This window comes from Sus scrofa, chromosome 4 (genome assembly GCF_054392235.1).
Source record: "Sus scrofa isolate SSC_HxYL_T2T_F1_AM1 chromosome 4, Sscrofa_HxYL_maternal_Yorkshire_Landrace_v2.0, whole genome shotgun sequence".
Classification (NCBI taxonomy): Eukaryota; Metazoa; Chordata; class Mammalia; order Artiodactyla; family Suidae; genus Sus; species Sus scrofa.
The window spans coordinates 9,654,487-9,726,575 of record NC_139386.1 but is presented as its reverse complement, the minus strand read 5'-3'; the positions used below and the strand labels follow the sequence as shown (position 1 = coordinate 9,726,575).

General features: G+C 42.5%; 1 protein-coding gene across 2 annotated transcripts; it reads left to right on the top strand.

Moving 5' to 3' along the window:
• The first annotated feature begins 16,363 nt into the window (after positions 1-16,363).
• LOC146403664 (uncharacterized) lies at positions 16,364-65,765 on the top strand. 2 transcript variants are annotated; one of them, XM_085021669.1, is made up of 8 exons: positions 16,472-16,643; positions 18,713-18,840; positions 19,220-19,327; positions 22,231-22,365; positions 24,547-24,667; positions 42,866-42,897; positions 55,415-55,540; positions 56,888-57,820. In XM_085021669.1, the coding sequence occupies exons 5-8, from the start codon at positions 24,653-24,655 to the stop codon at positions 57,123-57,125; spliced, it is 411 nt and encodes a 136-aa protein (XP_084877795.1). In that variant the 5' UTR covers positions 16,472-16,643; positions 18,713-18,840; positions 19,220-19,327; positions 22,231-22,365; positions 24,547-24,652; the 3' UTR covers positions 57,126-57,820. The 2 variants fall into 2 exon arrangements, 1 of the variants encoding a protein (XP_084877795.1); XR_014843343.1 differs by lacking the exon at positions 22,231-22,365 and adding an exon at positions 65,107-65,765 and having other exon boundaries at positions 16,364-18,840; positions 56,888-57,456.
• Positions 65,766-72,089: the final 6,324 nt, after the last annotated feature.

Sequence of the window (72,089 nt, the reverse complement as noted above, 5' to 3'; positions counted from 1 at the left end):
CGAATCTGGCATTGCTGTGGCTGTGGTTTAGGCTGGGAGCTGAAGATCCAATTTGACCCCTAATCTGAGAACTTCCATATGCTGCAGATGCAGCCCTAAAAAAAAAAATAAATAAATAAAAGAAAGAAACTACCTAGGAGTTCTCTTATGTCTCAGCAGGGTTAATGATCTGGTGTTGTCACCTCCATGGCTTCCGTTGCTGCTATGGTGCGGGTTCGATTCCTGGCCTGAGGACTTCTGCACAGCCCCCATCCTCACCCCCCCAAAAAAAATATATCCAAAGGAAGTAGTAATAAAAGAAAAAAAATAAGAGGGTTTCCAGCTAGTTCACCCATGTCACCAAACTTTCTTTTGACCATGGTTTAATACCGGTTTTTTTTTTTTTTTTTTGTCTTTTGTTGTTGTTGTTGTTGTTGTTGCTATTTCTTGGGCTGCTCCCGTGGCATATGGAGGTTCCCAGGCTAGGGGTTGAATCAGAGCTGTAGCCACCGGCCCACGCCAGAGCCACAGCAACACGGGATCCGAGCCGCGTCTGCAACCTACACCACAGCTCACGGCAACGCCGGATCCTTAACCCACTGAGCGAGGCCAGGGATCGAACCTGCAACCTCATGGTTCCTACTCGGATTCGTTAACCACTGCGCCACGACGGGAACTCCTAATACCCGTTTTTTAATTTGACACACGTAAGCGGTCTTAGACAAAATGATCAGACTCAGTGGGAACCAAAGCCAATCATTTAAAAAAAACCTGCCTGATTCTTATTTTAATACTGAAAACTTCTTATATTTTATGATATTTCATCCTATTACTGTTTCCCTCCTGAAGAGCTTTGGGATCTATGTAGAATATTTAGGCTAAAAAGTTTGTAGATAACATCGTAAGTAATTTTATATGTATTTATGTAGTTGTATACACACACACACACACACACACACACACACATACACAGATCTCTCTCCATTGGTTATCTCTTCACCTTTCAAAAATTAAGATATTTCTGTTTTCACCCAGTTTGCAAGACATTTCAATGGCATTCTTCTTGAGGCTTTTATCTGTACCCTCCTAATCCCAGGAACATGCCATTGTCCCAGGCTCTAGGTAATGCCCAGGTGGGTGGAGGGGGGTGGAGGGCCGAGGAAAGTATGCATCTAGGAACGTTCATGCCCTCTGGTCTTTGGCTTTCTATTCATAAAAGTCACCCCTGAGGGAGTTAGTTTTGGGTCCTAATCACACGGTCCCTATGGAACCAGCAGCATCTGCGTGGCTTCCTTTGAACCCAGACAGAAAAGATTTCACAGGTTTGCTTATTGGTCCCATGTGCTTGACATAACGTATTGCTCCTCCTTTTCAGGGTGCTGGATCCTTTGCATGGCACTGCTGGGAAGCCATGATTTAGGGTGTAAAGTCTTTCTCTCTCTCTCTCTCTTTTCTATCTGTCTCTCCCTTTCTCTCCTTCTGCCCTAGTGTGGGAAGATCTCCTTTGGTCTGGTGGGAATCTTTATTTATGTTTCTTCCAAACCCATCTGATTTTTCATGTTCTCTTTGGGAATTTTTTTTTTTTAATAAAAGCAAAAGGTGGAAAAAACTGGAAAGACTGCTTTTGCCTCCTGTTCATACTTTTTTGATTTGTAGTGAGGTTTGAATGAAGTGCTATGTAGAAGGCTTGAATGAAGGAAAGGGAAAAGAGGAAGGCACAAAAGAAAATATCATAAATTCCTATCTCAAAATGTGATCCACATACACAGAAATCAGGGGAAGTCCCACCTCTCCTCCTGATCAGTGTTTTTTTTGCACCGTGGGTTCCAACCAAATCATGAGTTGTGGAATCAGCTTGGTGGGTCATAATTTGCATTTAAAAATACGCTAATATGGAATAGGTTCATAAGGATAATTATATCTTGCTACTCTATACAAAGGCATTCTTTTACATCCAAATTCTCCCTCTCTGAAGTTAAGAATGGAAAATTGATAAAATTTAAAAAAATATCTTATCAAACTCTTGACATTACATTATCTGAGATTCACAAAACAAAATTCCGTTTAATATGACAGTTCTTGCTTCCCAACATGATATTTAAACTTTCACTGTACAATTTGGAATCAAGAAGATTTGAAAAGCATGAGCGACACACACAGACACACACGCTGCATGTCCTGGGCACACACACTGTATGTACTGGGCACAATTCAAAGTGGATTTTGTAACGGGGTTTGATGTAAAAAAAAAAAATTGGAAGTGATGGGCCTGGTCCTCAGATTCTTGCTGGAATCATTAAATATTGTCTTTACTGGAAGCCATGGTTTAGTGAAGTGAGTTGATTTTTGTATCAGGAAGCCTCCTTGAGTTGTGACTTTACAAGGTCCTAGCTCTGTGACTTTGCTCAAGTTACTGAACTCTTTTGAACTTTCATCATATGGGGGGAAATAACACCTTGGCCAGGTTTTGTGAAGGCTAAATGTAATTCATATAAAGAATCTGGTACGGAGCGCTGTACACCGCACAGGCTCCATACGCAGCACAAGCTCAGGGAGCCAGACCTGTTCACCACTGACCACTGTAAGTCACAACGTTCCTCTCTTTCCTCCACCTCCACTGTTGTTTCCTTATTTCTGGCTTCATCCTCTCTCACCTAGATGATTTCAATAGAATGAGCAAGTCTCTCTCCAACTGCTGTGATCATCCTAAATTTAAAACTCTGATCGAGGCACTCTTCTTTTTGTTTTTTTAAATTGTAGAAAAAAAATAACAAAAATTTCACCTTTCCAGGGAGTTCCCATTGTGGCTCAGTGGGTTAAGAACCTGACATTGTCTCTGTGATGATGCGGGTTTGATCCCTGGCCTCGCTCAGTGGGTTAGGATCTGGTGTTGTTGCAAGCTGCGTAGGTTGCAGATGTGGCTTGGATCTGGTATTACCATGACTGCGGTGTAGGCTACAGCTGCAGCTTCATGAGACCCCTAGCCTGGGAACTTCCACATGCCAGAGGTGTGGCCCTAAAAAAAAAAAAAAAAAATTTCCCTTCCCAGCATTGTCCTGGTTTAGAGTGCAATATTGTCAACCATATGCACATCCTGATAAAACTGTCTTGGAGCCTCCTCCCCTGCCAACCTGACTGAAACTTAGTATCTACCAAAGGTCAACATTTGCCCACCTCCCCTTCCCCCAGGCCAATCGAGTCACTCTCTTGCTTAAAACATCGTGATGATTGCTTTGCCCTCACATGTCTTAAGCTGGGAGACAAATATTTCTCCATCTGTGTGTGTGTGTGTGTGTGTGTGTGTGTGCTTTTTAGGGCCGAACCTGCGGCATACGGAAGTTCCCAGGCCAGGGGTCAAAGCACAACCGCAGCTGCTGGCCTACACCACAGCTATGGCAAGGAGGGATCTGAGCTGAGTCTGCCACCTACACCACAGCTCATGGCAACACAGGATCCTTAACTCAGTGAGCGAAGCCAGGGATCGAACCCACATCCCCTTGGATACTAGTCAGGTTTGTTACCCCTGAGCCACGGCAGGCACTCCTCTCCATCCCCTCTTAACTGCTACTCATCTTACGCTCAAATCATTCATCTCCCCCGATGTATCTTTCTCTCCCTTCTCTCTGAATCGATGGATTATCTATTCCCTTTGCCTAGAGCCCCTTTTCTACTCATCCTTCTGCTCTTGACATGGATGATACTTTTTCCAAGAAGCTCTCTTTGCCCTCCTATGCCTAGCTTAGAAGCCTCTGTAAATTAGAAATGCTTTTGACTACAAATAATGGCAAAACCCAAATAAGGATGGCTCAAACAAATAGGAGTTTGTTTTTCTTACAACAAGAATTGTAGATGTAGAGATTTGTAGAAGCTAATTATATCAGGGGCTTTGTGCTGGTATTCTAGAATTCCTCTGGCCTTTTCTTCACAGTCACAAGATAGTTATAGCATCTCGAGGCATTCATTCTCTTATATCACATGGAAAAGTAGACGCAGGAGTAGGAGCATTGCTCAGAGTTTCTCCTCAGCACCTTCTTCTTGTCAGAGATGAAAAAGTCTTTCCAGAATTCCATGGAAAACTTCTAGAACTATATGCCTTGCTTAACCATAAACCAAGATCTGGGCCCCCCAGCGACCAAGGGGTCTGATCAAAGAAGCATGTGGAGTATGGATCTTGGATAGGCCACAGAGATAGTCTTATAGTGCCTTTTAGATCTTTCTTTAGCAAACTCTACACTTCCTTCTCACCCCTATTCAGCTACCTCCTTGTTGCAGTGGTCCCCTGATCAAGATGATCCCCAATAATCCCCACCTCTTGGAGTTCATGCCCTTGCATAATCCCCTCCAACACTGTATTAGAGTTAGTCTGCATGACCAACAGAGTGCAGCAGTGGCATGTCACTTCTAAGGCTCGATCATTCTGCCTTGTCCTCTCTTGCATTGTCTGCTCTTGGGGAAGCCAGTCACTCTGTGGTGAGGATACTCAGGCAGCCTGATAGAGAAGCCCAGAAGGTAAGGCCTCCTACCAACAGTGATCGGTGATTGAGGAATGGATGCCTCCTCTAGCCATTCAAGGGAACCACCTTGGGACTAAAATTTCCTGCCCCAGTCAAGACTTCAGAAACTGCAGCTCCACCTGAGAGCTTGACTGCAACTTCCTGAGAGACCCTGAGCCAGAATCACTCGGTTAAGTTGCTCCTGAATTTGTGATCCACATAAACTGTGAGATAATAAATGTATATTGACTTTTGGGGCTATTTGTTATGTAGCAATAGATAACTGATACACTATCTGATGGCTTCAGTAAACCAGAAGTTTCTCAAAACTAAAACCAAAACAAAGCCATAATAATGAAAAAACAACCTCCAGATGCACAGTAATCAGACTGACAGACAAGTATTTCTTTATATTTAATTCATAATATAATAGGAAGGAGAACTCTTATGTGGTTCCAGTGATAATTTTTATTTTAATAAAGTCATAATTGACTTGGGGGTAGGAGCATCATATAAATGAGATATAATACTTAGTTTAGACTTGTTCACTAGATTCCTGTTGTTTTTAGGAATATTTTTACTTATTGCAAATCATTCATTCATTCCTTGATGAATAAATAGATATAAACTGTGAAGATATGTGGAGATGCAGGCACCAGACTTTGAAAGACAGATAGGCCCTGAAGTTCAATTATTAGCCAAGAAAGAAAGTTAAACTGTTCACCAGCACTTGATGTTCCCTGTCAAGAGTGTTTTTCAGATCACTGTTTGCCTGCCTCATTCTGGCCTCACTCAGAAGTCACCTGCTGGAGTTCCCATTGTGGCTCAGTGGGTTAAGAACCTGACACAGTATCCCTGAGGATGCAGGTTCAATCCCTGGCCTCTCTCAGTGGGTTCAGGATCTGGCATTGCCACAAGCTGTGGCAATGTGGCTTGGATCTGGTGCTGCTGTGGCTGTGGTGTAGGCTGCCAACTGCAACTCTGATTCGACCCCTAGCCTGGGAACTTCCATATGCCACAGGTGTGGCCCTTAAAAAAAAAGTCACCTCCTTAGAGGAGTAATCCTTGACCATGTCACTTAAGCTACTTGCTCCCAGAATTTTGCAAACTCAAATATCTCTTTACTTCCCATATAGACTCTATTTAGATGTCATTGGCAAGAACTAGAACTTGACCATGTAAGCTGCAAGGGAGGCTGGGAAGTGAACACCAGGCTCACCTCTCCAGACTCTACTGTTGTGATAAGAGAAAACTACGGGATTATCACTCAGGCAGAAAGAAGAGACTGATTCGCAGGTAGCTGTAGCAGGTCTCAAAAATAAATAAATAAATAACACAAAAAAACCAAACCCTTTACTTGTAGTTCAGTCAAGGTCATATATGTCACTGAGAACTAATTCAACATGCTCAGATATTTGAAACTTTCCAAGTATCACAGTTGGTCATATCCTCTTTTCTATAGTGACAATTACTTCAAGATGCAAAACAGGAGAGATCAAATAGGAGAGGTCTTTTCTCTTGAACGCCTTAATTTCTTGGGTCAGCGTGTATTCCTCACCCAGCCAAGAGAGTGAGAGAATGATAGTCTCATGGTAACAACAAACACCTTCATCCTTTGCCACTTCCAGGGCTATTCTTGCATTTTACAAATTTGCCAGCCTTGCCAGACATCCAGAGACGTCTCCGATCTCCCGTGCCTGTGATGGCTTCGGGTGGCAAAAGGAGAGGGCGAGCCAAAGAGGAAGCTTGGGAAAGAAGAGGAAAGAATGGGGGAAAGGAAGCAGGAAGGGAAAGAGAGAGGAAAGTTGGAAAATGTTTTCAAAAGAACAAGGTGTAAAAGGGGAAGAGGAAGGATGTACAGAAGGAAGATGGAGAAGGCAAGAGGAAGAGAAGGAAGGGCGGAAACTACACCTACTCAGTGTGAACCCAGAACGTCCACTTACTTCAACGTGTTGAATCCACACAAGAACCCTGTGCGGTGGACGCTATTTCCCCATAGTACAGATGAGGAAACGGAGGACTTATCGAGCCTCCAGTGAAGCATCTAGACGATTCAGGAATGGGGCTCAGTATTGGCAGAGGCCTTGAAGTTCACGTGCTGGCTTCTAAATCAATCACAGGAGAAAGGGCATGGGGGGTGTGCTAGACAATGAGTGGGGACCCCAAGAGACTGGGTGAGGGAAAGAAAGCACAGGGAGGGGCGAGTCGAAGTAGCCCCAGTTACAATCAAAAGGGACATCTGGTGCCTTTTGTCTTCATCAAAGCTGTGGTTACTCTTTAACAACTGTGCACACTATTAGATTGATTAATTAGACTTAAGTGTATTCCTTACAGACCCCAGGGGGGTTGCCAATAACTAATGTCTAGACATTGTGGCTGTGGAACCCGGAAGGAGGTCATCACAAAGAAAGCTTCAGTTTTTTGGCTTCAGTTCCTGGTGAGGCTGATGGCTGGAAGGCAGGATATGGTTTTGAGTTCTCCATGTGCCCAGCACCAAAGACCCCACTCCATCCCACCCAGATTTATCTGAAAGTCCCCGTGGTGAGATGACTTGGAATGGAGAGGTAGCCTTGAACGGGGGTTCCTACATAGGAGGCCCATTGGTCCCTGACCCTCAAATTAACAAAGGACAACAAATCTACCCTTTGATATTGTATCTCCATGATGTTGTCTACAATCTCTGTGGACTTCATCTGGTAAAATCCAGAAAGTGCCAGAATGAAAGCCTGAAGAATGAGGGTAAGCAGCTTGGAAGAATACCCAGAAGACAAGAACAGACACCCTTTTAGGGAATGAAATGATGCAACACCAATACTTATGATGGCAGAGGAGATATTTCTGGAAAATATGGACACTGATGACTCTGAGTGGAAAAGCTGTACAAAATGGTACCACTTTGAAAGTTTTAGGGAATGTATATTTCCCAACTTATATCACTGAAATTATCTCATATATATTCAAATGTGCCATCTATTAAAATCCATATTTAGCTATGTTTAAAAATGCTCTTTCAATAAATACACACTTAAAATTGTGACAGTCTACTCAAGTGCTTCTTCCTCAACAGAACCAACTTTGGTCAGGCAGGCAAGCTTCCGTAGCACCCCATGTGGCCACTGGGATACGGCAGGTGAATCACCTGAATTGGCATTTATTGCATACATCAAGCATTTATTGAGTATCTACTGTATGCCAAGAAACACTCAGAGGAATGCAACACGATTCCTGTCTTCAGCTGTTCATAGTAATCTCGGGCCATTCCTCTTTATGTTTTACTAACTTTCCGTCAACTTATTTCCATTTAATGCACTCACCCATTCTGGTTCTTGGCACTATTGTCCTCTTTCACTGATGTGTGAAATTAGAATTAAGAGCCTCAGTTCTGGAGTTTGACCTGAGTTCAATTTGGCTTAATTGTGGCCCTGGGCCCCATTACTTAATTTCTCTTCTCTATGCTTTAGCTATCTTTTCTGCAAAATAGGATAATAACACTAGTTAATGTGTGTGTGTGTGAGAGTGGGAACTGCGGGAGGTAAAACATACGCATAGATGCTCAATGGACATTAACTGTTGCTCCTATTATTATTATTATGGCCTTGATGCTATTGATTGAGTTTCAAAATTGAGTTTCAGAAAAGCTAAGTGATTTGCCCAGCATCACCCCCTACTGATGGAATTAGATTTATTTTAGGTGGATAGTGAAGAAACTGCTATGTGGATATAGCCCCGAGTCCTAACTCTAAAGTAAAAGTTGCCCAGATGGCTGAACACCAGCAAATCACTTCTGTCCCAAAACCTGGTGGATGGCATGAAGGACTGCAAGAATTTTAAGCTCTTGTAACATTTCAGAAACAGTTGTTAATTATTGTGTGTGTGTCCTCCTTGGTGCACATGTGTGTTGCGTGTGTGTGAATGTGTGCATAGGCCTTTTTTTCCCACCCCACTTAGCTCTTGAAATAAATTCAAAGGAGCTGTTCTCAAAGAAATTCTAGACAAACTGGAAACTGAGCACTTTATGGGAAATCAGAAAACCAGTCTTCGAGAATCCTCCAGCCAAATCCCTTCGGACAAGCAAGAGTTCACTTCTCTCTTTGGCGATAACCAGCGAATCAGATGTTTAGAAGAAGCCTCTGTCCTTTTGAGTCCCAGGATCTGTAATTACCAGACTCCCTTGCTGATCTGGGATGAACTGTCACATGAGTAAGAGATAATTCTTATTTGTGTTAAGCTGTTGAGATTTAGGAATGTTTGTGATTATGGAATAACCCAGCCTACCTTGACCAACACTGGGAACTTGAACTTCTCCTTGGGAGCTGGGTGTGTCTATATTTTCTGCATCAAGTGGACCCCGGCCGACAGGGGGATTACCCACTAAACAATCGCTGAGCACGGATTTGTTCCAGGTGATGCAGGAATATGGTGTGCAAACATGTTTGTCTTCTTAAGGAAGGTTCAGGAGAGAGGGACAGACAAACCCATAAATTAGTGACCTTAGGTCAGCCGTGCTCAGCGTGTTATTGGAGGGAATTGCTTGAGCCAGGTTTTGACAAGCAAGTAAAAGTCAGTGAGGAGAAGGAGGAGGCGGAGGGTATTTCAGATAAGGGAGCAGCCCTGGAGGCATGAGCGAGTGAAAAATGCCGACCCATTCAGAGAAATGCAAGAACACATTGTGTTTGGGTCAAAGGTGAACGAGGGGAAACAGACTAAAGTGAAGCTATTGAGGCAGCTAGACCCAAGGTCAAGACCACTTTTGGTGCTTGGTTGGGAGTTTGAATTTCATCTGACAACCCAGAGGATGGGGACTGCAAGACTTTCTTAGAGCAAGTCTGTGAGGAGAGTGTTATGACGCCCAATACCAGGGATAAACTCAGGTTCAAAGAGGTCAGATTAGATTTCTTGTTTTGTTTTGTTTTGGTTTTTTTTGTTTTTTTTTTAATAAACTTTTTTTTTTTTTTTTTTTTTTTTTTTTTTTTTTTTTTTTTTAGCTTTTTGCTATTTCTTGGGCCGCTCCTGCGGCACATGGAGGTTCCCAGGCTAGGGGTCCAATCGGAGCTAGTCTCCGGCCTACGCCAGAGCCACAGCAACTCGGGATCCAAGCCGCGTCTGCAGCCTACACCACAGCTCACGGCAACACCAGATCGTTAACCCACTGAGCAAGGGCAGGGACCGAACCCGCAACCTCATGATTCCTAGTCGGATTCGTTAACCACTGCGCCACGACGGGAACTCCAGATTTTTTTTTTTAATCTTTCATTCTCGGAATCAATTCTTTCCTTCCTTCCTTCCCTCCTTCCTTCCTTCCTTCTTTTCTTTCTTCTTTCCTTCCTTCCTTCCTTCTTTCTCCTACACTGGACCTTTGACCCTGTGTTATGTGTAAGGTTAACCCATGTTGACAGGGTATCCTGATGTACGGCCATCTGATTTCTAGCCTGTGTGAGCTAACATCTCTACCACATCACATAATTATCATTTCTTTTTTGGTGGTGAGAGCATTTAAGACCTAGTCTCTTAGCAACTTTGAAGTACATGGTACAGCATTGTTGACTCTAATCACAATGCTGCAGACCATGAACTTGCAGTTAGAAGGTAAGTTCTGGAGAGCCGATGAGATGCTTGGATTCCACACGACTAGTTAGCAAACCCGTTGAGACTTGAATGTTCAACTTTTCATCTCTTTCCCCCTTGCCCAGGACGCCACGGCCACAATGACCTACCTTTGGCCTTCAACTTTCCAAACGACCTGCCTGTGTTAGGACTTCGGTGCTTGCCCACTTCTGTCTGGTCTCCAGGGCCCCATGTCTGCCACTGACAGCCTTTATTTTGCCACATGATCTGCCCTAAAATGTGTTTTTTTGGGAGCCATGCCATCTGAAATGCCCTGTCACCCCCACTTTCCCCATCCGTCTTATTCCTGGTTCAGTTTTTTCATCTTGACACCACTTCAGAGAATCTTCTTTGTCACCTACTTTTCTCCGTCTTTCTTCATTAGAACATAAACTCTATGCAAACTGGACTGTGGTTCATTTTCTTTACCACTGTATCCCTTGCCTTGAATGTAGGTCTCTGACTCAAGGTCGTTGCCTAACCAGTGTTTCTGACAGGAATGAATGGTCCATTAAAGAATTGTTTATGGAGTTCCCATCATGGCTCAGTGGAAACGAATCCGACTAGTATCCATGAGGATGTGGGTTCGATTCCTGGCCTCGCTCAGTGGGTTGGAGAGTCAGTGTTGCTGTGAGCTGTGGTGTAGGTCTCAGATGCGGCTCGGATCCCTTGTGGGTGTGGTGTAGGTTGGCAGCTGTAATTCCGAGTTGACCCTGGGAACTTCCATATGTCGTGGGTGCAGCCTTGTTTTAAGGGGACAAGCAGGAAAGGCAGCCCCGTGCAGTATTGCTGAAAGGTTACCGTGAAGCTGCCAAGATCTAAGTAAAGCATGTTCTAGTGATTCCTCTCTGTCACCCAGCTTTCGTGCTGAGGAGGGCAAGCACAGAAGCTCTTCTCCAAAACCAAAACCAAAATAAAAAAATAAACAGAAGGAAAGAGATTCTCCCAGGAACAATCAAGGAAGGTGATTCCTTAGTTCAAATCCTTCAGTTTCATCAAATATCTACTGAGTACTGAGTATGTGCCAACCATGCCCAGATGCAAGATAAATAACACCCAAACCTGCTTTTATTACCTAAAGCTTGCATCTTTTTATGTCATTATTTTCTTGACTTGCAGTGATAATCTGAACGACATTCTATACCTGGGAAAAAGAGTTCCTGAGTAAAAGGGTCTGCTCTGATCAAACGATGTGAGGAAATACAGGTAAAAATTCCAGAATTTGAGAGTCGTGTGGCCTCACGTAAAATTTCAGCCCATGTTTTTGGTTTATAGATGGAAAACTGAGTCACAGATTTGAAGTGACATTTCCAAAGCCACATGTAAGGTGATTGAGGAATTATTACGAATTAAATTTCTTCTGATTCCTATTTTAAAGTTTTGCCCCTGTTGCAGAAAAATCAAAGTTAAAAAAAAGAAACAGAGGAGGTTTCTTCCCTTCAAAGAAATATTTAGACATTTGGAAGGGCCATTGCTGATAGGATTTGCAATGAAAATAGTTTCCACTTGGTGACTGTTTAACCAAACAAAAGCCACTGGTTGAATTACACTGAACTCTTTACCTGGTAAGAACAGTGGAATACGAGCGAGTGAGCTTTATTTTTAATAATCTGTTTCTGAGGTGTTATTTGGAGGCAATTGCACATTTATTATGCATTATTTTCAACCTAACATATGTAATTCTCTGGTGACTCATATTCACTTGGAGATTTAAAAGCTCGGTTTTGTCCTTGCTAATTAAAATGACCATACCGCTTAGATGGGCTCAGAAGGCAGAGCTGTATTCCATTGCATGACAGATACGACCTTTTGTGGACGCTCTGGGGTGTGTTTATTTGAACTGATGACCATGCCTTCAAGATGGTAGCATACAGGATGCACCAATGCTGAGTTTACAAGTCTCTCAGGCACACGTACTCTTGTCTTCCTCATCCTGAGGGTGGAGGAGCTTCCTTTAACTAGAACTTTCTAGAACATGGTGTGACTTGAGCGGGCTCCTGGAGCGCCTTTGTGCTTCTTATTTCTCTGGGTCCCAGGTCTGATGATGATTGGCTTCATAGACTCATGGGAGCTTTTGATGAAAAGTGGGGGCTGGTTACAGAGGTCCGTGGGGCCACTGAAGACACTGATCAGAATATGCGACACTTGGTTCTTCTCGTTCTGTTAAATGTGAAACATGGCCAGGGGAGCACTCTTGTGCCTTTCGTGGACAGGACATCAGCAGAGTTGAGGGGGAAGTTCATGTTCCAGGGTCCCTAGAAGCACAGCCTGTAGACCAGTTCAGAGGGAAAGCGGAGAGGCAGCTTCTGCAAAGTACAGGTCCAGGCATGAGCCCAAAGGCTCTGTTTTCACAGTTACTGGATGCTTCTGACTTGCTGTTGATGTCTTCTTTTAGTGATAGTTCTTTCACACTACTTTAGTCTAAACTAGCTGCACAAGATAATTGCCTTACCCATTCATGTATGCCTCCAAAGCGAGCGAGCGCGTGCCATGTTTTGAGATACTCCATATGAAAATGTTTGATTGCATTTGAAATCCATTCGCATTACCGCAGGAAATTTTCCCTGTACATTTGTCAATAAAATAGGAGAAAGATGGTTTGGATTCCGAATATTTAATTTCGACTGTGGCAAATTTTCAATGGTTTTAAAATAGTTTCGCATTTTATTATCACCTGCTCACACAAAGGCCATTTTTACTTGTGGTAACTATTAAAACTTTGAAAAGAGCCTCATTAAAAAGTATCTGTCTGAAATTGTGTGTGGCCAATTCAAGCATAAAATCCACTCCGAAATAAACGTTAATCCTGAGAGAAGCAAGGTCCAGTTGTCTATTAGAATTCTGATGAGATTTTAGGTGGATATTTCACACAAGTTTAATATTTCATATCATCCACACCACTTTATATTTTATCTTTTCTTATCATCATTGTATTTTATAAGAAAGTTTAATGAATTTTTCTCTACCACGAGTGTTACTGCCCTAAAAAATAATATCATATTTCCTGTTGCAGCGGAAAAAAAAATTCTATACTACAAAACATTGCACTGCACTCAGTAGTCTTTGTACAATTTTCCACTGTGTTAATAATAATGATCCTTGTTTTAAGAGACTTACTCTCAGAAAAGGAAACGTGCACTGGCTCATAAAACAACTGGGTGAATATAGCAGATTGTCTTTATAAAGATGGGGACAAGGAAGAAGTGACATTAGGTGTCTTGCCCCTCCTCAGAAAAATAAATATAGAGTCACCATAGGACCCAGCAATCCTACTCCTGGGCCTATAGCCAGATAAAACTATAATTCTCAATAATACATGCACCCCTGTGTTTGTCACAGCGCTATTCACAACAGCCAAGACATGGACACCACCTAAATATCTATCGACAGATGAATGGATTAAGAAGATGTGGTACAAATATATATATATTCAAATACTACCCATCCATAAAAAGAACAAAATAGCGGCATTTGCAGAAACATGGATGCAACTAGAGAGTCTCATACTAAGTGAAATAAATCAGAAAGATAAAAGACAAATGCCACATGAGCTCACTTGCAGGTGGAATCTAACATATGGCAAAAATGAACCTATCTACAAAACAGAGATAGACTCATGGACATAGGGAACAGACTTCTGGCTGCCAAAGTGGAGGAAGAGGAATGGACTGGGAGTTTGGGGTTGGTAGATGCAAACCATTATATCTAGAATGAATAAACCACGAGGTCCTACTGTACAGCACAGGGAACCATATTGAATCTGTTGGGATAGAACATGATGGAAGGTAGTATGAGAAAAAGAATGTGTATGAGTGTGTACACTTTGCTATACAGCATAAATTTATACAACACAGTAAATCAACTATACTTTAATAAAAAATAAAACTAAATTTAAAAAAAGCATCTTTCTTTCATGCAACCTGTAAATGGCGTCTCTTTCGCCTCCTGTCCTGTGCTTTGCAGACCCAGGCAAAGATCCTCAAGAAGAGAGATGACTCTCTCCATCCAAACTAGAAAATTGAGATGATATTGTTCAATATTAATATTCTCACCAGGGAGTTCCTGTCGTGGCGCAGCAGAAATGCATCCGACTGGTATCCATGAGGACTCAGGTTTGATTCCTGGCCTTGCTCAGTGGGTTGGGGATCTGGCATTGCCATGAGCTGTGGTGTAGGTCACAGACGCAGCTCAGATCCTGCATTGCTGTGGCTGTGGTGTAGGCTGGCAACTGTAGCTCCAATTCGACCCCTAGCCTGGGGCCTTCCATATGCCATGGGTATGGCCCTAAAAAAGAAAAAGAAAAAAAATTCTTACCATTTTTATTTTTAAAACTGTGTAAACAGAAACGCATGCAGGCATTCACCTCAGCATATTGCTAAACATTACAGGAGAGGGATGAAAAAAGCACCTTTCCATTTACAGATATTACCTTGCTCTTGTGCCGGGGACACCTGGCCGAGAGGAGAAAGCGCTTCACTAGGTTTCAGAAGAGTATATGAAAAGGCATCGGATTGAGAAAGAGTGAAGTGATGGACTCCAAAGAAAAACAATTGAAGCCACGGATAACCCATAGGTTCAGGCACACGCGTCTCGGTGTAAACTCAGGTTATTGGAACGTTTGACTCTAATCCTTCTCCAGCTTGGTCTCATTGGCTATTATAAGATGGCTTCTGCCACATTTACCCATCTCTCCAATCCTTCTACTTCTCCTTTCAACTCCACTCTTAACTTCCTCAGTCCAAGCTACAAGAGCTTCTTTGCTTTTTTTCTTTTTTGGCCACGTCTGCGGCATACAGAAGTTCCCAGGCCAGGGATCGAACCCAAACCTCAGCAGTGACCAGAGCCACTGCAGAGACAACGCCAGATCCTTAACCCACTGCTCTACAGCTGGAACTCTCAATAGCTTTTTAATTGGCTTTTCTTAGTCCTTTTCTTCCTTCCTTCCTTCCTTTCTTTTTTTTTTTTTTTTCTTTTTGCCTTTTCTAGGGCTGCTCCTGTGGCATATGGAAGTTCCCAGGCTAGGGGTCTAATTGGAGCTGTAGCTGCTGGCCTACACCACAGCCACAGCAACACGAGACCCGAGCCGCATCTGCGACCTACACCACAGCTCAGGGCAACACCGGATGCTTAACCCACTGAGCAAGGCCAGGGATTGAACCTGAAACCTCATGGTTCCTAGTTGGATTCGTTAACCACTGTGCCACCGACGGGAACTCATCTTAGTCCTTTTCTATTTTGTTTATTTTCTTTACCACTGTCAGCAAAATCTCTTGGTGATACTAGGCTGGTATTTAATACACAACCAATCTACTAAACCCCTGTGGTATCTTCCTATGGCGCTTATGGTTAGAACAGAAAACCCAGAATGGACTCCAGGGCCCCCCTTTGCCCAGCCTCACCTGACCTGAAGCGTCCTCTTTGACAGCGTTCTCTGAACATCGGCTCCTCACTGCCAGTGGGCCTCTGCCCACCCTCGCCCCTCTGTTGGCGGTTCCTCTGTCCCTCTGGTCACCTCCATCCCTCCTTTTCATCCTCACTATCTCACTTCATCGTTTTATCCTCAGAGAGTCTCTTCCCAGGCCCCTGATGGGCTTAACATCTCTTACCCCAGCCTCTGAAAAGACGGCATAACATTTTCTTGGTTGTGCTTTTCACGTTCGCCGTTTTTCATTTACTTGGCAGTTGTTTGATTAATGTCTGTTTTCCTGCCAGACTGTTTACGAAGCTAGACTGTGTTTTTATGTTTTCTTTTTTTTCTGGCTCACCATTGTGGCCCCTGAGTGCAATATTGATTTGAGTCTGGTCCAATGTCAATGCTTAGTACATTTCAGCTGCTGTTTATTATTAATTAATTTTTAGTGGATTCCGTATATGTCCTTCTGCTGAACTGCTTGGTGCTTTCAGTTATTTGCCCTTTTCCTGACTTTGGCTCCTCCAGTTCCTGCAGTGGCAAAGACTGATTGCTGCCTAAATTGCTGGGTCCTACTGTTGCCTTCTCTGGGGACAAGGGCTAGGCTTCAGTATGGCCTGCAAAGACTCCCCAGTGGTGAGGACAGTGGGAACACCAGCGCCAAGATCTGACTTCCCTAGACCCAAGAGGCTCTGGCTTCCTAAGGGGCTTGCAGGAAAAGCCAGGTAACATAGCCAAGCACCATGGTACAATTGACAGCCTATGGGGTGAACTTGGATCAGTGAGAAACAGGGGGCAGGAAGGAGCTGGCAGAGAAAATGCTTGCCCTTCTTTGCTCTGAGGCAGTGAAGCATGCAGTCCCGTTAGGCTTTTCCTTCTTTTTTTTTTTTTTTTTTTTTTTTTTTTTGTCTTTTAAGGGCTGCGCTTGCAGCATATGTAAGTTCCCAGGCTAGGGATCGAATTGGAGCTGTAGCTGCCGGCTTGCGCCACAGCCACAGAAACACCAGATCCGAGCTACATATGCAACCTACACCACAGCTCATGGCTCAGATCTGAGCCACATCCACGATCTACGCCACAGCTTGTGGCAACACTGGATCCTTAACCCACTGAGTGAGGCCAGGGATCAAACCCACGTTCTCATGGATACTAATTGGGTTTGTAACCCACTGAACCACAGTGGGAACTTCCTTTAATGATTATTCTTAATGCTTTCTGTGAGTTAGGAGATGGGAAAGTAAAGATGAACTGGAGGCTTCTTTCTTGTAGAGACTCATAGTACACATACTGGGGTGGTGAAGATGGCATTAAACACCCATATTGCATGTGACTGGTGCTATAGTCAAAGTGAGCTCCAAGTATTGATGGAACACTCAGGGCTCAATTGATTCTGATTGGGAGAGTCAGGAAATACATTCCTAGAAAGTGACATTTGAGTGGGGTCTTGAGGATGAGGTTGGGGGGGGGCATTCCAAACTAGGCTGCATGTTTGGGGATTGGCTTGGCTGGGGTAAGTGGTACTGCGTTCCCTGTAGAAGAAGCAGAAGATGGTATGGTGAGCTCTAGACCACAAGGCCAGTCTAGAGAGCTAGTGGGGAATCCCATGTTCAAGGGGCATCATGTAAGATAAACCTTAAGGGGAATAGACCCTGGGATGTGGGGTTTGGAAATGGTAAGAGATCAGGCTGGGAGGTAAATTCATGGAGAACCTTATGTGACATGCCAATTTGTTTTTCCTCTCTCATGCAATGAGGAAAACTGGTAGCCTTTTTTTTTTTTTTAGTGGAATAGATATAGATCCATTTGATTGATTGTGGAGGATAATTTGGAGAAGAGAATTTGAGGAAAATAGTTCAGCAGCTATTTGAGTAATCTAGATGAAAGATAATGAATGTTTGAACATGGGCTGTGATGAAAGAGAGACGCCAGGGTTCCTGTTTTCTCAGGGCTTGTGCATATTTTGTGGGGGCACGAAAGAATTGGGCTCCAATCAAGAGCGGTATTTTAAATGTGCACCGTGCTTTCAAAGAACAGCTGCAACATCAAGTCCAATATCTACTAAGATACATTCTGGGGTAGGCGTTTTTGACCAAGTGTTGGGTATGATTGATCCTGTGTTGATTTTGTCTTCCCAGAAGACTTAAGAGGGAGATGGGGCTTCTATGATTGCCATTCTGCAGAGGAAGGACCAGCTTGAGAGTCGAAGGGATACTCAAGTCCATGCTGCCAGGGAGGGACAGAATCTGGACTTGAGCTTGACTTCCTCTTCTCTGGTAGCTGCTCTTTCCAGGAGACTGGGATTAACTCCACATGTGTCGGAACATCAAATGCAAGATGAACAGGGAGAGCCTACTGAATGATTTCAGAAGCAGGAGAAAGACACACTGTCAAGAGCCATCGGGGATGTGGTTTTGGAGGAAGTGGCCTTTGGCCTGAGTCTTGAAAGCTGCAGGGTGAGGTTGGACTCCAAGAAGCAGAGGAGCTAGGCTGCTGTGTGCCCAGTGGTACCAGTGGTAAGGAAGCATAGGTATTAATTACCCCCTGTCATTTCTGGGGCAACATAACTCTGATTTTAGTTAATTAGTGAAATATTTATTTTGCCCTTGCTCTATTCCAGGAACTATCTGGGGTCAAGAGACGCTGACATTCATGAGGCCAGAATCTAGCTTTGAGAAAGAGATCATCTGTTAGAGATGATAGGGCTGTGGGCCCAGAAGCCACAGGACCTGGGTCTGAATTCTGAAACCAATGTTCAGTAGGGTAGATTTTTTTTTTCTTTTTATAGCCCCACCTGCAGCATATGGAAGCTCTTGGACCAGGGAAGGGGTCAAATCGGAGCTGCAGCTGTGACCTACACCACTGCTAATGGCCATGCTGGATATTTAACCCACTAAGCAAGGCCAGGGATTGAACCCACATCCTTACAGAGACAACATCAGGTCCTTTATCCACTGAGCCACAACAGGAACTCCATAGCTGGGTAGCTTCTAAAGTGTCCCTGAATCTCTCTGATCCTCAGCTTCTCCATCTGTACAGCTCAGTTAGTGGTTTGCAAGTCACGCAGTTGTTACAAAGAGCAGAGTTAATGTGTTAATATGCTTTGTACGGTTCAAAGCACAGAACATCTACGAAAGCCTGAGCCATTATTATTATTGTTATTGTCTGGGATTTCTCAGTCTTGTAAGAGAGTGTGGAGAGGAATGACTAAGTGTGAGCCAACTTCCAGAAATCAGCTGATGGACAAACAAAAGTCTCGATGGCCCGGGGAGTTCTGCTGAGAGACCTGGAAGCACAGTGCTGATGCCGGCAGGGATCCTAGCAGTCATCGCACTCCACTCACCGTCCACTTTACAGGTGAGGAAATGAAGCACAGGAAGGGGAATGACTTGTTCACATCTGTGAACGTTCTGCTCTTTCTAGCAATTGACACGAGAGACTATTGCTGTCTGGTAAAAATAAAAGCCACACAGACCTAGGTGATAGGAAGTCAAATGCCAGGTAACTGTGGAAAGGTACTTCAGAAAGCATCGGCTGCATTCCCCAAAGATGAAAAAGTGCTGACTTAATGCAGGGTCGGACACGGTAAAGGGAGAAACACTAGCACTGTGTAACTGTGAGATGACTCCTGGGGAGGGGAGAAAATGACCAATCCAGGCAGCCTGATTGGGATTCTAGGCTCAGTCTGGGATCTGTCTTTTCTCTGCGGATGTTCTTATGATTTGACCTTTTCCAGGAGGGAAAACAGCTACTGCCTTGAATCCCGCCAGATGCTCCGAAAGCCTTGGAAGGAATGGATGGCCTGTCCCAGAAATCCACAGGACACTGTGAGCAGGAAAACAAGGTTAGAAAGCCATTTTGTTCTTGTTGCTTTTTTTTTTAAAGCCGCATCTGTGGCATATGGATGTTCCCAGGCTAAGGGTCAAATTGGAGCTGCACTTGCTGGCCTACGCCACAGTCACAGCAACATGGGATCCAAGCTGTACCTGTGACCTACACCAAAGCTTGTGGCAATGCCAGATCCTTAACCCACTGATTGAGGCCAGGGATCAAACCCACATCCTCATCGATGCTATGTGGGGTTCTTAACCTGCTGAGCCACAACAAGAATTCCCGTATTGTTCTTTTAAAAAGTCTGGTCCTTTATAATCCTTAGTGTCTCTGACTCCAATTTTAAAGAGAGAAGAAAGTTCCTGAGAAGACTGCAAATAATCATTTCATTCTGCTGCCTAAGACCTTGCATCTCCCTTGCTACGTCTCTGCTCATACCATCTGGTTTTACTCTGCGCCTGTGGAGACCCCACCCTAGGCCCACAACTGGCCAGAAGTTCAAAGTCAAAACGGTTTCATTGGCCTCCAGCCTGACAGCTACACAATGGATCGGGTTTAAATGTTGAGACATGAACCTACTGTGTGTTCTTTGCAAAGGGGCTGGAGGCAGAGCACTTGGTTCATGAGACTGGACAATGTGAAGTTAGGAAGCTCCCAATAGACTAGCTGGAGTGGACACGTCACTGTGCCGTGACCATGGATCAAACCTGGTTTCTGGATTCTGTGACCATGTAACAGCTCTCTCTCTCTCTCTGACATCTGGGATCAAACATGCTTTTCCTTTTCAAAGTGAAAATTGCTTTATTGCTAGGGTGAGAAATAAATTTTTGTTGTCGGGAGTCTTTGATAATTGAGAGTTTTGCTTATGGCAGCGCAATGCCCTTGAATACACAAGGCAGATATTTAGCTCGAAAGCAATATTCCATGACATCTGATATTATATTCCAGTGCTATTAGACACGTTTTGACCCCTTATGGTCCATTCTCAGATGGGACATTCTTTGTTTAGATGCCTTATTCCTGCATGAAGATTATTTTGAATCTGTGAAAACTCAAAGCTTACTTTAAGTGAAGTGATTGCAGTACTTTGCTTTTTTTCTGATACAAAGTTTTCTTTTTTTCCTTTTTTTTTTTTTAAAGTATATTTTAGCACAGGCTATGACCATCAGTGGCTCTCCTCCCCTCTTTCGGGATAATGTGAGAACCTCAGACTTCTTTAATTCATCCAGTAATTTATCTTTCACCTTACATGTTTCCTTTTGCAGCATGTGTGTTCCTTCTGGGTTTAGTGGCCTTCTTCATGTAGAACACCCTTTAGGGTTCTTTCAGTGGGGACGTCTCTTAGGAGTTGCCTCTCTCAAATTTTGTTTTATAACTTGATACACTCTCCTTCTTGAGTGCAAGTTTAAGTGGGTATAGAAGTCTAGGCTGACAGGTGTTTCCCCTCAAAATGTTGATGGTGTCATTTATTGTTTATTGGTTTCTAATGTTGCTCTTGGAGAAGCTATTGCTGGTCTGCTATCTCTTCTTTCCTAGATAGTCATTTTTTGTTCTCCCTGATTGCTTCCAGGACCTCTTCTTCCTCTTTGGCTTTCTGCATTTTTCACTAAAATGTCTAGACTCATACTGGCTTCTATTTATCCTATTGTCATTGTTATTCTCAGTGTGAACTTTCATGCTTTTCTAAAATTCTGGAAAATTCTCAGATATTAATATATACAGACAGTCTCTATTTACCTGTTTTTTTCCTTTGTGAAATTAATAATAGATACATGTTGCAACCATGTCATCTATCTAATTCCCATCTCTTTTGTACTCTCTGCTGAACTGTGGGTATTTTCACAGTTACAACAAATTCTTTAGAGAGACCCAGGTAATGGGAAAATAGAACCAAAGAAAATATCTATTGGTTCTATTTTCCCATTACCTGGGTCTCTCTAAAGAATAGTTGCATTCAATTTATTATTTAACTTGTCCATTGAGTTTTCAGTTTCAACAAGTGCTTTGTTCATTTATGGTAGTTCTCTGTGTCTGTTCTTTCTTTCCCAGTGTTCTTTTCTTATGTTTTCAATTTCTTCCTTTATGTCTGTAATCATTCAACCCATATTTACACTTCCAATTTTACGTTTCTATTATTTGAAATGCTTGGTGTTCTAAGCCAAGTTGCTTTGTCTTCTGACATTGTCATGGTTGGTTTGCCTGGTATATGGAGAAGAAGTTTAGCAAAGGATTAAGTATACACATTACGAGGCCAGAATGCATGGGTCTGAATCTTAACTTTACTGTTTGTTAGCTGAGTGATCTTGATGAGTTACATAAATGCTTTATGCCGGACTTTCCTCAAATGTAAAACTGCATTAATGTCATAATTAAAATAATTAGAAAGAGCCTGGCACATAGGACTTGTTCAAAACTGTTAGTTCTGTTAGAACTATCATAATTGTCATTGTCATCTGTTTGGCTTGTGAACTCATCTTCAGTGGGGCATTATCTCTCTGTATTCTGGGAGTCCTGGTGTGGTAGGACATCCCTAAATGGTGGTTCTCTATTTCCATCAGGCATCTCAGGAAGGTCTTCTGTTTGGATTTGTGTTATGTTTTAATTTATAGGGCTTTGTGTTGCTGAACCTCCAAACCTGAGGATCAGCAGGCTCATATTAGGTTTTGAGGAGGCCTGATAATTAGTAATAATAATATAATAATAATAATAATATAGTAGTAATAATAATAGGAATAATAAATATATTAGAAAAGCTTACCATCCAGTCATAAACACAGCAGGCCTTGCCTCTATAAAACTTACAATATGGACAAGCCAAAGGAAATGCATGCTTTCTGTGGCCTGACACATCCCAAAGGACAGAGAATAAAGGGAAAATGCTCAAGCAATCAATACATGCCCAGTTTATTTCCCCAGCTCCCAGTTACACAAGACGCTCTTCCCCATATGGAAGGATGAGGGATCAGGAGAGGACAGCAGAACTTCAGTAAGGAAGCCCTCCATGTGGAAACGTGAAACCAAGGGAAAGAAGAAGTTTCTCTACAACATCAGGTACCTACGCTGCCCATCAGATATTGTCTGGATTCCAGGACAATCTGTGGTGATATTGGAGTGATACTTCGACAAGTCACCCACCAGACACTTGGAAGGGTTCTTCCTGAGATCCTACAGAGGAAGTGCAGTCCTGCAGACACCTTGGTTTTGGATGTGGCCTCCAAAACTGTGAGAAATGAAATGTCTGTCACCTTAAGCTCCTCCACTTGTGGTTATGGGCATATGCCTGCCCTAGGAAACCAGTACAACCACTGTGCACCCTGCTTGGCTACTGACTGGGGGCCAGCCCTGCCCCTGAACAGAGCTTCTATTTTGGGGGAGAGGGTGCGGCCTTCTGTATGGAGTCTTTCCTGTGCCTGACTGGCAAGGTTATTTTTAACTTTCACTTGTGAAGCTTATAATGAGGGATTTTCTCACTTTTCAGAAGGAGTCAGGCTTTACACCCTAATATGCAGGTTTTTAAAAATGGGAGAACTGTAGAAACTGCTAGCGAAGATGCCTAGGGGGTAAAAGCAGCATTTGCCTCCGATAGTTGTGGACCCCAGGCAAAGTCTATCACTATCACCACCGCCACCATCATCATTAAAAAATAATTCCACACAGAGTTCTTTTGGGGTGTGGCAGGTTAAGGATCTGGCATTGTCACTGCTAAGGCTCAGGTTGTGTGTTGGATTGGTGGCCTGGGAACTTTCATATGCTGTGGGTGCAGCCAAAAATAAAGTTCCAAATATTATGCCAAGCATTACGCTAAGCACACTAAGTGCATTATCGCATTTAATCTTCATCATACACTCCAAGGTAGCTACTATTATCCCCACGTTCCAGATAAAAACACTGCAGCTGGAGTTCCCGTCGTGGCGCAGTGGTTAACGAATCCGACTAGGAACCATGAGGTTGCGGGTTCGGTCCCTGCCCTTGCTCAGTGGGTTAACGATCCGGCGTTGCCGTGAGCTGTGGTGTAGGTTGCAGACGCGGCTCGGATCCCGTGTTGCTGTGGCTCTGGCGTAGGCCGGTGGCTACAGCTCCGATTCAACCCCTAGCCTGGGAACCTCCATATGCCACGGGAGCGGCCCAAGAAATAGCAACAACAACAACAACAACAAAAGACAAAAGACAAGCAAAACAAAACAAAACAAAAAAACACTGCAGCTCAGTATAAGTTTGCAGCACATTAGGACGAAGAGCAACTAGACCGTTACTCTCATCCCAGCCCTTAAATGTCAGCCCCGATGGATGCGAGCTTGGAAGAAGGCTTTAGTGAAAGAAAAATAGCTGGCAATACAGCCAAAACCTCACCTCCCTCTCACAGTCTCTGTTAAATGAGAATGAAAATCATTTTACCTGCCTTGAGTCCTGCACACTTCGAAAGGCTGGAACCAAGTAAAATCGAATTGCTGTTTTCAGCTTGAGGAGCTACAAAAGAAAAGTAAAGAAAAAGAGAACAAAAATCAGAGGTTAGTCTGGAATTAGAGGCCAGTAGTACTATGTGTAAATTCAACAAAAAACATAATTCATTGAACTGATGTCAGAGGGTATTTCTGTGGCTCAACGGCGGCAAAATTTTTTTGTAGCTAGAGCATGAACCACAACGCGGAACTCGAAAGCTGGGGGAAAATTACAACTAAGTGAGTACCTTCTAAGTGCCCAACCATAGTTTATGCACATTTTCACATTTATTCTTACTGCAACTTGAAATGTAGGCATCAAATATTCTTATTTTATAGATGGAAAAAATTGGAGTTTGGAGATGTTATGTGATCTGTCTGAGGTCGCAAAATGCTCATCTCTCTGACTCTGATGATATTTATAATTAATCTTCCAGAATGTTCAGAAACTACCCATAATGCATATATAATTATATAATTTTATCAAAAATAATATATGACATTGAAAGGAATATGAAGGAAATTTGCATAAAATATGCATATTTAAGTACGAAAGGGAAACAGTAAAAATGGGGAAAAAAATGGAGAGAAGAAAAGGAGAACTTAATGTGCTGAGTAATTTACATACTGACAGCAAGTTTCTTTGAATGGAACATACAAATGTATGTAAATTGGCCTGCCTATTTAAGAAAAAGATATGCAAATGTATGTCCACAGAAATCTGCTACCCTTCTTGTTGAAGCAGAATAACGGGATGCTTAATTTTCATTCAAATTATTTTTCTTCTTTCCAGACCATCCCCTCAGGAAGTTGTCGGACCAAATTCTTACCTATCACTTTAGTCATCCATTCATCCATGTGTCCAACCTGTTTGTGCTCCAAGCCAGGCATTAGACGGGATGCTAGTTACACAGGTGAGTAAGGCACAGAAGGTACTAATCTTCAAGATGCAAAGGGTCTGATAGGGGACAAAGCACACACATGGACCCTTATGATGCACCACAGGGACACACGTCCACTCGCTGTGGTGCACGCGCTTAGTGCACACAGGCACTCATTGGGCTACATGTCATTGAATTCACCTGTGATAAGGTAGGAGCGATGGGTCTGATGGAGCTGAGAGCGGCTGTATTGATGTGTTGAACATCCCTCACGTTGTCATGACTGTCAATGCCCTACTTTGTCAACCCGCTCACTTTTGAGTCCCCTTCTCTTACTGCTTCTCGTCCATCTGTTCTAAGCCCCCATCTCAGGTTCAGCATCGTCGAGGGTCTCCTGATTGTCTTCAGTCCTAACCAAGTTGTTAAGAGGGAGGAGAGATCTGTACAGCCTTTGCTAGGTTTCATAATCCCTCTAGGATTCCACATTGAACTTAACACAAACCAGGTCACAGGGATAAAACTGAAAGAACAAACAGAGGAGGAAAAGGGATCAGATTTTTCTGGAAGGATTAGCTTTCAAAAGCATGGGCTTTGGGAGGCCAGACATGAATTCAAAATCCCATTTAGTCCTTTCTTTGTTATTTTATTTTTTAAAGTTTTTCTGGAGTAGAGTTGAATGACAAGGTGCTAGTTTCAAGTGTACAGCAAAGTGAATCATATATACACACACACACACACACACACACATATATATATATATATATTCTTTTTCAGATTATTCCATATAAGCTATCACATAGTACTGAATAGATTTCCCTTTGCTATACGGTAGGTCCTTGTGCCATAAAAATAGGATGAAATAATGCCATTTGCAGCAACATGAACAGACCTAAGATTATCATACTAAGTGAAGTAAGACAGAGGACAAACATAAGATTACTAATATGTGGAATCTAATAAAAAATATACAAAAGAATGCATTCTTAAAGTGGAAACAGACTCAAGATTTTGAAACCAAACTTAAGAGTTTGTCCTTTCTTAATTCTGTGATGGTGGGTGAGTCACCACCCCCTTGAAACACCAGAGGAATTATTACCTACCCTGAAGGTTTGAGGAGGAATGAATGAAACCAATAAGTAAAAATTATATTTCTATCCCAGAACCTGCCTTCCAACTCCAGGCTCATAGAAACAGCTGCTTAACATCTTCATGGAAACATCTAAGATTCATCTCAAAATATGTCTAAAGCTACACTTCGGATCATTTCCCCTCAATGATTCCACACACACACACACACGTCCTTGCCTGTATCGATGGATGACCCCTTTAGCCTTCCAGCTATTCAGGCCAAAAACCTTGGAGTCACTTTTGCTTCCTTTCTTTCTCTTACGTGTTTTGTATCTGAGAAAACGTTGCTGATTCCACCTTCAGAAAACAACCCAAATCCAGCCGTGCTCACTAAGTCCACAGCTACCATCCACGGTCCAAGCCATCAACATCTCTGACAGCTGTTACTGCAGTAGCTTCAGTACAGGTCTCCTTGGATCTGCATGTCTGCCCCCATAGAGCAGAGAAAACAAGGAGATCCTTCAAACCCTAAGTCAGGTCATGTCACTTCCCGGAACCCGACTGTAGCCCTCACTCAGTAAAAGCCCACACCTTCACCGTGACCTACGAGGTCCTGCTTGAAACGGTGCCTCGTTTCCTCTCGGACCTCATCTCTCCACCCCCCAACCCCTGCGCTCTCTGATCTAACCACACTGTCACTTGAATCCCAGACATTTTGCCACCGTGGGGCCTGTGCCCTCACTGGTCCCGCCACCTGGCTCCTCTTTTCCTTGTAGTCTCTCATGGGTCATTTTCCCTCCTTTTCAAAGGCCTCGCTTAAATGTCACTTTCTCAATGAAATGTAATGTGACTATCAAATTTAAACGTACACTTCCCTGCCCAGGATGCTTGCCTCCTTTTTTTTTTTTTTTTTTTTTTTTTTTGCTTTTTTTTAGGGCTGCACCTGCAGCCTACAAAAGTTCCCAGGCTAGGGGTCAAACTGTGCCAGTCTGTACCACAGCCACTGCAACTCCGGATCCAAGCCGTGTCTGAAACCTACACCACAGCTCATGGCAACGCCGATCCTTAACCCACTGAGCAAGGCCAGGGATCGAACCCGAGTCCTCACTGATACTCATTGGGTTTGTTACTGCTGAGCCACAACGGGAACTACCTCTCTTCTCCTTACCCTGTGTTATTTGTTCTTTTTAGGCAACATCTGCCTCTTGCTAATGAACAAGAAAATATACTGTTTTATTGTGTTTTTTGTTCATTGTATACCTCCCCCTTCCATGATTGAAGCTCCTTTCAGGGCAGGCTTCTTTATCTGTTTTGCACATTGACACACCTACATCTGTGTCTAAAAACATATTCGGAGCTCTGGAAATACTTGTCAAGCGAGAGCGCCTGGCTTAAAGCAGGTGCTCAGTTGTAATGACTTTTCTCTCTCCTGCTTTGACTTCAAATGAAAAGCTACATCCAGTTATAAGACACATAGATACCAGCGCTGTGACATACGGCGTGACGGCTGTAGTTAACACTGCTGTGTGTTATATAGGAAAGTTGTTAAGAGAGCAGTCCGGTGGGTTCCCGTCACTGCGTTGCCGTGAGCTGTGGTGTAGGTTGAAGATATGGCTCAGATCTGACGTGGCTGTGGCTGTGGCTGTGGCGTAGGCCAGGGCTCCAGCTCTGATTCGACCCCCTACCCTGGGAAATTCCATATGCTGCATGCAACTGTGGCCCCAAAAAGACAAAAAGAAAAAGGGTAGATCTGAAGAGTTCTTATCACAGTGAGAGTTGTTTTCCTTTCATTGCATCTCTAGGAGATGATGGATGAAACTAAACTATCGTGGTAATCCTTTTAGGACCTGTGTAAATCAAACCACATGCTGTTCTCCTGGAGACTTATACAGAAGATACGTCCATTTGTTCTTCATAAAACTGGAAAAAAAAATGAAAAGCTATAGAATGTGAGGGTCAAAAAAGGAAGTGGCCACCAGCCGTCTTTCCTGTCCTTGCTGTGACAGGATCCTGTTCAGCCTGGGAGGTCACTAATGCTCCTAAGGTGACACTTTCCGCCTGGAGAGACAGTCATGGCTCTTGGCGTGGGTTCATCTTCCTCTGGGACAAATGCCATGTTTCCTCCTTCTCTTCATGCTCGATGCCACATTCCATGAACAGAGGTATTGTGCTTCTCACCAGGAAAATGCTGGTCCCTTTCTTTGTTTTTGCTTTTCAGTGGCAGGCGCTGTGTCACCCAGCCCGTTTCACAGTTTTTCTTTGTTGAAGGGACTTTTATTTGCCTACGTGTGAGAAGACTTCCTTCTTGGTCTCATCTGTGGTGGTTTCTCAGCCAACTCTGGGCTGACCCTCCTTTTTTTTTTAAATTTAATTTTATTGGAGTATAGTTGACTTAACAATGTTGTATTAGTATCAGGTGTACAGCAAAGCAAATCTGCCATCCATATAAATATATCCATTATTTTTTCCCATGTAGGTTATTACAAACCATTGAGTAGATTTTCCTTTACAGTAGGTTCTTGTTAATCATCTATTTTATACAGTGGCGTGTATGTGTTATGCCCCAGCCTCCCTCTTCTTCGTTCCCCGCAATGGTGACCATAAGATTGGTTTTGACATCTGTGAGTTTGTTTCTGTTTTTTTTTTTTTTTAATTTTTACTTTTTGGTCTTGTGGCATATGGAATTTCCCGGGCTAGGGGTCGAATTGGAGCTGCAGCTGCTGGCCTAGGCCACAGCCACAGCCATGAGGGATCTGAGCAATTGCAATGCAACCTATACCACAGCTCATGGCAACGCCAGATCCTTAACCTGCTGAGCGAGGCCAGGGATCGAACCCGCATTGTCATGGATACTAGTCAGATGCGTCACTGCTGAGCCACCATAGGAACTCCTGTTTCTGTCTTTTATATAAGTTCTTTGGTATTATTTTTATTAGATTCCGCATGTAAGTGATACATATGATATTGATATTTGTCTTTCTCTGGCTGTCCCTTCTATGACTTATTCCTCCTGGTACGGGGTGTTGGGGAGGACGGATAGATGATGGGTTATGAATAACATGACACTGTCCAAACACCGCTCGTCATCTCAGTTTACAAAGCAACTTCCCCCTTGTGGGCTTATGCGTTCTCACGGAATGATTGGTCCTGTGTGTACTGGTTGAACGTAAATGGCTTTTTGAATGAGACAGGCTTCTAGTCATGAAACATAGCGTTCTCTGCATTTATTTTATTTCCAAACCTCCCTTTCCCACCTAATGATGTCTGGTAGTTCCCGTGTTTAGTATAACATACATCATGAAATGCTCGCCTGAGATAAGTGCTGATATTCTTTTCATTGCTGAAATTATGCTCATCTGCTTCAAGAAAGCAGCCATGAAAAGCTCCAGAGATAGTGCTCTCCATGCAGACAGAGCAATAACAACTACCCTGTCTCAGAGATGAACGAGGCAGTTTCCAGAACAAAAAACAATGTCCAGTATGGCTGGAATGTATTGGGTCAGCCAATGGTAGCTTGTCATCCTTGTTGTTTGTTGATGTCTGAAGCCACTGAGAATTTTAAGCAAAGTTATCACATAACGTGAGTTATGCTTTGAAGTGCTAGCTCTGCCTCTTTGGAGATAGGTATCAGGGAGGATGGGAGAGAAGAAAAAGAAGCAGTGAGACAAGGTTGATAAAGAAGTCCAGGTCAGAGAGAGGGAACCCTACCTAGACTGGTGGCAGTAAAGACCTTAGAATCCCAAACTGGTGATGGAGTGTTTGCCACGCAGTTGTCGATAGATGCTTAACCAGCTATTATTAAAATAATGTCTTCTGAGCTCCACATCCCACAGAATTCCAAGTCACTTTCACATCCCTTGGGTTGAAAGGGGGTAACATATTGCCAAGATTCTGGAAGGCAGCTCTTTCCCAGGTTCCAGAGAGATGGTAGCGGCCAACCAAAGCGGTCAGAGAGGCTATGAGGGAGGGTTGGGTATATCAGGGAAGTCCCTGGAAACCCCAGTGGTCCCCTGTCACTCATCATGCCCATGGGCTTAGCCCAGGAGAAAAGCAGTGCTCTAAAAATCACAGCAGAATAAATGGGCCCGGAGCAACTCTGTGGGACACATTCTCTTACAGGCTATTATTGTTCCTGTTACAAATGTGTATAATTGTCTATAAATAAACACCTGCCAGGGCTGCTCCGATACAATAAATCACTTTAATCTCCACTAAATCTTGCATCCTTTTGCATTTTTAATGAAGGGCTCTATTTTTAAAACACTTCTTTAGTTCAGAATCATATGGGCAACGTTACCTTTAGCTCTGTTTTCCCTTCGACTTGCCTGCAGTTCATTGAGTCCAAGGCTCCCCTTAGATTGCTTTCTCCCACCATCTCCTTTGTTGTCTGTCCATGATAACCATGAACTTTTATTCTCATGCCCTTTTTCCATCTCCCTCTCTCTTGATCTACCCCTAGAGAAAGATGGAGAAAAAAGGAATAGATTGTTCTATCCAATGGGACATTGGTTATTGTCCGCTTCTTCCAAGAACATTTTTGCAACAAAAAGGGACAATCAAGGACCAGAATACAGTCCCTGTAGGCATATTGGATGGGTCCCAAATATGTGCAGTTATCTGAATATTTCTAATGAAATAAAAATAAGCTACTTGTAGCTTCCACCAGATGTATTATCTCTACATATATTATCTTTACATATATTTCTACAACTGATTAAGGAGCAATTTAGTTTAAATTAAGGTTAGCTGAGCCTAAATTTAATGGGCCTCAATGACACCTAAGAGGTGTTGAATTGGTAGTCGTATGTATGTACAAACAAGTCATAACTCAGAAGTGAGGTTTTGGTCAGATATAGATTTGACAATATCTAGTCTGTTTATGGTTCCAATCACCCAGTATACTTCGGTGGCAATCATCAAGCACACTTATGGTTCATGTATGTGGGTAACATACATTGGACTGAGATTTAAGAGATTAGCAGAATAACAGGAAATCATGAAAGAGGCTGAGAAGGATTAGCCAGAAATGTTGGAGAAACACCGAGAAGGATGAGGTGTTAAGGAAGCCAATGGAAGAAGTTACTTCGAGAAGGAAGCACGTGTCCATGCTAATTAAAGTAAGGAGCAAAAGTGCCTGCTGGTTTTATGGCAAAGGAGGTGATTGGTGACCTCATTTACACAGTGTAAGCCGAGGGTGGGCAAGCTGTTAGATTTCAGTGGATTGAGGAATTTCAGGGAGGTAAGAAAATGATGGCAGTAAATATAAGAAAGTTGGCTATGTAGGTTGGAGCTTGAGGATGATATGGAGTAAAATGAAATTATTTGTAACTTGGGAGAAAATATCCATAGCATCCTATACTGGCCTCTGTCATTGAACTTATCATTTAGTAATTTTGCCTATCCCTGGAGCATTTGACCTTGAATTTTTAAGGGTATGACGTTGTTTCATCTATCTTAGGGTCTCCAGTCCCCCAATATACCCTGAGCAGACAATATTTTATTGCTTGATGATAGAATGAATAACAAAGACAGTATCTAGGGGTAGTCTTATGCCAGGATATTCTGTTTAGTTGTAGGCATGGCATTTAAAAGGAATAGGTATCAAAAATCAAAGAAGGTTGCCCACAGATTTTCTTAGCTGAAATCCAATGCCTTTATAGCAGGAACAACATGCCTTCCTTCCTTTCTTTTTTTTTGTTTTCTTTTTCAGCCACCCCACTGCATATGGTGTTCTCCCAGCCAGGGATTAGATCTGAGCCACTGCTGCGACTTATGCCGCAGCTGTGGCCATGCTGGATCTTTAACCCATTGTGTAGGGCCAGGGATTGAACATGTGTCCTGGTGCTGCAGAGATGCCGCTGATCCTGTTGTACCACAGAAAGAACCCTTGTTTTCATTTCTATATGCTCCGTGTGTAGCACAATGTCCGACACATAGCAGATATTCCGGAAAGGCTTCTCAATTTTGATAGCAATGAAGTGACGAAACGGAGGAAGGATGGGGAGCCTTAGACTTAACCCGAATTAGACCGGGGAAGAGTAGATTCAGGGGTTCATGATCACTTTCTTCAGATATCAGAGGGCTTGTCAGGTACAGTAAAGGTTAGATGTCTTTTCTGTTATTGCAAGAACTAGGACTGAACAAAGGAAGTTAGTCCGTACTGGTTAGCAACTGAATTTAATTATTATTGCTCTCGTCTGGGTATTTTGTTAATGGACCACTAATATTTGGATGCATAATTCATAAATGAGTTTGTGTTTATTCCATAGAACTTATTTTTCTTGACTTCATTTCAGCAGAATAATTGCTTATGCTTTTACACCCCAATTTTTTCATATTATTTGTGTTCCATTGACAAATAGACTCCACCAGATTAAAATATAAAATAGAGTTCTAGTCAAAATGTACAAGATTAGAATACATTTCCATAAAATGTAAGTTAAATAAAATGCACATTAAAGTGTAAATTATATTTCCATAAAATGTAAACTTTTGAAAAATTAAGATTGTTTTGCATGTGTCTCCAAAATGTGGGCTTATAAAATATTCAATATTGCTTTGAAAAATTAAAATATACAGTAAAATTTAAACTGCTTAATATCAAACTTTTAGTCAAAATTATTTGAGGTTATTTAATTTTTAAGATGTAATTAAATCTTATTAACTATATGTATGAAAATGTCTTCACATTTCTTGCGTTCACTGCCCACCAAGTTGCCAATATAAAGTTTTGGGGAGTTTCCATCGTGGCGCAGTGGTTAATGAATCCGACTAAGAACCATGAGGTTGCGGGTTCTATCCCTGGCCTTGCTCAGTGGGTTAAGGATCCGGCATTGCCGTGAGCTGTGGTGTAGGTAGCAGACGCGGCTCGGATCCCTCGTTGCTGTGGCTCTGGCGTAGGCCGGTGGCTACAGCTTCGATTCCACCCCTAGCCTGGGAACCTCCATATGCCACGGGAGCGGCCCAAGAAATGGCAAAAAGACAAAAAAAAAAAAAAAAGTTTTGGGATAATATTCCGTACATGTTACATCTAAGCTTAAGAATAATGCAGTTTTAAGACGGAAGTGTATTGTTTAATATTGCAAAATGTTTCTTAGCCAACATATGTATTTACTCTGAATGCTGAGTTGATTTTGAGTACCTCTAAAACCATAATCTTTTTATTTAATTATTTTTATTAACGTATAGTTGATTAACTATGTTGTGTCAATTTCTACTGTACAGCAAAGTGACCCAGTCATACACATTTCCATTTTTTTCCTCATATTATCTTCCTTCATGTAAAACCATAAATCTTAATACAAAGAGATTTAAGCTAAATGGATATTAGGAATCCCTGGGAAACAGATGCTTTATTGTACCAAAGGCTATCGTAGTCATGAGAGTAAGACGTTGATGGAGTAATTATTTTATCCTTTGTCTTCCTCTGGCGTTTTTATCACTCTGGTCATTCCTGCCATGTTGTTCCCAACTCCATTCACAAATCTTCCTGGCATCTGGACTTGGCCACCTTTCATTTTGGGAATACATGGTCAGAGAAACCTGTTCTTGAGGCTTGTACAGTGCTAGACACAGGGGCTAGTGTTTAGGTTTACGGGTTGTGCGGTGCTCCTGCTGGGTGTCAGATCCCAAGAGGCAGTGAGTGGTGCATAATGTGCTTTAATAAATTTAATTTTATGTACCTGCTCTTATAAACTTACTTTTCATGTACCTTGTGACATGCAGCATCTTCAAAAGAAGAGTGTTCAGATAACGGACACCTCTTGTGCCAGGGCCTGAGGGAGATGGATCTGGCAGGTCAGCATTCAACCTCCATCCAACAATCTTTCTCCCTTTCCTTTCTTTCTTTCTTTTCTTTCTTTCTTTCTCTTTCTTTCTTTCTTTCTTTCTTTCTTTCTTTCTTTCTTTCTTTCTTTCTTTCTTTCTTTCCTTCCTTCCTTCCTTCCCTTCTTTCCCTTCCTTCCTTTCCTTCCTTCCTTCCTTCCTTCCTTCCCTTCCTTCCTTCCTTCCTTCCTTCCTTCCTTCCTTCCTTCCTTCCCTTCCTTCCTTCCTTCCCTTCCTTCCTTCCTTCCTTCCTTCCTTCCCTCCCTCCTACCCTCCCTTCCTTTTCTTCCTTCCTTCTTTCCTTCCTTTCTCTCTCTCTTTCTTTCTTTCTTTTTCTTTCATCATCTTTCTTTCTTTCTTTTGTATAGTTGACTTACAATGTTGTGTCGATTTCTGCGGCACAGCAAAGTGACCCAGTCATACACATATACACATTCCTTTTCTTATCCTATCTCCCATCAGAGTCTATCCCAAGAGACTGGATAGAGTTCTCTGTGCTGTACGCAGGACCTCATTGCTTAGCCCTTCTAAATATCACAGTTTGCGTCTCCTAATGCCAACTCCCAGTCCATCCCACTCTCTCCCCCTCACCCTTGGCAACCAAAAATTTCCAACCTCTTTCCATACACCTTTATTTTTGTAAAACTCCTCATCTAAAAAATCACATTTCTCAAACACCCTTATAACTAGGGTTCTGGTTAAATTTAGTTTCTGCTAGAGCAGTTGCATTCGCATGTGATTTGGAAGGCAGAAATTAATCAGAAGCTGTCTTTCTGCTGCTACAGATGCTGCAGCTGGCAAGCCCAGTCAGGGAGATGCTGGGTTTCATGCAGCAGCATCGAGGTTCCAGTCAGGGTATAGGCCTCTGGCTTCTGCCAGTGCAGCACTGGCATGTATGGAGGGTGAGGTGTCAGCCTCATGGTCCCTGGCACTCAGACCAAGTGGTATCTTCCTGGAGGCCACAGATGCTGCCATGGCCTCCCCACCTGTCCTTGTTGCCTCTCTTCATTCGGTGATTCTAATTTATGTTCTAAAAGGGCAGCAGGGAGCACAGGCTTGAGCAGGAGGATGCAGTTCAGATCCAGCCAAAGCAGAGAGGAAAACAATCAGCCTTCAGAGGCTGCTCACTTTCTGTGTCCTCCACCCCATACTTGCATTTCAGGCCTCATCTGACTCAATGTCACCAACCCATTTTTTAAACGGGCAAATGAACACAAACACATAACACTGATTGAGATCCCACTATGAGAAAGCCCCGTCCAATTGCTTTCAAATTTGTCTTCTCAATGAGTCCTCACAGCACAGCTTTGAACTACAGAGCTTCCCTTTGCAGAGGAGGAAATTAAGGCTCAGTTAGATTAAGGTCACGTGTTCAGGAAGAGGGGACTTGGGGCTGCTTCTTCTTCTTTTTTTTTTTTTTTTTTTTTTGTCTTTTTGCTATTTCTTTGGGCCACTCCCGTGGCATATGGAGGTTCCCAGGCTAGGGGTCAAATCGGAGCCGTAGCCACCGGCCTACGCCAGAGCCACAGCAATGCGGGATCCGAGCCACGTCTGCAACCTACACCACAGCTCACGGCAACGCCGGATCGTTAACCCACTGAGCAAGGGCAGGGACCGAACCCGCAACCTCATGGTTCCTAGTCGGATTCGTTAACCACTGCGCCACGACGGGAACTCCTGCTTCTTCTTCTTATCTCCAACTTCAAAACCCTGTCTCCTTCTCCCACATGAAGTCTAAAGATGAAGTTAAGGAATGTGGATTAAGGAATGGTTATATAGTTAAGGAATGATTCAGTTACCTCACTGCAGACAACTGGGACTGCCCACGTGTATCTTCTCCTGCCAATCTACAGTGTCCTGTTGCCTATAAAAAGCAGTAGGAGATTATTCTATATAAAATTATTTATTTTTTTCTTAGTGAGAGGTGATAGTAATTGTGAAATTTACGGGAAATAATTTGGATAGTAACTGAAAATACAAAAAAGGACATAAAAATTACCTGCGTCCCACTGCCCCCTGACAATGACTGTATTCATTTTGATATACAGATATCCAGGTTTCTTTTGTTTTCTGTGTAAATGAATGCACGCAATTATGGTTACACAGCTCACATTCGTTAATAACCTACTAATTTCACAATTGCTCACACTGATTTCCTGTATCATTATTTTTTTCCCCAGACTCTCTGTTGAATATCCTCTAGGTATTCCATTTTAGTGATACACCATTGTTTGTTTCAATGGTCGTGCATTTCTGAACATTTTCCCCATTGTTCTTTGGCTGTTACACACAATGCTGTTTGTATCAATTGTACACTTTGCTATTCACTCACATGCTAAATGATTTCTTTAGAAATGGAATTTGGGGATCAAAATACATTTGAGGGGTCTGTATATATTACCTTCAAAAAGATGTACTTTCTCATCAGTATTCTGTGAGAACGGCTACCTTCCAACCCTTTATTTCTATGCTTAATATCTTTAAAACATAAGCCCCAGTACTTACCATCCTAAAGAGGAAGTTATCCCTAATTAAATTAAAGCCATGTTAATATTGAGCAGTGTGGGGCTTAGGGGAAACACTTTGATTTTCCCCATCACTTCACCCAATTTCCAGGCAACTTCATAAAAAATGTCACCTCTATAATTCTTATCCCATCATCAAAAAACTTCCTGCCAAGACTTGTTCCTTCTTCACACCTGACAGGTTTGAGCTCCACCATCAAGCTCTGGTAACATGCTGTCTGGCTAAAATCTCTCCTTTGCTTCATTTTGGGCTTCTTGGACCCATTTGACAGCACAATCAATGTTCGATCAGTTTGAAAAAAGAGGTAGAATAATCCCTGAATAGATGAACTATACCAGCAAATTCTCAGAACTAGCTTGAGTGTGCCTATTTTTAAAAATCATTTTTTATGTTATTTTCTAAATCCCTATCGCTATGATAAAAATCAATGTTGGGCAGGGTTCTCCACTGATGTCTAGCATGCTTCCAGGAGGCTTTTGTCTGGTAATAGAGAGTAAGAGGAAAGAAAAGTGTACTTAAGATCTGAGAACGGGAATGGGACCTGAATGTCATCTGGTCCAATCTCTCTCCCCATCTTACACCTGAGAACAAAAGTCGATGCCTTCTATTCCCTTTGACAAACAGTTCAGCAAGAATAGTTGTACTTTCACACGCAGTTCCAAGGACCCATCTGTGAACTCGTGTAATGGCCTGAAATAGTGGGCCTATTATTATTTCCACTTTACAAATGAAGGAAAGGGGACACCGAGATTCAATATCTTAAGTATATCCGCATAGCTAAGTGGCAAGAAACAGATGCAAATGCAAGGAGTTTGATTCCAGAGCCCGCACTCCCTACCCCTTTCCTCTTTGCCCTGATGGTGGCAGGGTAGCTGTGCTTTGAGCCAGCCGGGCCGACTCAAGTTTGACCCAAGCTCAAGATCGTGAAGGTCTGCCATTCAAGCTGGGCTGTGTTCTCAAACATGCTGACTGGTGGTGGGGTGGAGAGAAGAGGATGGGCTTTCACTTCATCCCAGCCATGACTCCGCCACTTACTCACCGGGCTATTTTGGTCAAATTTCTCAATCTCTTTGAAGCTTAATTTTCCTTATCTGTATGGTGGGGACCACCATAATCACAGCATTAAATAGTTGTGAAAGTGCAACAAACCCTTAGAAAAGTGATTAAGAACTGGATGGCTAGCAAGGTTTTTTTTTTTTCTTCCTTCCTTCCTTCCTTCCCTTCCTCCTTTCTTTGTTATAAGAGACAGTACCTCAGATATCCCAGGGATCAACTTGGCTTCATTTTCTCTGTGCTAAATATTCTTAAGTCCTTATCTTTTAATTATAATGAGAAAGATGATGATGATAATGTGGCTAATATCGACATCAGCTTTACAGAATCATTCTGGTCCATTCTCACGTGCAATTCTCCCTGCAGTTCTGTGCGAGTGGCTATGATGTTACTGTCCCCTCTGATTATGGAGGAAGGACTGGAGGCTCAGGAAGAGGAGGGGACCTGTCCGGTGTTACAGCAGCTCCACAGTATTGAATCTGTGTCTTGAAAACGGTCACCTGACACCATTGGAAGAACTCTTTCCACCCCAGCTTGCCTCCTCCACATCTCACATGACACATTTTCCAGCCTTTCCTTACTCCTCTGACTTCTATCTTCTGGATCACAGGGGTTGCCAGTCACTCACTTCATGGAGGGGCCTAGAATGGAGGGCAGCCTTTCAGATGCGACTTGCCCAGCACCACATGCTGTACTATCTCTTCATCCCATGATGCCTGGAAGAACAGGTTTTAGCCTGAGCTCTCTCCCCAATGTATCATGTGACCTTGGCCACATTGTTTTATCTCTCTTGCTCTGGGTTTCCTCATTTGAAAAAGAGAGAGTTGCTAACAACTCCTTCTACATTGTTGGCTTTCAAGACATCTTGTTTGAATGAGTGAATGAAAGAATGAATGCATGGTGAGTGGAATTGGTTGCTTCTTAAGCCTTAGACCTCTAAACTATAAAAGCAGGCATTCAGTAATTAGTGTAGCTTTACCTATATAATGTCTTCATTTCTTTAGAAATTGGCCCAAGATCTTAAGTGAACTTCCTTCCTCTTTGGCTTCAAGTTTTCATATAGAAAGAGTTCCATGATAGTAACATTTTGGCCTCTTTCTCTGTCTTCATCCTCAAGGAAGAAAGAGAGATTTAATCATTTAGCAAATTGTTCAGTCCATTCTGGCTCTTCTTTTGATCATATTATTACTGGTAAAGAGGAAGCATCTGGTCAGTATCTTTTTTTTTTTTTTTTTTTTTTTTTTGTCTTTTTGCCATTTCTTGGGCCACTCTCGCGGCATATGGAGGTTCCCAGGCTAGGGGTCCAATCGGAGCTGTAGCCACCGGCCTACACCAGAGCCACAGCAACACAGGATCCTAGCCGAGTCTGCAACCTACACCACAGCTCACGACAATGCCAGATCCTTAACCCACTGAGCAAGGCCAGGGATCGAACCCCCAACCTCCTGGTTCCTAGTCGGATTCATTAACCACTGCACCACGACGGGAACTCCCTGGTCAGTATCTATTACACACCACCTTGAGTGGGCAGACCTTATATGCCCAAAAAGTTGGGGCAGTGATTTAGGAGGAAGTTCAATTCCATTGGCTCTGCATGAAAGCCATGTCAATCAATGTAACTTTTATCAGTAATAAAGGTGACATGCTGATCTCCATCTCTCCAATCCAGTGTCCATATCGCATTTGCTCCATGATTAGAAAATAGTGACATGTTACTTAGTGACCACAAAAATTCTGTCATTTGATGAAAGCAGATAATCTTAAACCACAGATGAGAATGACGTTTTGGTAAAATAGAAGGTGTTGAGATAGAGGATTTATTGGCTAGGAACCTGTCTTTGGGCCCAAAGTTCTGGTTTATGGCACCCACACTGGGTTTTCACTAATTTGCCTTGACTTGTGTCACACCATGGTGCTGGTTTTAGTTCCATGCTTGTGCAAGTGACCCTCCTAGAGGCACTTCCTACCAATGAGTGGCTGTCATTATACAAACCAGGATGGATTTTAACAAGCATGGCCTTCAGGATATGCTGGCCATTTAGATCTTCACTTTGGTCTGCTTTAGCCTTACCTGAACCACACTGGTAGGGCTTGCACTAGTATTTCAGTTGAAGCTGAGGCAGATATGAGAAACTTTTGGTCTTAAAGAGTGGCACAGAATTTCTGCTTTGCCTGAAGTCATCAGCCAAGAGGTCTACATGTCACCACTTCATTTTTTAATTTTTTTTTTCTTTTTTATTTAGGGCTGCACTGGCGGCATATGGAAGTTCCAAAGACTAGGAGCTGAATTGGAGCTGTAGCTGCTGGTCTACACCACAGCCACAGCAACACCAGTTCTGAGCGAAGTCTGTGACCTACACCACAGCACACAGCAATGCTGGATCCTTAACCCACTGAGTGTGGCCAGGGATCGAACCTGCGTCCTCACGGATACTACTCAGATTTGTTTCCACTGAGCCACTTTATTTTTAAATTTTTTTTTTAATTTTTATTTTTTTGCTTTTTAGGGCCCCATGAGCAGCATATGGAATTTCCCAGGCAAGGAGTCGAATCAGAGCTGCAGCTGCCAGTCTACGCCACAGACACACAGCCACAGCAACACCAGAACCAAGCTGTGTCTGCGACCTACACCACAGCTCATGGCAACACTGGCTCCTTAACCCACTGAGTGAAGCCAGGGATTTAACCTGCATCCTCATGGATACTAGTTGGGTTCATTACCACTCAGCCACCTCGGGAACTCCAGAAGTGATCACTTTAAACTGCCATGGAAGTTACGGGGGTCAGGTACTGCAGAGCCCCAGTGTCTAGAGCTCTCACTTGAAGGTGCTATTGCCAGGTCTAGGTAGCAGGACTGAAATTGCCCCCCAACCCATCCTCCTTGCCACACTAAGGAACAAAGGAGGAAACCAGAGGTCCTAATATCTTATAAACATAGTCTTCCTGTTCTTGAGAGTTCATGCTCTGCCCTGGGATCATGCAGTCTATGCATTTTGGGGTTCTGCCCATGGCTTTCGTTCCCCGAGACCGAAAGGTGGTTTCACACATAGAATGGCAGTAGAGTGTATTCACACGACATTGTAAATCAACTATAATTTAAAAAAAAAAAACCAGGTAAAATAAAAGGCTATCCCTACTGTAAAGAAGAATAGCTATTTTCTTGGCAGGAATTATTAAAAACCCGGAGGTTAAGAAAGCCATTAAGGGAGTTCCTGTTGTGGCGCAGTGGTAACGAACCCGACTAGGATCCATGAGGACACTGGTTTGATCCTTGGCCTTGTTCAGTGGGTTAAGGAGCCAGCTCATTGCTGTGAGCTGTGGTGTAGGTCACAGACATGGTTTGGATCCCATGTTACTATGGCTGTGGTGTAGGCAGGTAGCCACAGCTCCAATTTGACACCTAGCCTGGGAACCTCCATATGTCACGGGCATGGCCCTAAAAAGACCAAAAAAGAAAAAAAAAAAAGCAATTAAGAAGAATGCCTGTGCTTGGAATATTTCATTTCCAGGAGCCACATTATTTAGGAACTTGAGGAGGAAATAGAATATCCTGACTAGGATGCTTTAGTCTTACTATCTCAACAAGAGTAACGGAAGACTGGAAATCAAACCTAGGGCAACAGTGTTAAAGCAGAAAGATAGCTCCTTCGAAAAATGTTGACATCTTAGGGGAACAGATATAAGAAGGAAATGAGGAGTTCCCGTCGTGGCACAGTAGTTAACGAATCCGACTAGGAACCATGAGGTTTCGGGTTTGATCCCTGGCCTTGCTCAGTGGGTTGAGGATCTGGCGTTGCCGTGAGCTGTGGTGTAGGTTGCAGACATGGCTCGGATCCTCATTGCTGTGGCTCTGGTGTAGGCCGGTGGCTACAGCTCCGATTGGACGCCTAGCCTGGGAATCTCCACGTGCTGTGAGAGTGGTCCTAGAAAACGCAAAATAGACAGAAAAAAAAAAAAAAAAAAAGGAAATGAGATATTAAGGGCTATGATAAGCAGCTATAAAAGTAAAAGTAGCTGCATCTCATGTAATTGCTCTGAAAAAGGGCATTAGAAAGGAAGGCATTTCAGTTGTTATGAGATCAGAAAATGTGACAGTTAAACACAAAGAAATATAACATAAGGAAAAAGGCAAGATTTCAGAAAGCAGACTAGAATGCATGTACCAGGATACCAGGAATCACTCAAAGGAGTCACATGAGGAATCCATACTAGGAAATAGCTTGTGAAGCCTTGGTGAGATGCATAAATGACATGGAAGAATTGGACATACTAGACAGATCAACACAATATACTCCAAAGAACTTCTGGATTAATGTCATGGTGACTTGGGTGTTATAAGTGGGCTTGCAGCTATTGTCTAAGCCCCTCCAAAAATGGTTGGTGTATTTCTGGATTTAGGATTCTAGGGCCACCGTCCAGAGATAACTCTCCGTATTTAAGTGATTAGATTAATCACAGGATAATAGAGAGAAGCTTCCCTTTGATTAACTCCAGGTCAATTGATGAGTAACATTAATTATAGCTTCAGAACCCCTTTTGCCATGTAATGCAACCCAATCACCAGGGTGATATCATATTAGAAGTCCTAGGGATTAGCATGGGGTGCCTTCGAGACTATTTTTAGATTCTTCTTACCACAACACGTATTAAAAGGAATCTAGGCAGACTAATGATAGATAAAGTCCTTCCCGGGTTAGATAGTCTGCTGGGAGACTATCTCCTGGGTAGGGTGATTCAACTCAGAAAATGATAATACACAAGATTTGTTGGCATGCTCAAGGCTTTTGGCAGACTGCAAAATTATTAATTTTATATCTCTCCTTGTGGGAAACCATATGAGATCACATTTAAAGGATGCTGTTGGGTAAATAAATATCTTGGCTAGGAAGCAGAGAAAGAAAATCCAAAGGAAAGAAGAGAGGAATCCAATTCCAGCAAGCAGTAGAACTCCTCCATTTGTTTGAGAAGGAAAGGAGCCAAGCGACAAAGCAGACTAAATAGTTAGAAATTCAGTTGAATGTTCCTGTGAGACTTAGCAGAACAACAGAGAAAAGAAACATCTGAGGCACAGTTTCCCACTGCAAAGATAGGATGCAGCAGGAAAAATGCTACTTAAGACCAGAATCATGCAAGGAGAGTCAGCAGTTTTAGGAGGCAGATTCATTTTAGAGGAATGTTACTAGCCTATGTAATTACTCATCTTCAAATGTAGCTTTAATCCATGATGAAGCCAGCATGGTTATGTTTAGGTATCCCCTGCTTCCTAGTTGGTTTCGGTGCACTGACTGAAACCCAGTGGGTACCAAAGCATTACACACGATGTGGAGGTCTGGGTGCTCAGTCTAGCTCTGACATGCTGTGCGAGGCTGGGAAGATCAGGTCTGTTCCTTCCTTGGGCCTGAGTTGTCTCAGATGCACAATGAAGGGGTAGGACGAGCGTCACTAAGATTTCTTCTAGCTTGGATGTCATGGTGTTAAAGGGAGAACACTGAGGGTAGGGAGTTCATGGTGTATCTTCATCAATTGTCTTTGAGTGTCCTAGTTGTCACCCATGTATTATTGATGGATTTGGGGAATTGGATTCCCAAGCAGTGGTGCCATATATGGGGCCAACTAATCACAACTATTAGGCTCAGCATGGCTGTAGCTGGCAACGTTAAAAATAGAACCAAGCCTTTTTTGGTCTCCCTGCCATCTCATGTTGAGATACTTCTGATAATTATGATTCTGGTAATGTGGACTTTTTTTTTTTTTTTCCAGAGCAAAAATGAAACTACTGCCAAAACCTCCAGGTGAGTTTTGTTTAAATTTGGCTGCACTTAAGAAGTATGTCTACAAGTTTAAATGAGTTCTTTCCCTTAAGAATAATTTCAGAGCTGATACTCTTGCCTCCATCCTGATGATTTTGTGTTTTTTTCTCCCTGGCTCTTTCTTTCAGCCACCCTTTCTCTGTTAGAGTCACTACTTGTCTCTCACTTAAATCCCATTTATACTTCCAATCACTGTAGCACCTGGGTATCTTGACAAGCAGCTTTTTATTTTAGTATGAAGCCGAGTGAGAGAAACAGATGAAAGCTCAGTGCTAAAAAAAAATCTTGGGACTCTGCATGGAGTTTTAAAGTATTTTGGAAGGTTGGAAATTGGGGGGAAAAGCCAGGGTTTTGAGGTTTTGGGCATTTTCCCTTGGAATGCCCTTCCTCACCCGCATGGCCGTAGACACCTCAAGGACTAGGCATGTTCTGTTCCCTCTCTTTGGAACTTCCCCTGTTTTTCCTTTCTCTCCCTCCCCTCTCTCCACCAATCTTCCTGTCTTTGCCCACGTAAAACCCATCCTTCATCAAGTTCCAGACAAAATGTTACTTCTTGGGGTGGCTTTTGGGATTCTCGGATTGGACGGCTTCCACTGCTCCCTAGTGATGTGACACCTGCCATCATGCATCTCGTGTCTGTTTATGTCTCTCGACTGTAAGGCCCCCGAAGGCTGGAATTGTGCTTGTTCTGTTCACCTGCTGGACTGTGAACTTTATATTAAAAAGTCCTATACTTTGTTTTAGGAATCCCAAGTTCCAACATGGTACTCAGGAGAAGGTAGATGAGAACTAGCTATTTTCTTGATAATTTAGTGAACGGACTAATGAAGGAAGGTGTTTGTTGAAGATGCAGTCCCTGCTCCTGGTGTTCCCTTCCATAGGAAGGGCTCATTCACTGCAGTGACTTTCAGGCCCTCTCTTTACCTTCCGCTCACCCCTCCCCATGGGAGGGAGGGTCTCTTGCTGAATAAAGAATAAGGGAGGATGGACTGGTACACTATCTCCATCTGGGGAGCCCCTGGCCCACGACACACATGAATTACTGCTCTGCTTCTCTCCAGCCCTGCATTTCAAACAAGTGTGCCCACACACAGGGAGACCCCTGGCTGCTGTTCAGAATTGCTGAGGCTCTCTGGCCTTCTGCTTTAGCTACTTCTTCAGTTCAGTTTCTATCAACAATAAAGCTGCTTTAGAGCTGCACACATGGCACATGGAGATTCCCAGGCTAGGGAGAGAATAGGAGCTGTAGCTGCTGGCCTACACCACAGTTCACAGAAATGCCAGATCCTTAACCCACTGAGCGAGGCCAGGGATCGAACCTGCATCCTCATGGAGGCTAGTCAGATTCGTTTCCACTGAGCCATGATGGGAACTCCCTGCCTAAGGTTTTAATGGGTTCAGAGCATGAGCAGAAAGGATTCCTCATCAGACCCCTACACCCACCACATCTCCAATCCTACCGAAAACATGAAATTTTTATGTCTTAAAGGGAGCGTGGATAATTTTAAAAAGTTGGAAGCAGTGCTGTAGTTAATGGTGGGGCTTTTGAAAAATATTGTGCAAGCAGCTAACAGGATTGGTTTCAGCAACCTGGCAAACACTGGTTGAGCACCAAGGGCTGTACTTGACACTGGGGGATGCGGAGATGCATAAGAGCTGTTCCAGGCCTGTGGAGAGCTTACAGTCTATCAGCGAAGGCAGACACACGCATAAATAACTCTAACTCAAAAGGAGACTGTGATAAGTGGGATCGCAGTGGAAAAAACAACAGATTACGGAGTTTGGGGAGGGAGAAACTAACTTGAGTGTTGGGACTCAAGAAGAAAGAGGAACCTGGCCCGAGCCTGGTAGAACAGTGTTGGGAGGTGTTTAACCTTGGACCTAGATTGGTCTGCTGGGGAAACAGAGGAACGACTGGATCCTGATCCTTGGTACAGAACAAGGAAGGGCTTTGGAAGGTGTTCATTAAGGGGTCATATCCAGAAATACTCCCTAAAGAGGTTCTATCTGTGAAAAGGTAAGCAGGTTGCATGGGTGAATGGATGGTCATAATAACCTGGGTTGAAGAGAGTTTTACTTTTTCAAGTTCTCCGAGTCTCTCCCTTTGTAGCCATGTCTCACTCTCCCATCCTTCTACATAGAATGGAGTGTTTCACTGGTAGCCCCAGACACCTGCCCCATGCATAGATTTTCCTCTGCGTAATTGATCTAAGTTCTACTCACGAGTAGATTGTGTGTGTGTGTGTCTTTTTGAGGGCTGCACGCATGGCATACGGAAGTTCCCTGACCAGGGGTCCAGTTGGAGCTGTGGCCACTGGCCTATGCCACAGCCATAGCAACTTGAGATCCGAGCCATGTCTGTGACCTTTACCACAGCTCACAGCAATGCCAGATCCTTAACCCACTGATCGAGGCCAGGGACTGAACCTGCATTCTCTTGGATACTAGTCGGGTTCATTAACTTCTGAGCCGCAATGGGAACGCCTAGAATTGTGTGTGTGTGTGTGTGTGTGTGTGTGTGTGTCCATGGGATTGAGATGGGAAGTTGTAATTCTCCAGTGCATCATCACTCATGACTCCATAGGGACCAAAGTTCAAGGAAGAGACCAAGCATGGGGCCTGTAAGTGGTCAGAATCACCCTCAACACACCAGATTCAGGCCTCTGGCAAGCACTTTGTCTTCAGTCACCCAGCTTATCTACCCATTGTGGTGGACATAGTGCTTTGTTTTGTTTCCTGCTTGTATATTTCTTCACCCTGGCCGCAATGATTAATTCAGGGTTGAGGACAGAGCCTAAGCCACTTCACTGAATAAGAGTCCTCAAGCTTGATGCAAATATTGCAAAAGAGGCATTCTCTTCTCTGAGGTGGCTAAGCTAGTAGGATGGAAGCTTAGACCTCGGATGCACAAGGAGAACACCTACCTAGAAAAACACAGTAGAGAGTAAAACCAAGCCGTGGAGAGAAAAATGTTGAAGGACATTAGCTGTATGTTTATATTCAATCGAACATGAAGCCAATTACATCTGTGGATTTTTGAATCACACAAGCTCATTCTTTCCTTTTATGGCTCAAGCTGGTGTGAGTTAGGTCTGTATCAATTGTAGCTGAAAGAGTACTAATTAATTCACCCAGATGGTGCAACACATCAGAAACATCTTACATGTCTTTTCATCTTATGGTGTGCTACTCTCTCTTAATTTTACAATCCTGCTTCCCTCCTCAGATTTGATGCCAGGAGGCCTTTACGTGACTACTTTGTGAACTCCCTTCTGAGATAAACAGTGGCCATGGGCATTGTACCTTGCTCTGGGTCCTGGGTAAGGGCTGAAATTGGGGTTACGGTGGGGAGCTTCCAAGGCTAGAATCAAGATAGGTCTGAAAACCAGCATCTAGGCTCTAAGCAGGATAACACCAAACCAACAAAAAAGAGAATCATCAGACTCAAGTCAATGAGTAGCCCAGACACTGGAGCAAAAAACAACTAGAGAGATAAAGGCACTTAATCCAGGATAGTGAGTCTGAGGATGGAGCCTGAAGGTTGAGGTCTGTTTAGTGAACAGCAAACAGAGTAGAATGACTCAGTAAAGTTCTTGAGAGATTTCTTAGGATATAAAAGATAGCCTGGAGTGGTAACTAAGAGTTGATTCGTGCCGGGATTTATAGCCAGACTGAAGAGTTTAGAATTTATAGGAAAAGAAATGGAACTTTATAACAACAGTTCTTGATGCAATGTGCAGGGAACTCGTGACGGGGAAATACATTGGAAGGCTCCCATTCTGATGCAACATGACTGACTTTGAGCCTGGGGGACTGTGAGAGAGCTGGCATCTTACGTGAGGCTAAGGAACTCCACATGGGAAACTGGTTTTGCAGGCGAGGGAGGAAGGTTTAGAGTCAGATTTTAGACCTGTGGAACTTCATGTGCCAGCAGGTGAAGATAACAGGGAGGTGAAGATGACAGGGAACATGCTGACTTGATCCATGGAGAGAGCGGAACTGATGATTCAGATGTGGGGACCCTTCCCTTGAAAAGATGAAGCAAGGCTGAAATGATGAAGTCCAGTATGATGGACTTTTCTTAGGGAAAAGCACTGAGAAAAACGGCCTGTTGATTCTTTCACATGCCTTATGGAGGCGACTGGTAATCCATCTAATAGCACATGAACTTCAAAAAAAAAATATGGTGATTTAGGAGGAAAACAGAGAATCCTAGAATAGGATCTAATCAGCTGTCTGGTATGACTTGCCTTGGGGAGGTCTTCAGAGCTGTGTTCCAGCTCCTTGTGGCAAGGAAGCTACTCTCCTCCAAAAGACCACACACCAACTTGGGCTGTGGAAACAACTGGGGAAAATTATAAGAAAGGCACCTCTCATAGGGAAAACATCATTCACATTTTTGTCTTTTACTTGCAACTTTGTGGCAGAAGGCTTTCCTGCAGGAAATCATGGCTGCCAGATTACATTAAGTTCACAAGGAATGTGTGGATCCCTTACTGATGTCAAGAAAAGAAATGTAAGGAGGCAGAGGGAAAAAATGTCATTAACCTTCCCTCTCCTTTGTCCCTGCAGTCCATTGGTCATTAATCCCTGACCCTGTGTTCTCTCTAATATCCCTTGGAGCTGTTCCTCAACCATATTTATTATGAACCCATGACGGGCCAAACTCTACCAGGGAATCAAGAGAGAGAAAATAAGAAATGGTTCCCGCCTTCTGATTTCTCAGAGACAAATAAGTGACCAGATAAAAACACCATTTGCTTGCTGGCTCGTACAATCCACAATGCTATCTCAAAGGCAGTGATGGAGAAATACTTTTGGTCTAGGTTGCCAGAAAGTGATATTTCATAGGATTTGTCATATGACATAAAATAGGGGTAGGAAGTTTCCAGTCAAAGACACATGGCGGAAGGGCATTCCAGGTAGAGGAGTAACGTTGGATAGCGTTACGTTATTGGCCCGTTTGGCTTACCAAAACTTATTAAAATCCTAGACAGGCGGCCAGGTAGTGGGGATACAGAAATAAATGAAATGTACAAAGAGCCGCCAGTGTTATTTTTAGAATCCATTTTCCATGCCCCCAAGAGACTGGTCTTACCCATTTCTCTTTGTCTCTCTCTGATTCCAGTTTCTACTGACACGTTACAAAAATACGGATTAGTCTAGGTTCTGCAGTGTAGAATGGAGCCCCTTTATAATGTGAGCAGACAGCATCCCAATGATGTCATTATCTGGTGGGCTGTTTTCTTCATATTCTGTCTAGGGAATTAATGATCTGCTTTTCCCAAAGAGCTGGGACAAACTGGGATGGTTCTGGTCACTTTGGATACCCAGAGCAATTAAAAGTCCTCTTGTTAACAGCTGCCTGGAGGGACGTTCTGATTTCAGTGCTGTCACATGTAATTCTGCCTTGGTCAAGAGGAAGCCGTGTTTGAAATGACAACATAAGCCCTCTGCCCCTTGTGGCAGATATAAAAATAGACCCATTGCTGCCGGGAGTGCCATGAACAGGCACCTTTTTCCTTCTTAGTTTTTTGCTTTTCTTGGGCTCACTCCCTTCCCCCACTCTGGGAGACATCTGTGTACACGGGACATATCTTGGAACAGACCCGCTCTCTGTGGCCGGGGTTCAGGGCCATCACGGTCTCGGCTCAGTTCCTTGTCTTCCCAAAGCCAGGCCAGGTGAGCTGGGGCGAGAACACACCACGAGCGAGCACCGACGTCATCCTGGCCGCCTCTTGCTGCTGCGGGGTTGTGACCAAAAGCTGGACTGAATCTTAGAGCAGATTGACTAGAGGGTGCAATATTGTGGGGACACACTCCCAGGGGACTCTGGCAATTCAGGGGGAACAGAAGCACCGATTGTTCTTTGGTAAGGGCATCAACCTAAGATGGGACCGGTACAGGTGTATCTTCTGGCCTTCATCTTTCTCTTGCTGGTTCCATTTTCTCTTAGTCTTGGGGGGGGGGGTTCATTTCTCTGAACCCAACCTCTCATTAGTTTTCAGCCCTACTGATTCTTTCTTTGTCATCTCTCTCCCATCCAACCCTGCTTTCTCCTCCTCCCCTCCCTCTGTCAGACTCAACCGCGTGTTAGCTGATATTGTCACGTTGCCTGCCTGTCTCTAGATGCTCTCACCCCATCCACACTTCCCCTGGTCTCCAGGGGCCTCCAAGCCTTCCTGTCAACAGGGTTTCAATCTTTCCTATTAAAATAGACCATGGCTCCCCATTAACGCCCATTTTCACGAGGGGGTTTAGAACTTTGCACATTCCTTTCTCCCACTGCTCTGCCTCCCTTCATCCACACAGAGCTTCTGATTCCTCCTGCTGTGTTTGCTTCTTCTATACCAGGAAGGACTCCCTTCTCTGTCAAAGCCTTTTGTCTGGTTGCCTTGCTCCCATCTTCCCTGTGCCCTTGAAACTGGCCCGGAGGCGCTGCCAGACTGAATGCCCTTCAGCTTCAAGGAGAGGCTCCCCCTTCATCAATCTGGCAGAGTCTGCCCGACGTCATGTGTCATATATCATTGTTTTAAGACTTCTCATAGGACACTGATGCCACTGGCACTTCCCTGGACCCAGATACAGTTTCCTAATCCTTAGAGGAACAAATTAGCTTGAAACTGGGGGAAAACAACAGAAGTCTCAGTGACAGCTACTTCAAGAGGTGAGAGGAAGTTAACTCTGTTTTACTGGGAATCAAACCTCTATGCCAGGAGCAAATCACTTTCCATCTTCCAGGACTCCTGATTCTGGTTTCCCAGAGAGAATGGTTGTTCAGAGAGAATATGCCTAGAGTGAAAAGCAAGAGCAATCGCGAAAGGGAAGATAAATGAGGGATGATCTTATAAAATGATACTATGGGATCTAAAAGATCCTTGCTCAATTATTTATTGAGCAATAATTATATGCAAGATGCTGAATACATATTATCTAATTAAATCTCCATGATGGCCCCAGAGAGTATGTACTTTTGTGTCCTTATGTTAGACAAGGAAAGTAAAGTGCAGAACTTGACTGAATCCATTTATGTTATGCCCAAAGAAGCTGGGATTAAAGCGAGATTTGTGTCATTCCCGTATGAGTATTATTTCTAACGCCGCTGCTTCACTCACCAGGAACAACCCTATCCCATCATTCGTTCAACAAATATAACGACTATTTATCGAGAACCCCTAACATCATCAGGTTGTGTGTTACGTATCGGCCATGCAGCGGTGAATAAGACATGTTTTTGGAAATCAAGAATGCTAAGGTTCTGGCAATGACTTTATGGTCTGTTCCTTCAGTCACTCTTATTTGCACCTTAACTTTTCTTACCACCCTCCTCCTACTCCTCACCCCTCATTATTCCTGCTTTTGGAAAATAACCCTGGATCCTCCTTTCCACCTGTCCTCTCTGTGTCTGCACTCATGGCGGGATGGCCAGAGTAAGCCACATTGCCTGCATTTTTGGGTCACTAGAAATGTCTGACCAGGGCTGAGTGATGAATCACATGACACTTGCCAACCTTCTTACTGAGTTTCCTTCTTTCTGAGTTACTCTTCCCTTCTCTGAAGGCTAGGTTCCTACCTCCCCTACTGTCCTCAGCTCTCCGCTCCATACTCACCTCCCTTCTAGAAGATGTCACTGGATATTTCTTTGCGTAAACGAGAGGCAGCAAGGAGCATACATTTGTTCCCAACCACCCTATCTCTGCATATGTCTGTGCTGATTTTTTTTACTTCCTTCCTCCTTAAGTGGGCGTCATGCCCCTTGTCTTGCCTAAGATCAGTTTCCTTCTATGTGAAACCTCCCTGTGTGTGTGTGTAAAGTCTTCAGCCTAAACCTCTTTTTGGACAATCAGACTGATAGACTCAAAAGCCCACTTAGTAGATTCACTTAGACGTCTCAGCAGTTCAAACACACTCAATTCACAGCTGAATGCTCCAGCTCTCCAAACGGGCTTGTCCTCCAGTCTTCTCTATCGCCATAAACAATTCCATTATTCTTCAAGTCAAACCAGAAACACAGAAGCCATTCTTCTGGCCTCTATTTCCTACTTATCACAGATCCTGTCGGCTCTTCCTTCAAGAATCTTTAATCCAGCAAATTCTCTCCATTTCCACTATGACCAGCTTAGTCAAAATACCAGTGTTACCTGGATCTGAGCTATGAGAAAGTTTCCTAACACAATCTATAAATTTAATAAAATCCCCACTCCTTACTATGCTCTAAATGCTCTCTATTATTTGGCTTTTCCACACCCATTTAACCTCAAATTTAATCATACAATCAGTTCTTTTCTGAGTATTAGACATGATACTTTATTTTGGTTCCTTTTTTTTTTTTTTTTTTTGTCTTTTTAGGGTTGCTCCTGCGGCACATGGAAGTTCCCAAGCTAGGGGTTCAATCAGAGCTGTAGCCACTGGCCTACACCACAGCCACAGCAACACCAGATCTGAGCCATGTCTGCAACCTACACCACAGACCATGGCAATGCAAGGCCAGGGATGGAACCCATATCTTCGTGGATGCGAGTTGGGTTGGTTACTACTGAGCCACAACTGGAACTCCCTTAGCAGTTTCTTAGTCAAACGATGCACTAGTCTACTTAAAGCCTTTTGTAATTGCTGCTTCCCTGTCAGAGATTGCTCCATTCTTTCCTTGGCCTATTCCTGCTCATCTTTTATTGTCAGCATGAATGTTATTTCCTCAGTGACTTCCTGGTCTACTAATCAAAGTTACAGGCATGCCTTGGAGATATTGCAGGTTTTGGTTCCAGGCCACTACAATGAAGCAAGTATTGCAATAAAGTGAGTCACAGTATTATTTGGTTTCCAGTGCATATAAAAACTAAATTTATTTCCTACTGTGGTCTCAAGAGTGCAAGAGTATTATGTCTAAAAAACAATGTGCGTACGTACCTTAATTAAAAATATTTTGTTGCTAAAAACGTCTAGCCATCATCTGAGCCTTCAGTGAGTAATAATAGTGACATCAAAGTCTGCTAATCACAGATCACTGCCAAAGTGTAACAATAGTGAAAAAGTTGTAATGTTGTGCAAGTTGCCAAAATGTGACACAGATGTGAAGTGAGCAAGTGTTGCTGGAAAAATGCCACCGGTAGACTTGCTCAAGGCGGGGTTGCCAGAAACCTTCAGTTTATTTTTAAAAAAGGCAGTATCTGTCAAGCACCGTGAGGCTAAATGCCGTAAAATGGTACGCCTGTGGGTCTCCATTATTAGTCTCCCTTTTTAATTTGTTGTCTTGATAGGACGTAGCTTCCTTTTTTACTGTCGCAGGAGAGAGGGGATCATTAATTGTTTAATGTTTCATCGTTCGCTGGAATTCGAGTTCCTTGAGGTCAGGGGTCATGGCGGGTTTCCTCTCTTCTCCCCGCATCCAGCACAGGTCCTGAAACAGAGCAGCTGCCTGGGATGCGAGCCTCAGTTCTCTGCACTATAGAAGGACTCTTTGGAATATATCAAATGATTCCAGGATTTTGGTAAAAACCATAGTAGATAATCCCTTACCAAGATCTGAGTTAAATGGTTATAAAAGAGAATGGCTGCTTTATTGAGCTCCTACTGTGTGCCAGGCTCTTGTACCACTTTCTTTCATTTGGTCTTTGCAGAAATGGGGTTTTTACACCTGCTCACTGACTGTGATTTGCCCTCCTTTTGTCCAGGAAGTTCATAACATTCTTTTCTTCAGGTTTACATGCAGCAACTTAGAACCACGTACCCAACACTCATTACGTTCTCTGGAAGTACTGGCTCACTGCTTTCTCTACTGCAGCTCTTTGAGCAATGAGCAAGCAGGGGATTTTAATTGTATGCTCACCCATAGGTCTTGTCGTGCAGCAATTTCCAAGCAGATGAACCTGAGTTTCTTATGCAAAAGTGTAAGAACATTAGAAAAGTGTAGGTGCACACATGTGTATATTCTTATAACAGACAAGCTCATGGGCTGCACATCACCTGATCTAGTGAGACATGAGTTGTAAGGGGTAAATGCCCATGGGAGGAATCTGAGTGGCAGCAAAGTGATAATGTCTACTTAATGGGCAATAATAGGTATATCCACAGGGAGATTAGTCTCTTTATTTTACTTATTTATTTTTTTTAGGGCCACACCTGCAGCATACAGAAATTCCCGGGCTAGGGGTCTAATCAGAGGTGCTGCAGCTACAGGCCAATACCACAGCCTCAGCCATACCAGATCCAAGCCGCATCTGTGAACTATACTGCAGCTTGTAGCAATGTCTGATACCTTAACTCACTGAGCAAGTCCAGGGATAGGACCCACATCCTTATGGACCCTGTGTTGGGCCACAACAGGAATTCCAAATTAATCTTTTTAAGAGCTGAGCTGGGTGCTGATGGAATGAGCACAAATAGGATGAAACTTGGGGTAGAGATATAGGCAAAATCGCACATCTGCATACACCCTGTGTATAGGCATGTCCCCAGCTGTCACCCTACCTAACTATCCACCTGCCACACACCAGCCAGTAGAGAACATATATCGATGTTACTTGTTCTTCCACATTTTGCTAGGAGAGAGAGATTTTGATTTACAGGTTGTTGCTGCATTTTTCAACTTAACTAGTACTTGCCTTAAGCCTCTCGCCTTAAGCCTCTCCTCTCAAATATTTGCATTCAGAAATTAAAAATAAAATTCAGTGGGAACACACATTGTTTTTAATTTTCTGAGGTCCCTTAGGCAGTGGTTGGAGACACTTGGTGGGGGTGGGGTGGGATGAGACACAGTTTTTAATTTGTTTTCAAAGCTTGAATTCTACTTATCTGCTTATGAGAAACTGCATAGCATTTGGGGACGTGACCCCTAATTTTTGATTCCCCCCCCCGGGCCTTTTTCCCTCTGAACTGAATGGCAGAAGTATAGAATTTTGAAAGCTCAGAACTTGAGGGGAACTTGGAGTTATTCTTGTGCAATTACTTGTTTTTAAAAAGAAAGAGCTTTTTAAAAAAAATTTTATTGGAATACAGTTGTCTTAAGTGTTGTATTAGTTTCAGGTGTGCAGCAAAATAAATCATATAGATATATATTTATACCCATTATTTTCTCCCACATGGGATATTACAAACTACTGAAAAAGACAAATACTCTATGATATCACTTATATGTGGAATCTAAAATATGGTGCAAATGAATCTATCTACAAAACAGAAATAGACTCACAGACATGGAGAACAGACTTGTGGTTGCCAAGGGGGAGGGGAGAAGAATTGGGATGGATGAGGAATTTATGGTTGGTAGATGCAAACTCTTACATTTAGAATGGATCAGCAATGGGGTCCTACTGTACAGCACAGAGAGCTATATTCAATCTCTTGGGATAGAACAGGATGAAAGGTAGTGGAGAAAAAGAATGGGTATTTATCTACCTATCTAAATATATATGTATATTTATATATATAAAACTGTGTCACTCTGCTATAGAGCAGAGATTGTATATTCTAATTTAAAAAAGCATGAGAACAGGATGAAAAAAATTGAACAAATAAGTAATTTTTTTTTCTTTTTAGGGCTGAACCTGTGGCATATGGAGGTTTCCAGGCTAGGAATTAAATCAGAGCTACAGCTGCCAGCCTACACTCCAGCCACAGCAACGCCAGATCCGAGCCACGTCTGTGACCTACACCACAGCTCACAGCAACACTGGATCTAATCCACATCTGTGACCTACACCACAGCTCACAGCAATGCCAGATCCTTAACCCACTGAGCGAGGCCAGGAATCGAACCCGTGTCCTCTTGGTTCCTAGGTGGATTCGTTTCTGCTGCGCCACCATGGGAATTCCAAATTAGCAAATTTAAAAAAATAAAATAAAATTTAAAAAGCCTAATTCTGAAAAGCAAAAATAAATAAAGGCACACGTAAATAGATTTTAAAATAAAGTTAAATATTATAGTAAAATAAAATAAAAAGAAATAACTGAGCTCCCCAGAGAGATGTGAACTTACTAAGGTCGGAGCCTGAAATGGTCCAGGTCTCTTATTTCCTGTTCGGGATTATTGCTTGATTCTCTTTATCTGCTTATGAGAAACTGCACAGCGTTTGGGGAAGCATCCTTTGCTTCTTCCCCAAAGGGATACCTTTGCTTATGCTGCCCCCTTGCTTGATGTGAAACCCATGATCCTCATACCTTGACCCCTCTTTGTCCCACCGCTGGGGGTCACAGATGTCCCAACATGAGCCCCAGCCTCGTAAGGAGCCCTGAGGTCCCAGACTTTGCCGTTTTGCTGCTCACTTCACTGCCTTCTTTCTGCCTTCCCTTTCTGGAGCCAAGAGATGGTTGTGTTTCCTTCCCTACCTTTCTTTATAGAGAGCATGTGGACAGAGCCCTGTGGAAGGTGTCCTTGCACAGTGCCGGAGTTTGGTTTACCACTAGGGGGTCCTGCCGTGTGCGTTAAGGAATACATGTAACGGGATGACGATGGCACCTGCAATCTGCGGCTGTGCTGACCACATCTCCCCCCCTCTTCTAGACACAGGGATTTCTTCCTGCACCTTAAACAGGCAACAACACCTCCTGAAGGCCTCCTATGTCCCCAGCGCTGTGGCAGTAGGGAAACTGAGTCAGAAACTAAGGTGGAGCCCGTACTCTGTAGCAGGTAGGTTCTACATACTTGACATATGTTCTCACTTAAACCACACAGTGACTGTGGAGGCAAGATGATCCGTCCCATTTTACAGATGAGACAGTTATGGCTCGACGATGGAAAACCGCAACAAACCAGAATATTTTCCTCGTTAGAATCGATAGTAAATGTTGGAGCCAGAATCTGTACTGGTACCAACAGTTATAGTATCAGATGTGGTGTCCGCTTTCCAAATCACAACCTTCCTGGTGGGAAGAGTTAAATGAATCCTGAGTTTCGCCCTCTTCCAGCCTGCGGCCCCTGTCGGCTGAGTGCCAACCGCAGTGGGGGAAGTAGACGACTGTCTCGGATTGAGGACGGCGGGGTTAGAAGAGGCTTTCCAGCAGGGTGATCCCAGAGTTGAAATTTGCAATTAAAAAAACCCTGGCTTATCTTACCATTTACCGTCTGTGTGCCTCATGTGACCTCACTGAGTCCCAGTTCCCTCATTTGTAAAATAAAGACAATAATTGCAGCCCACAGGTTTATAGGGTGGATTAAATGGAAAGTTACCAACAGACTCCTTGGCCCAGGGTAAGGTTTGTTTTTGTTTGTTTTTTTACTATTGTTGTCATTTATTCTCTGGATCTCGGCGCTAGAGTAAAGAGGGGTGTGTGATAAAGAAATTCGTTTTTCCTGAAGGAAAGTGATTCTGTTGGACAAATTTCTGGGCATGAGTTGCTTGGAAAATAATTTTTACGGGTGACTTCCAGAAATTCAGACTTGGCATCATCTCCTGCCAAGACCACTGTCCCCATCCTAAGAGCTGAAATCCAAATGTCCTAACACCTGCTTTATCTGATGCTCACAAACCTCTTGAAGGGCAGACAGAACCCAGATGTTCTGGAAACTCTTACTGCTTATGTTGTATTTAATACCGTTCTGGTGAGACTATTACATCCAAGTGTCCCTGGGCTTACCCCAGGGGAGCAGAAGGTAACTCTCATTTCTCTGAGGGCTTGGAGTGCTTTGAAACATTTTTCATCACCAAAATATAAAACGGAGGCAGTTTTCATTTTATTGTTTTTAGCTCTTGATTGTTTCTTCCTCCATTTTTATGGGGTCCAAAAAAAAATAGGTTGTTGAGTCCTGCATTTGGCTTGGGATTTAAAACAAAACTGCATTTGGCTTGGGATTTAAAACAAAATCATCTTGTAAAGACCAGCCCTATTTCCTGGACTTGGGGGTAGGTACTGTGTCCAGATCTTGCGAAATAACGTAACTTTCAAGTAAAAAATTGACTAATGAGGTCTCCCCCCTGACCCTTGCTTCTGAGAAGAGAGGAATGCAAAGAATAAAGCAATCTGCCTGCCTCCACAGGTGCCTGTTCATGGGGAAAAAGAATCCAGGCATCACTGAAACTGCTTCGAGTACCAGTAAGTTTGCTTTCGGCCTTAGCATGGACCAACCTTTGGTGTTGCCTACAACGGGAAGAATGAATTGGCTGCATCCAGAGCACCTGCTCATGTGTGAAAATGAAGAACCGCGGTGCAACTCCAGGTGGTCTCTGCCTCAGCATCACTGCCTGAATATCCTTTTTCGTCTTTTTCTTTTTTAATAAGTTCTTCAAGGTTTTTTTTTTTTTTTCCTTTTTACAGTCACACCTGTGGCGTGTGGGCCAGGGGTCAAATTGGAGCTGCATCTGCAGGCCTATACCACAGCCATGGCAACACCAGATCCAAGCCTCATCTGTGACCTGTGCCACAGCTTGCAGCAATGTGGGATCCTGACCCCACTGCGGGAGGCCAGGGATCAAACCTGCATCTTCACAGAGACCGTGCTGGGTCCTCAAACCCCTGAACCACAAAGGGAACATTCCTTTTCCACACTGAAGTTTGAAAACCACTGGCATGAAATCTGTGCAAAAGCCCAGACTAGAAGTCATAATGGTAGGTTTCTCCAATAGATGGACTAGAAATTAATTTGGCTCTGCTGGGGAAAGAAAAGCCTTTCTGCCCAACATTAACAAAATTAAAAGATAAAGAGATGTTTTGTAAAAAGTCTGCCCATCTTAAAACTTTCCTCCTTTGCCTCCTATCTCATCATGTTTGCTCTCGCTGTCTGTCTCCCTCTGGGAATTACAAAGTGTTCTAAATGGTTGCAGTGATTTCTGAGGCTATTCTCTGAGATCTTACTCTGCCAAGCCTCAGGAAGGGGTCAGAAGTAAATTCTAGAAGGGGTGCTTAGTATGCAAGGATGCACCTCTCTGTGACTCTGAACTTGGTTTCTTTTCTATTAAACAGCTCCTTCCCAGCTTGTTTTCGTCTTCTTTGCCCACAAACCCTTCTCCAGGGCTTCCCGTTGATATTAATCTCTCTCTTCTAGGCTGTCAAGCTATTGATCAAGTGTGCTTTCCATGTTCCTTGCAATGAGTTAAATCAAATGAAATATCATTTGTATAATGCTCTCCAAAGCATTTCCACATACACTGCCTCATTCATCTTCATGATTTGCTCTGGTTGGGCATGGAATTCTCCTAGGTTTACAGAAAGGACCTGAGGCCCCAGAGATGAAGTGACTTCCCCAAGATTAAAGAACTAGGTAGGGCCAGAGGCAGATCATCTTTCCATTACACTGCTTTTTTTTTTTTTTTATGTAAGTTGTATAGTTTTGTGTCTCTTTCATCAAACTACCCATTTGAAAATTTTAAGCAGCTGTAGGTGCCAGAAGCATGCTAGATACCCTGGGATAAAAGGGTGTCAGCAGAGCCTCTTTTATTAAGAAATGTACAGTCTTATCAGATAGTAGATCAGGTCTACAAATAACCTTCACCTGTGACATTCTGAATGTGCCTCCAGCTAAATTTATATGTTGAAATTCTAATGTCCGAGGTGAGGGTGTTAGGAGGTGGGACCTTTGGGAAGGGACTAAATCATGAGGGCAAAGACCTCAGGAATGAAATTAATGCTTTTTTTTTTTTTTGGTCTTTTTGCCATTTCTTGGGCCACTCCCGCGGCATATGGAGGTTCCCAGGCTAGGGGTCAAATCGGAGCTGTAGCCACCGGCCTATGCCAGAGCCACAGCAACGCGGGATCCGAGCCACGTCTGCAACCTACACCACAGCTCACGGCAACGCTGGATCCTTAACCCACTGAGCAAGGCCAGGGATCCAACCCCCAACCTCATGGTTCCTAGTTGGATTCGTTAACCACTGAGCCATGATGGGAACTCCTGAGATTAATGCGTTTATACAGAAAAGCTCCCTTTCCTCTTCTACCACTCGAGGATCCAAGGAGAAGTCTGTGGCAGGAAGATGGTCCTTACCCAACCATGGTGGCGCCCTGATCTTCCAACCTCCAGAACCGTGAGAAATAAGCTTCCATTGTTTATAAGCCACCTGGTGTGTGGCTTGTTGTTAGAGCAGTCCAAACAAACAAAGATAACCTTGTGGTACAGTTATTTATTCCTTTCCCTTCACACACACATTTGCACCCACGGCATCTGGAAATTCCCGGACCAAGGATCAAACCCTCGCCACAGCTGTAATCAGAGCCATAGCGGTGCCAGTGCTGGCTCTTTAACCTGCTGCGCCATAAAGGAACTTCTTCTTTCACCTTTTTTTACAGCTCCGTATATTAGATCTTACACCAAGAACAACACGTCTCTTCCCCTCAAAAAAAAAAAAAAAAAAAAAAAAGGCAAAGCACAGCAAAGTAAGTGTCCTTAATAATCCAAGTGCAGAGGAGAGACCGACCCTAGAAGGTAACAGGGAGTCTGTGTCATATTTCGGTTAAGAGCTTCCTCTCTGGAGTTAGACTTTGTGGTTTCGTTTCCTGTCTCCACCACCTAATAACTCTGTGATGTTGAAAAGTATCTCCCTGAAGATTAAATCAGTGTGTAAAAACTTAGGTCCTGGCACAAAATCCTCAATAATGTTGTAGTAATAATTATTATAATCATATCAATAATGATGAGATATTATAATTATTATTGGAGTCTTGGGGAGATATTATGTCTTCAAAGATTTTTCTTCACCATACTCTTTTTTCCTTCAGTAGCTTTGATGACATACATTTTAGATTTTTTGTATTGTTTCATCAGTCCTAAGGTTCTATTTCTTTCTTTTTTTTTCTTTTTGACTGTGCTCCGTGGCATATGGAACTTTCCAGGCCGGGGATCAAACCCGTCCCACGGCAGTGATAATGCCAGAGCCTTAATCTGCTGCACTAACAGGTACCATATTTTTTTAAATAATTTTCCCTCATCGGACGTGGGTTCAATCCCTGGCCTTGCTCAGTGGGTTAAGGATCCAGCGTTGCTGTGGCTGTGGTGTAGGCCAGCAGCTGCAGCTCCAATTTGACCCCTAGCCTGGGAACCTCCATATGCCCCAGGTGCAGCCCTAAAAAAAAATAACAATATTAATAATCATTTTCCCTCCTTGCTTTTCAAATTGGATACTGTGTATTGATCTACCATCAAATTCATTGACTTTTTTCCTCTGTCCCTCCATTCCACTTACTGAGCCCACCCAATGCATAGTGTTATCCTGGCTAATGTATTTTTCAGTTCTTTGTTGTAACTTCTATTCATCTAATGAGATAGTCTTTCTTTTATTTCAACAGTGATGACTCTTAGTTTGCTAGGGGTCAAATCAGAGCTACAGCTGCTGGCCTATGCCACAGCCACAGCAAAGAAGGATCGAGCTGCCTCTGTGACCTATACCACAGCTCACGGCGATGCCAGATCCTTAACCCTCTGAGCGAGGCCAGGGATTGAACCTGCCACCTCATGGCTCCTAGTCGGATTCATTTCCACTGTGCCAAGATGGGAACGCCTCTGTTGACTACTTTTTGTCTTACAAGATATTGATGTTTCCTTTGTTTCATGTTTATAGTTCCATGTTATATCTTGGACATTTTGAATATTATAAAGATCTGAATGTTATTTAAATCCTAAAGAGAATATTCTTTGTTTTAGAAGGCACCAGTTTAAGGCCACAATTCCTAGTCTGTGGTTCTAATTCAGGTTCAGTTTTCAAAGTGTTTGGAGGGCCATTTATATCTTTCCCATATGAGTTACCATCAAGTGGCCAGTCCAGGACCTGCGTGGTGACTTACCCCATAGTTGAATTCGCAAAGCCTTCTGTGTACAACTTAGGGCTATGTTCCATGAATATACAGCTTGGAGGTGAGCCCAAGAGTTTATCCACAACTTCTGGAGCCACTTTATCTCCTGTTGTAACTTCCTCCTTACACTCTAGCTCCCAGCATCCTTCTCCTACCCCCCCCCCCCACCTTGGTTTTCTGTCTAGGAAACTGGAGCTTTCCCGGCTCTTCCATATACTTCCTGAGACTGAGTCTGCATCAGGGGCTGAATTGTGAGGGTCTGGAAAATGATAAGAACCAACTGTCTTGGTCAGTAAGACCTTTTTTCCCTTGGAGTTATGGATAACTGCCCAACACAGCTGCCACTTTTACCGCTGCTGGCATGGGATTGCCTGGACACTGGGGTGGGAGAGAATGAAAAACAAAAGCAAACCCAAATGGGATTTCTACCATTCTCTCTGATTCAGGAGAAATCCCTTTTCTATTCCTTGGACCAGAAAGAATTTTTTTTTTTAAATTTTTATGGGTAGGATTGTGCTTCCCCTCAATTCAGATGTTGAAGTTCTAACCCCTTGCACCTCGGAAGGTGACCTCATTTGGAAATAGCATCATTGTGGCTGCAATTCGTCCAGTTATGATAAAGCCATACTGAAACAGGGTGATCCCTTAATCCAATATGACTAAGTGTCCTTAAAAATGGGAAGTTTGGATGCTGGCACCTATGAAAGGAAGGTGATGCGAAAAAAATACAGGGAAAAGATAGCCATCTACAAGCCAAAGAGAAAGGCCTGAAAGAGGGCCTTCTTGTATGACTCTCAGAAGGAAGCGACCCTGCTGACACCTTGATTTTGAATGTCTAGCTTCCAGAACTATAAGATGATAAATTCCCCTTTTTAAGACACCCAGTGATGGTACTTTGTCATGGCAACCCTGGCAAATGAATCCAGAACTCTTCTTGCCCACATCCGGTGCACACTCAGGAGTTTTTAGCTGTCTTTGAGTTCAGGCTGAGAAATATTGGAGGAGGAAAAAGAAGAAAATCATTACCAGTTTGGTGCTATTTTGAGTTCAGCCTTCCTTCCCCAATTTCCTGCTACCACTTTTTAAAAAATATTCCTTAGGGGAGATCCCCTTGCAGCTCAGTGGGTTAAGAACCCAATATAGTCTCTGTGAAGATGTGGGCTTGATCCCTGGCCTCACTCAGTGAGTTAAGGCTCTGGTGTTGCCCTGAGCTGTGGTGAAGGTCACACACATGGCTTGGATCCTGCCTTGTGTGTGACCTTGTTGTGGCTGTGGCAAAGCCCTGCAGCTGCGGCTCCAATTCCACCCCTAGCCTGGGAACTTCCATATGCTGCAGGTGCAGCTGTAAAAGAAAAAAAGAAATTAAAAAAAGGAAAAAAACAAAACAAAGCTATTCCTTAGGTAGCATTGAGTGGAAGAAACAGGGTGGAGTGTTCTTAGTCTTGAGCTGAACCAAAACGGAGAGTTTTCCGGTTTGTGGCTGCCTTGTCTTTGCTTAGATGTTAGAGGGTTGATTTGAGAAAAAGATCTTATGTTATTTCATCATCTTGTCAAGAAATGGAAACAGGGAGCTCTCCGTCTCCTTTCCTTCTGAGACTAATTTCCTCCAGGCTCAATTTAGAAATGCTAACATCTTTTTTGGTTGCAATTTAAATTTCTGAGTTCATTCTGCTCATTATCTTTCAGGGTTGAGGGCCTTTTGGACTTTGGGGCAATGAAAGTAAATTATATCTCTTCACCTTTAATGATAAAGTAATGGGCCCCCAGTGGCAAGGCATTCATAGAATGGCTGTCTCTGAGTCATCTGAGTTTTGTCCCATTCAGTTTTATACACATTTATTGATCTTTTTTCTCTTTCCATTTTTAAGAAATGTTACAAATGACACTAAAAGAATGATTCATCTATGGTTCATTCCCTGAAGAAATTCAGGCAAACTACCTTTCAAAGCCTCGATACACTCAATTTATAGAATAGGAATAATTAGCTTCACCATACAGATGGTGCGTAGATATTTGGGGAAGAAACAAAATTAAAAAGCATTTTGTAAACATAAAGTGTCCTGCCAATGAAAGGTAATGATATTTCATTTGCCTTAAATGTGCTTTTTTTTCAAGCTTTAAGAGGAGCCTAAAAGAAAGTTTTGGGGTTTTACTGAATGCAATTATGTTTATTTGTTCCAAATCCTTTCAGATTCTGGGCCCATGTCTTCTCAATCTAATATTTCAAGGCAAAATAATCCTGATATTTCTGGGCTGGAACTTTACAGCAGCCTCTGTTGGCCTTGTCCTTTTGGGGAATGTCCTAAGCATCATTAAGTCTTTCTGAAAGAACAAGTACCAGAACTGCACACAATATTCTACCAACAGACATCCTGGCTCTTGTAAATGGGGAGACTATGACATATTCAGATTTAAGAGAGAAATGTCAGGTATGAAAGTACATCACCTCTCATACTGATATATTATTTGCCTTGGCTCTTGAAGCTACCCTCAGTCTCTAATATATTTTCTCCTCTTATTTCTCTGCCTGTCAAAACAGGATTCATTTATTCAGCAAGTAATTTTTGAGCTCATACTCTATGGCTATGGCAGTGAACAAGATAGGAAAGTTTTATGTTTTCAAGGGACTTCCTTTCTATGGGGACAGGGTGGAAAGAGGAAGGAAGGAAAGAAGGAAGGGGGAGGGAGAAAGGGAAGAAGGAATAAGGAGAGAGAGAGAGGTGGGATCCAAGGATGATGAATGTTGGGAAGAAAGTTAAAATAGCGCAAGATAATAGAGAATAATGGGGTGTCAGGAAAAGCCTGAGACACATAAGGGCAAGAACAAAGAGCATCCCCCCAAAAGGAAAAACTATCTCAAAAGCTCTGCAGGAATCTCAGTAGAATTGAGGAGAGGATAGAGGGTCAGGGGCTGGAATGGATATGACAAGGCGGGCAGTGGTCCAAGATGAGGTCATAGAGATGGTTACAAACTAGATTGCACAAGGCTCTGCAAATCAACACAAGGAGGGGTTTGGATTCTATTCTAAATGTGATAGAAGCTGGAGTTCCTGCTGTGGCACAGTGGGTTAATGATCCAGTTGTCTCTGGTGTTACCAGCTAGATTTCCCACCTGGCGCAGTGGATGAAGGATCTGGGGTGGCTGTGGCATAGGTCACAGATGAGGCTCAGATTGGATACTTGGCTTGGAAACTTCCATATGCAGCCAGGGTAGCAGAAAAAGGAAAATAAAATACAATAAAATAAATGTGATGGAAGCCAATTAGTGGTTTTTATGCAGGGAAGTGAAGAGTTCTGATTTACTTTTAGAATGTTCACTCTGTCAGCTACATAAGACTACATTGTACTTCAGAATCCATTTTAAATGTTTCTTCTGTCAAACATTCTTCCCTCAAATCCTGGGGCAAAATCAATCCTTCCTTTATCCTGGGCTTGAGTGAAGATCTACTATTATACAGTCATTTGAAATTTGGTGACTAATCTGATTTAAATGAGATTGAATGGTTTTCTTCTGTAAATATAGGGATGGTATAAGCTTAAGTAAATAAGCAAACAGGAAAGGTTGTGGCGTCTGCGACTTGCACCACAGCTCATGGCAATGCCAGACCCTCAACCCACTGAGCGAAGCCAGGGATGGAATTCCATGCCCTCATGGATACTAGTCGGGTTTATTTCCACTGAGCCACAATGGGAATTCCCAGCATCGGATTTTTTTTTTTTTTTAATTTGGAGTGATGACAATGTTTTACAACTGATTGTGGTGATGGTTCTACAATTCCGTATATACACTAGATGAAGTTGAATTGTACAGTATAAATGTGTGCATAGTGTGGACATGATTATACCTCAATAAAACTGTGAAAGAAAGAAAGAAAGAAAGAAAGAAAGAAAGAAAGAAAGAAAGAAAGGAAGGAAGGAAGGAAGGAAGGAAGGAAGGAAGGAAGAAAGAAAAAGAAAAGGAAAGAAAGAAAGAAAGAAAGAAAGAAAGAAAGAAAGAAAGAAAGAAAGAAAGAAAGAAAGAAAGAAAGAAAGAAAGTTGTGGCCCTTTGTAAGCTTCTAGTAAGTTCTGGTGTAAAACTGGCCCTTACTACTTTGAAGGTAAACTGTAGCATGTATTTTATCTTAAATTCTAGCTGGTCATTTGTATGTTTGACTCATCCTATTGACTGACATCCTTTAAGACAAAGATTTATTATATTGGTGCCCACTTCACCTAGTAGACTTATAGGAATGTCCTAACATAGTAGAGGTTGATGCGTGTCCACCCAAGTTGATATTTTTCTCAACCTGTGTAAACAGCTGGATGAAATTCCCCAGTTAGGTAGAGGAATTCTTCAGTTAGGTAGATGCATGGGACCAGCCAACTGAGTTCTAGCCAACTGGATGGCATGGATGTGATTTGCATGATTTTCAGAATCAGTCCTTAAAAGCCTCCCATAAGTGATTCTTCCTGTTCCTTTTTCTTATTTGCAGGCAGATAATGAAGAATTATGAGGCCCTGTGGAGGGCTGAGCAGGAAGAAGCCTGGGACCTGGGATCCCTGTAAACACTCCCTGTTGGATTATTGCATGAGGGAAAAATACATCTTACTTTGATAGGCTAATACGATGTCAGAGGTCTCCTACATGCTAGCGCTGCACTAACTAGTATAGCATCCCATCCTGCGTGCAGGATTTGTGTCTACCTTCACATATTTCATCTCCTTTACTCTTTGCTCTTGTGAAGGAGGCAAGGCCAGGCAATCTACTTGTTCCCGTTTTATAAAGGAAGACTCTGGGGGGAATTGTCATTCTCCCTGATCAGGAAGGCAAGCACCACGCCGGGAGCCCTGCATTCTGCCTTAGAAAAAGCAAACAGACAACAAATCTAATAGGAGGTTGGAGAGTGGATTAGAGAGGAGGGAAGCAAGATTATGGGAGACGAGTAAGGAGACAACGCTAATAAGGATGGCAAGAGATGAGATTCTGAATAAGCCAAAGAGAGGAAGATGTTGAGAAGCAGATGGAAGTCACAGAGACTGCGACTCTGCATCACTGGGACCTACTCGTTAGGGTCTCCCCCTTTTGTCATATTGGGAAATTTATTTCTTCTCAAATGGGCACAGTATTTTAGAACTAAAGTGAATAGAACAATATGAATTTCTGGTTCTTGTTTTTTTTTTTTTTTTGGTTTATAGAGCCGCAGGTGTAGCATATGGAAGTTTCCAAGCTAGGGGTGGAAACGGAGCTGTAACTGCTGGCCACAGCCACAGCCACATGTGGGATCTGAGCCTCATCTGTGATCTACACCACAGCTCACAGCAGCGCCAGACCTTTAACCCCCAGAGTGAGGCCAGGGATCAAACCCACATCCTCAGGGATACGAGTTGTGCTCATAACCCACTAACCCACAATGGGAACTCCCAATGGGACTAGTTTTGAGTGGGGTTTGTGGTTAGGGGAACAAAGGGTGAGGCAAGGGATCCTTGGTTGGTATAGGAAAAATACAGTCACAGCTATTGTTATTTTTGAAGAATACGTTATGCCCGGGTTACCTTCGAGGCTATTTCAAGGCTCAACATGTGAGGAAAATAAATGCTTTGGGGTTTTCTAATCTTGACTTTCAGGTTTCAGGTACAACTGGCTACATGACTCTCAAATTCTTTTTTTGTAGCTCAGGCTTCCTCTTAAAGCTTACACCCCTCTATTTATTAGCTAAAACTTAAGGGTTTTATTCAATTTCTCTGTTTCTCAGTTTAATATCTCACCAGTCCCTATAGAATTTTACCTCTTAAACATCTTTTAAATATGTCTCTTCACTTTAATTAAGAAATAGATTCTGGCTAATAGTCCTTGATACAGTTTCTATCCAATGTATCACAAGAAATTCTATGAAAAACACTTTAAAAAAAAAAAAAAAAGACACAAGGTCAATAGCATCAAAATTTAAACCTGTTAAAATTTACCAGACTCCAAATCACTGTTAACCAGAAATTAAAACAATAGAAAAAATAAAACTTTCTGAGTTCCCAGCAGGTTAAGGAGCTGCCATTATCATTGTAGCTGCTCAAGTCACTGTTGTAGTGTGGGTTTGATCCCTGGCCCAGGAACCTCTCTATGTCATGGACACAGCCAAAAAAAAAAAAAAAAAAAAAAAGGGAAAAAAGAAAACTTTTTTTTAATTGCTCAATGAATTTATCACATCTGTCGTTGTATAATGATCATCACAATCCAATTTCCCAGGATTTCCATCCCACAACCCAAACACATCCCCCATCCCCTAAACTGTCTCCTCTGGAGACCATACGTTTTTCAAAGTCTGTGAGTCAGCACCTGTTCCGCAAAGAAGTTCAGTCTGTCCAAAAAAGAAAACTTCTGACAAGTCCCTATACAACCAATGAAAACACGAATTTATTTTGAAATTTAATTGTTTCTTCAAATTTATTCTGAAAAAATAGTAGGAAATTCTCTGGTTTATGGTCCATGGCTCTGAGAGATAACATGTATACCAATGGAGTATGGAGCCAATATCTCACTTTTGTATGGGATATTCTGTTAAAAGCAATTCCCATGAAGCTTCCATTCCCATCCTTTTATTTTTTTTTTATTTTTATTTATTTATTTATTTATTTTTGTCTACCGTTGGTTTTCCCCAGTACATGTGGCATGTACGGCACTTACACTTGTTCAATATCTGGTTCTTAAGTAAATTAAATTACGGCCTCCAGCAGGGCAAACATAATGTCTATTGTGTTCATCATGGTATTTTTAACGCCCAGCGGAGTTAAGCCTAAGAAGTAGGAATGTGTTCAACATTGCTTTGTTCTTTCTTGGATGACAAGCCTTCTCTCACCCACTAAAAAAAAAAAATCTAGGGGTAAAAAAAGACCACGGCAATGGTATACAATATTTGGAAGGTGAAACATCTCATGTAATGATTCATGGGTGGGGATGGAAAAACAGACCTGATCACAGATTATTTTGTGATTTTCCCCTCCCTGCCGTCCATTGGTTCAAAAAACAGCGAACCAGATAATGGAAGTAGGAAAAATCTCCAAAGTATTGAGCAGACCTACAGATGATTTTAGAGCTGCCTTATCGCTCATCTATTCTTTGAGAAGGCTTTTTAACTATCACCCAGATGAACGGTGCCTGGAAACTGAGGCTGGCACACACTTAGTGGATAGATATCCTGTATGCGAAAACAGTACAGATAAATCTTATCACATCTGAAAGTGAATAAAGTGGAAAATCAACATGAAACTCACTTCAGAACAAGTGAAAAAATATTCTGAACACCCAGGAGAGCTTCACATCTATGATTTTTTTTTAAATAAGAACTGAGGAAAATGTTAGAAAGCTAAATGCTTCAATAGAATGCAGGAAGTAACGACCTCTGTAAAATAGGAGTAGAAGGGCTTAAGCAGAGAACTAATTGGATGGATGACCAGCAGGCTGAGAAGACAAGAGGGCTAAGAGAAATAAAGAAGGATTGCAAAGGAACCAACAATTCAGTAGCAGAATTAAAATCCCCCTTGGAGGTAGTGAAGTGGCAAACAGACAATAGGACACACTCTTTGTGAGGTGGAGGGCAAACTTGAGTGGCTCTATTAAAATGCAAAGGAAAGATGACTATTGTAAGAGAAAAATGACAGTTATAGAGAAGAAAAAATATATATATGTAGACACCACCAATATATGGATATCCAATGTTACTTTGAATAGCTAAATGCTATTTTAACTCCATCGTACTATCTTAAAAGTTGATTTTATTTGTATGACCTCTTTGAAAATCACCCTAGATGATTTCTAAAGAAAATTCAGATGGTGTGAGCACATGTCTTAAAATAGATTAAACCATATAAAGGAACATTTCGATGTTAAGTATTGATAATTGTATAAAATTTATGAAAGCAAAAGAAGATTAATAGAACTAACATAGTACTTAGTAATTATTACTAAAAGAAAAATCAAGCATCAAAGCCTGCCATTATAGACACACTGGCAGAAATCCAAGAAAGCAAAAATTTAGTGGAGAGTCTGAACATGGCTATTAAAAAATTATATAGTCTGGAGTTGAGTGACTTGAATATGTATTTATGATGAATTTACATACATATCACATTGATCAGAAATTTGACTTCATCTTTATCTGTATTTCTCCAACTTCTACTCTTCTGTGAACTCGTTGAGACAAAAGATGTGTGTTCAGCTTTGGGCCCTGATGACTTTTCACACTATTGGAGACATTCTAGGTTTTCCAAGCTATAACAATTTGCCTAGAGCTGAGCTGAGCAATGGAAAATCATGAATAATAATAGTTAAAGTAGGATTGAAGACTCTATTATACTTAATCTTATAAAAGTTCATTTGTGGTAGAAGTACATTCTACGTCCAAATTAATTTTGGCATTTTGTAGAGAAATTTGTTTTTTCCTCCCTAAATAGTTGAGGAATATTTTTTTTCTTTGTACTTGTAAAGTATAAAGGATCACAAGAAATTGTATTAGGACATTAGTGTCATTTCATTAATATTGCCTGATATTGTTTCATATTTTCCTTGAAGCCAAGGAAGTTATTCTTCTTTATCGTTACTATTATTTCATTTCCCAAGCTATTTACATTCTTTGGTCTTTCATGTCATTTGTGTTCTGTGAATTTCATCTTGGCTTAGTTTCTGCATTTGAATTTGGACTTGTTCTTTTAGTCCAAACTAGGGTTTAACAATTCCATTGTTTTTTAATATGACAAATGAGCTTTATACCTCTTTAGTCTTTCCTGACATGAAATTATTTCCTTTTTATGATTGCAAGCTCTAGTTTTAGAGGTTGTAAGTCCCTTTAATGCTTGATGAGAAAATTAATGTGAAAAGTTTCTCTTTTTTGTTCTAGTTATGAATTTCAGATTTTTTTGAGCTATGGTATTTTTCCTCATTTCCCTGATTTTTTTTTTTTTTTTTTTTTTTGTCTCCCATGCTGCTACTGATGTCTTTATATTTTCCATGAATGAGATGACAGAGAGCTTCTCTTAGAGATTGTGTAGGTCCTTGTTTGCAATTCCTAAGCATCTTGTTTCTTGAGATGGGACAAATTATTGTTCATGTTGACACTTTCCTCATTCTAGTCTTATTTTTTGCCTTTATTTTTCAGCAAAGGCTCAATGTTTTTGGCATGTGGACATCACTCTTTGTGAAATTTTACTAAAAATTAAAGGTTTTCTTACTTCAAGTCGTATTGGTCATTATACTGTAATTTGGGAAGTCTCCTGCAACCCTGTTTTCACAGAAAGATTTCATATTTGTTTTATAATAAAATAAAAAAGCTCATAAAGAAATTATTTATAGGGAGTTCCCATTGTGGCGCAGCAGAAATGAATCCAACTAGTATCCATGAGGATGTGGATTCGATCCCTGGCCCTGCTCAGGATCTGCTGTTGCCACAAGCTGCTGTGTAAGTCACAGATGTGGCTCAGATCTGGCATTGTTGTGGCTGTGGCATAGGTTGGCAGCTGCAGCTCTGATTCAACCACTTAGCCTAGGCACTTCCATATGTCATGGGTGAGGCCCTAGAAAGGAAGAAAGAAAGAAGGAAAGAAAGAAAGAAGGAAAGAAAGAAAGAAAGAAAGAAAGAAAGAAAGAAAGAAAGAAAGAAAGGAAGGAAGGAAGAAAGATTATTTATAGTTTCCAACTTTGTAATTTCCAACTTATTTATAATTTTCTTTATTACAATTTTATGAAGAACATATGTTGTTCATATAATCAGGAAAAATCAATAAAAGTTATGATATTCATTTATATTATTGATAGGGTGTCTGTTTTCAGGTAATAATCTCATATAAGTAAAGAAATGACTCAGCCAATATGTGTATAACATTGTATAGACTTAAGGTGCTCAGGGTGTTAAATTAATAGACATATACATGCAAAATGATTATCACAATTACATCTCAGTAAAGATGGAGAAGATTCAGCTAAGACAAATCATGTGCTTGCATTTCCAGGAACACGGCCAGGGGTACAGAGGGAAGCCATGTGGTTTCCTCTGTCTGGTGAAGCCACCTTCTCCCGCTTCTGTAGAAACCAGTGAATCTGCCCCTGTTATTTGCCCTTCCAATGGTCTGTGATCATTTCTTTCTCTATTTAACTACAATTTTTTCTTTCTGGAAGTCTGGAATGAGTTCATGAGAGCGAGGCTGTTAAGCATCTTTTCACATTTCCTGAACTGTATTCAGAATCACAACAACGCCCTCTCGCTGCCCCATTGCCTTGGAGCAGAGATGAGTGCTCCAATTCTCTTTTCCTTCCGGGCAAATTATATTCCAAAATGCCTCTTGGTTCTCTACCAGGTCTCCCTTGTCCTCCTGGAGCTGTCTGAATGTTTAGAGTTAGTGTTCTAACTGGAATGCTGCCAGACACACGATTGTGCTTTAACTTGAATGATGGAACTTAATGTGGACACATATCTATTGTTTTGTGCATTCCTGACTTTTGGGGGGATAAGATACTGCACTTGTGTTGCATCGTGACTCATAGAGGACTGTGAGTAACTTTGGGGAAAAGTAGCCCTTGGCTCTCTTGTCTCCAGGCAATGTCTTTTTGGAGTCTGCCCTCCCCATGGACCATCTTCATCCACTAAATTCATCAGGATTCAGTGAGCTCTGTTTTGAGGAGTCTTAGGTACAGCCTTTTATATAAAGGGAAAAACCAAGACTGGAGGACTTGGGATTATAAGGAGATTGATTTCAAATTTTTGAAAAGCAGTCAATCTATTGAATATTAATACTAGGACTAATACAAATACCGATACCAACATCAGCTCTCACACGTTGAATGTCTGCATTCTAGGCTCTTTTCTAGATTTACCTACATGATCACGTTTAATCTTTACTGCCTCTTCTTGAATTAGTAATAACGATTGTCCCTCAGCAAAAGAGGAATCTGAAAGACTAGAGAGGTTAGATGACTCGTTACAGGTAACGTAATTTAAGGACATGTGTATGTAGTAAAAATTTCTCTATTTCTCTCTAAATTCTGCTCCTTTTAATCACTCTACCATTAATATAATTCTGGCAAATATTTTTCTAGGTATTGGTAAAATTGTACTCACGTCATCATTAAGTCTTTATTCTGGGATGTTTATTAATTGGCAGTGGACTCCAGCTCTAGCTTTTTAGTGTGAAGTTTCCAAAATCAGCTCCCATGTATAGGCAGAAGATTGGAACATAGAATGCAGAGCAGAAAGCTGAGACAGACGTCTCATCGAACGAATGGGGACATATGTTTAAGGGAAGAGAAATTCTCCAGTTCAGATACCAATTGAGAGAATGTCCAGAACTCAACCCAGTACGTGAACATTGAACTTGGAGCAATCTGTTGATGAAACTGAATCAGCTGCAACAAGTGCTACCTTTTCTAGCACAGCTCAGGAAGTGGTCATTGGTTGAGCCTGCAGACATCGCCACTTTTTAAAGGAGCTCATCT

What these genes read in the sequence shown, in the direction of transcription:
- LOC146403664 (XM_085021669.1), top strand. An exon ending in ACTACTGCCAAAACCTCCAG is followed by an intron (nt 42,898 to 55,414) that starts GTGAGTTTTGTT and finishes CCCCTCTTCTAG; the next exon opens with ACACAGGGATTTCTTCCTGC. An exon ending in GAGCCCGTACTCTGTAGCAG is followed by an intron (nt 55,541 to 56,887) that starts GTAGGTTCTACA and finishes CTGCCTCCACAG; the next exon opens with GTGCCTGTTCATGGGGAAAA.